Genomic DNA, 72,089 nt, shown 5'->3' with positions numbered 1-72,089 from the left:
AGAAAACAAGAAACAGATGGATAATGTGGCCTTTTTGGTTGATATCACTTCACATCTGAATGAACTGAACTTAAGGCTACAGGGCAAGGACAATTCAATTTGTGAACTGATGACAGCTGTCCGCTCCTTTCAAAGGAAACTTGAGGTGTTCAAGGAAGACCTGCAGGGAGACTGTGTACACTTCCCAGCAGTGCAGGATCAGGTTCAAGGACAGAGAGATGTGTCTTCCTTTGTTGACTTTATTGATAAGCTGATTTTAAACTTCAGCAACCGTTTCGACAGCTTCAGGTTTGGACAGCAGCTCACCATGTTCATTCAGAACCCATTTCTCATCACAGATGTCATGGAGTTCTCAAAGGAAGTCACACAGCACTTTAAATGGGTAAATGCTGGGCCTCTCCAGATGCAATTGGTTGATCTCCAAGCAGATGTGGCTCTGAAAGAGCAGTTTGTAAGAAGTGACTCTTCCACATTCTGGCTTCAAATGGTCCCTGAGACAGCTTTCCCAGGTCTGAGGAAAGTTGCTCTACACATCTTGACCATGTTTTGCTCCACATACAACTGCGAGGCAGCTTTCTCAACAATGAACATAATCAAGACTAAATATCGTTCCAGGCTCACCAATGAGCACCTTCACATGTGTATGAGAATTGCCCTGACTCCATTCAAACCCAGGTTTAAAATCCTGGCAAGACAAGCTAGAGCTCAATTCTCTCACTGAGCAAAAAGTGGGGAGTGGGATATAAGAAAGTTATACTCTAAAACTGTTAAATTGTTAAGATATGTTGAGATTAATTATTTGTAAAATTGGTTACGATTGTTAATTCAATATGTAAAACAGAAAAGGAGAAATTCAAGCTTTTCCTCCCTTTATTTTATTTGTCTAAAGTTAAGCACTTTATTTGAACATACACAATTTTCACATTTAATTTATTTTCCCTTATTTCGGAATACAGTCCTACTTTTATTTTGTTAATGAGAGAACATTATACATATCTACAGTCATGCATACATGTTCAGTTCTATGTTACATGACAATAAATATTGTCAAAACGTTTTTGAATTGTACTGAATTCATTTGATTTGGTAGTCAGTTATTTATTACATGCACATGCTGATACAACTACTAGGCTACTTAAATATATAAGCTATCATACTACCTAGTTAGACATTATGATATTCTGGACCTTTGCTTCAATAAATTTTCTCTAACTGGACCTCTTCAAATATTAGTTAAATACCCCTGCCCTAGACCAACGAGCCGAACAATAAAGAACAATAGTGATTTCCAGCCCGATGCGAAAGGTATTTCCACCGCCCGTATTTCCCGTTTCAATGAGCGAAACGAACATAAATCATTGGACACAAAGCAGGGGAATTAGCTCAAATGGTAGAGCGCTTGCTTAGCATGCAAGAAGTAGCGGGATCGACGCCCGCATTCTCCACGTCAGTGTCTTTCGGGGCTTCCTTCTTAGCCCTCCCTATTATACCCGTCCAGGCTCACCGCTGCAAAAAAAGGTTGTTGTGTTGGGACTTGCTCATATGCTCAGTCACAAAACACCAGCAGGTGTCGCTCCTCGCTAATGCACCTCGACACATATAACAAGAGTCTCCCGTATGGTATGTGTCTAGCTTTTACCCAGAGCAACATGATGCAGGAGCTTCACTTTCAAAGACAATGGAGTTGTCACTTGAGATTCCACAAGTTTTCTTGCATAGTTACTTGCATTTTCATTAAGCCAGTGGTCCCGTGTGCTGTGCTGCGTGTTTTTTTTTTTTTGCTTTCTTGTAGTATCACGAAAAGCCATATACCCCTTATTGTTGGGCAGTTGTACAAACAAGTCCTTCGCCCTGGGCAAGAAAAATCTCTCTGCCCAGATGTTTTTAGATCATAATTTTGGTGTGTGTGTGCAACCACATGCACGTCTCAGACATGGCCAATTTGTTCAGCTGTATTTTCCGCTTTCCCTTGGATGTAAAGACCTTTGGCTCATTGAGTACAGGTGACCTGTTGTCAGTATGAAAAGTAGCAATTGCTAATGAGAAGGCCAGCTGAGATTTGAGTCCAGAGTGCTAATCATTACACAATGGAATGCGACTTCAAGTGATAGATGACCCGCCTGGTTACCGAGGAAAGGCTGCTCGGTCTGATGAGGTCAAAGAGCTCTTTGGTAGCGAGAGCAAAGCGATGAACACAGGCAAACTTCCCAAAACCCAGGATCGATCAATAGACATTCAAATCTTGAGTGTAACACTCTCCAATCTGAGCTAACCACCTATTTCGGATCCGCATAGCGCTCCTTTAAGTACGTCCTGCCTTGTGTGGAGCGCTTAAAGGAGGGCTCGTCCGGGATTTGAACCCGGGACCTCTCGCACCCAAAGCGAGAATCATACCCCTAGACCAACGAGCCGAACAATAAAGAACAATAGTGATTTCCAGCCCGATGCGAAAGGTATTTCCACCGCCCGTATTTCCCGTTTCAATGAGCGAAACGAACATAAATCATTGGACACAAAGCAGGGGAATTAGCTCAAATGGTAGAGCGCTCGCTTTGCATGCGAGAAGTAGCGGGATCGACGCCCGCATTCTCCACGTCAGTGTCTTTCGGGGCTTCCTTCGTACTTCTTAGCCCTCCATATAATACCCGTCAAGGCTCACCGGTGCAAAAAAAGGTTGTTGCGTTGGGACTTGCTCAAATGCTCAGTCACAAAACACAAGCAGGTTTCGTTCCTCTTTAATGCACCTCGACACAAGTTTCCTAGCAGCCTTACTTGCATTTTCATTAAGCCAGTGGTCCTGTGTGCTGTGGTGCGAGTTTTTTGAAAAGCGATATCCCCCTCATTGTTGGGCAGTTGTCAGAAGAAGTACTTATTTCGGCAGAGGTTGGTAACCAACTGAGCTAACCGGCCGAGGGTCCCATTCAGTCACATTATGGAATTGCATAGCGCTCCTTTAAGTACGTCCAGTCTTATGTGGAAAGCTTAAAGCAGGGCTCGTCCGGGATTTGAACCCAGGACCTCTCGCACCCTAAGCGAGAATCATGCCCCTAGAACAACGAGCCGAGCGATGAGGAGCGAAAGTCATTTCCTGCCCGATGGGAAAGGTATTTCCACCACCTGTATGCCCCGTTTCAATTAGGCAAAGGAACATGCATCTTTGGAGGCAATGCACGGGAATTAGCTCAAATGGTAGAGCGCTCGCTTTGCATGCGAGAAGTAGCGGGATCGACGCCCGCATTCTCCACGTCAGTGTCTTTCGGGGCTTCCTTCTTAGCCCTCCCTATTATACCCGTCCAGGCTCACCGCTGCAAAAAAAGGTTGTCGTGTTGGGACTTGCTCATATGCTCAGTCACAAAACACCAGCAGGTGTCGCTCCTCGCTAATGCACCTCGACACATATAACAAGAGTCTCCCGTATGGTATGTGTCTAGCTTTTACCCAGAGCAACATGATGCAGGAGCTTCACTTTCAAAAACAATGGAGTTGTCACTTGAGATTCCACAAGTTTTCTTGCAGAGTTACTTGCATTTTCATTAAGCCAGTGGTCCCGTGTGCTGTGCTGCGTGTTTTTTTTTTTTTTGCTTTCTTGTAGTATCACGAAAAGCCATATACCCGTTATTGTTGGGCAGTTGTACAAACAAGTCCTTCGCCCTGGGCAAGAAAAATCTCTCTGCCCAGATGTTTTTAGATCATAATTTTGGTGTGTGTGTGCAACCACATGCACGTCTCAGACATGGCCAATTTGTTCAGCTGTATTTTCCGCTTTCCCTTGGGTGTAAAGACCTTTGGCTCATTGAGTACAGGTGACCTGTTGTCAGTATGAAAAGTAGCAATTGCTAATGAGAAGGCCAGCTGAGATTTGAGTCCAGAGTGCTAATCATTACACAATGGAATGCGACTTCAAGTGATAGATGACCCGCCTGGTTACCGAGGAAAGGCTGCTCGGTCTGATGAGGTCAAAGAGCTCTTTGGTAGCGAGAGCAAAGCGATGAACACAGGCAAACTTGCCAAAACCCAGGATCGATCAATAGACATTCAAATCTTGAGTGTAACACTCTCCAATCTGAGCTAACCACCTATTTCGGATCCGCATAGCGCTCCTTTAAGTACGTCCTGCCTTGTGTGGAGCGCTTAAAGGAGGGCTCGTCCGGGATTTGAACCCGGGACCTCTCGCACCCAAAGCGAGAATCATACCCCTAGACCAACGAGCCGAACAATAAAGAACAATAGTGATTTCCAGCCCGATGCGAAAGGTATTTCCACCGCCCGTATTTCCTGTTTCAATGAGCGAAATGAACATAAATGATTGGACACAAAGCAGGGGAATTAGCTCAAATGGGAGAGCGCTAGCTTAGCATGCAAGAAGTAGCGGGATCGACGCCCGCATTCTCCACGTCAGTGTCTTTCGGGGCTTCCTTCGTACTTCTTAGCCCTCCATATAATACCCGTCGAGGCTCACCGGTGCAAAAAAAGGTTGTTGCGTTGGGACTTGCTCATATGCTCAGTCACAAAACACCAGCAGGTGTCGCTCCTCGCTAATGCACCTCGACACATATAACAAGAGTCTCCCGTATGGTATGTGTCTAGCTTTTACCCAGAGCAACATGATGCAGGAGCTTCACTTTCAAAGACAATGGAGTTGTCACTTGAGATTCCACAAGTTTTCTTGCAGAGTTACTTGCATTTTCATTAAGCCAGTGGTCCCGTGTGCTGTGCTGCGTGTTTTTTTTTTTTGCTTTCTTGTAGTATCACGAAAAGCCATATACCCCTTATTGTTGGGCAGTTGTACAAACAAGTCCTTCACCCTGGGCAAGAAAAATCTCTCTGCCCAGATGTTTTTAGATCATCATTTTGGTGTGTGTGTGCAACCACATGCACGTTTTGATGGTTATAGATAGGGATGGTATCGTTACGATTTTAACGGTATTACTACTAACATTACTAAGATGTTTTTCTAAGACTCTGTCTCTGTCCATGTCTTTCAGAAGATGGTGAAATATGCAGTTGTCGCTGTAGTAGGTGATTTTTTAACTGGAATTATTATTTACAATTATTAGAAATGTAAATACAACCTTGAATCTGCCCCAAAGTCATCTTTGTTTCTCTCTATTTTTATTTTTTTTAATCTGCTCCTGGCCTACAAGACCACCACTGGTTCGGCACCACCTTATCTTCACTCCCTAATGCAGACATATGTACCCGCCAGATCCCTACGCTCTGCAAACGAACGGCATCTTGTGGTGCTATCCCATAAAGGTAAAAAATCTCTCTCGCGCACCTTCTCCGGATCTGTTCCACCTGTGTGGAATAATCTGCCCGCTGCTACAAAATCTGCAGATTCTGTAGCCATCTTTAAGAAACACTACTGAAAACACATCTCTTCTGCCAACATCTTACTGATCTGTTCTGACTCTATTTTCTTCTCTACTCTAAAAAAAAAATGTATGAAGTATGAATGTAAGAAGTATGAATGAATGGTTCTGTATACTGTGTTAGGCTATATGAGACTACCCAGCTAGCAGAAGTTTGTTATAAGAACGTTCCTTAGATGTTTTTCATGTTTTTGAAAACGTTATAATAACATTCAAAATGTCTAGTTTTTGTTATGTTTTAAGAATGTTCCCAGCTAACAAAAGTCACCATCATGGTGATCAGTGTTTCTTTGAGCTGGTATCTTGACCCATTACCCTCATGTGTGAGATGTATTGGTAAGATATAACTGTACATGTAATGTACTGTTGTCATAGCAATCCAATCAGAATCTGATCTAAAGGAGATCGTAAATGGGCATTAAAATTGCTGTTATTTGGTGGTTAGATTAATGGATCTAATCTGATTGATTGATATGCATTTGATTTTAGAAGAAAATGTTCGATTGTGTTTTGTTTGCAATTTGTTGTCTACAAGTGTCTGCCGGATGTGTATACAAATATAAACTTATCCTACATAATGACTCTGACAAACACAGACATCAAGAGTCAGGGTATGAATCTCAACAATGGTGACAACCAACCAAACAAAACTTCATGGTGCAATGCATGCTGGGTAAATTCTTAGTACAAAACTTGTTCATGAAACCCAGCATGCATTTCACTAGATCTTTTTTCAGAATTGGTTTGTTGATTGTCACCATTGATGAGATTCATATCCTGATTCTTTAAGTCTGTCTTTGTCTAGACATTGCTGTGGTTTTTAAAACCCTTTTTACACAAATCTAATAGACTTTGAAACACAGTTACTTCCCTAAGAGTAAAATATTCTTTCAGGATCAAGAGTACCATTTACAATTGATGTCTATACTGTAGAACGAACTGCAGGAAGTAAATGCTATATTTGATTAGCTTTCCCATTGATTTGCTATAACTACAGTACATGACCTGCACAGAGTTAGTAACCATCAAATGCTCTCATATACGAGAGATGAAGGGACAAGAGACCAACTCAAAGAAACACTGATCACCATGATGGTGACTTTTGTTAGCTGGGAACATTCTTAAAACACAACAAAAACTAGACATTTTGAATGTTTTTAAAACGTTTTCAAAAACATGAAAAACATCTAAGGAACGTTCTTATAACAAACGTCTGCTAGCTGGGTAGTCTTCTTTTGATTGCACTTATGCTTTTGTTGTACTTATGCTGTCCTAATTGCTTCCATTATCTACCCCACTTGTAAGTCGCTTTGGATAAAAGCGTCTGCTAAATGACTAAAGTAAATGTTTAATTACCCTGCCGAGATCTTCAAATGCCACCGCATATGATACCATATTTAGTTTAAGTAGCATTAAGTAGCACAGTAGCCTTAGTGACATTTAGTCAGTGATTCTTTGGTTCAAAAACATACAGTTCACTCCACTTTGACTGAACTTACCTGCACTGAAAAAAACTGGCAGAGGACCACCAAGTGAATGGCTCCTTTTATCTCCAATTCATACCAGGATGTTGTAAACACCAGAAATATGCTGGCCCTTTTCACTGCCGCCTGACAGATGAGTAATTCACTTTTCCCTTTACACAATGTAAAAAATTACATATTTACATTTTTGGAATCATAAGTAGCATAAGCATGCTTGCTCCACCACATCTTTAAACCTGGAGTTGCTGTAAAGAAATTATAAGAATTCAGCGCTTGGACTTCTTTTCATGAATAGTATTTGACATTTAAAAAGTACTTATAGTATATTTATACAATATATAAATATATTGTACATAGTATATTGCCAAATGTAACGCAGCATGCTTTATTTATAATATATTTTATTAACAAAGTATTACATTTTAAATCGCTAGTGCTAGTTTTTTCTTCAAGAGTATACAGAAATATAATTGTAATAATTAATTTAAGTATTAAATATAATACTTCGATAACATCTGATTCTTCATTTCAAAAGTGCATTAATTGGGATGCAAATAAATGATAATGATAAATGTATTAGTAAATTAATGTCACGCAAATACCTAACCAAGACCATGCAGGACTTTTATTTTGGAACGTATTCCACCACAGGCAAGATTGGGTCAGGAATACGAATTATTATTAATAAAAATTAAATTGTGGAGCTCTGTAATTATAATTATAACTAGTAAGAATTTAATAAGAGAGCTCTATAAAATGAATTATTACTAGTAAGTATGAAATTAGAGTTCCCGATTGTGGCAGTACGAGGAAGTGAAGAGGCGGGGATTGATATTTGGGATAGCCAATCAGCGATCAGTGCTGGCTATTTAGATGTGGTTGGCAGCAGCCGGTAATGCGTCACATCCGGATCTTTCCCTGTGGGTGTTTGTGTGCGGTAGTTACAGGTGTGTGCTGCTAAGCATGTCGCAGCCTTCTCTTCCTTCATCAGTTTTTCCTCGGTGTTGACATTGTTTGTTGCATCCTAGCCTGTCCTTTTTCGTCCGGTATGTCGCTCACGTTGCTATGGTGGATTTATTGACTGCTCTAAATTCAGGTATGTAAACATATTTAATAGTTAACTCATCGAGGCTTACCAGTGGCGAGGGGTTTAAATGTCTAGTCCCTGTACTCCAGTTTAGTAACGGGGCGGGTGAAGACTGTGTGTCCTGACCTGTGAACGGTGTGCAGTTAATTGACGTGGTTTGGTAAGTCACTAACGGATGATTCGGGGGAAATCCTAGCGGCGGATGATGGTTATTTCTAATAACAATGTGTATTCATGTCACAGGATCCTCCCTTTTCTCCTCCTTGGAGTTCTCTCGTTCTCCCGTTGTTTCCCTTTCGTTGTCCTGGATTGTTAGATTCTACAGTGAGTTGTTTTGCCGTTGAAGCTACTGCTATGGCACACCCGGCGCTGTGAGCGCTACCTCCGGATCTTTTGCCGTTAGGGCTACTTGAGAGCTACTGCTGTTGTACACTCGGCGTGGTGATCGCTGCCTCGGGATCTTCACCGCTAAAGTTACGTGAGACTGCTGCTATTGGATACTCGGCGCTGTTTTTGCCGCTAAGCTAAGGCTAATTAAAGCTACTGATACTGAACTCCCGGTGTTGTGCCGAAAAATGTACCCCTGCCAGATTAAGCACCCCCTTCAAACACACGCTGTCTGATTGGCTAATTCTAACCACTCCCCTCCCCACACATCATCCTAACCCCTCCCCTAACACCTAATCCTCACCCTAACCATTGTGGGGATGAGGGGGTGCATAATCTGGCAGGGGTGCATTTTTCAGCATAACACCGGCGCCGTGGTCGCTGTCTCTGGGTTAGGGAGGCTCTAAGGAGGCTTCCTTTTCCACTGACCACCTGCTATGCCGTGTTGGTCCTCGTAACTGTGGTTATTGTAATTTACGTATGGTTTGATTTTTTGCTTTTTGTTTTACTTTGTATAATTCCTTTTTTGTTTCTTTTTCTTTTCACTCATTTAGTTTCAAGTTATTGAATGGGTAGTGTTTGTTTCGTTGTTTATTATTTTCTTTCAGGAGCTGGGGTCCCACGGGTGGAAGGTCCCTAATGGTGGTGGTGCTACAAGGTTTGCCGTGTTGTGTGACCTGTGTGATTGTGTGATTTGGATTCACGGGTAGTACGTGCTTTAGCACAATCAGTACGGTCGATCTTCCCTGTAGTGGATACCCCAGCCCTGTGTAAATGAGTGTTTAATTTCTTCATGTAATTATTGTGTTTAAACGTTTGTTTATTCTTTTTGGTTTATTGATTTCTTTTGTTATATGCTATGGTATGCGTGGCCCATTAAATCGGGTTGCTGGTATTGACCGGTTCTGCCTAAGCCGAGCTGTTTTTATTGTCTTTTATGCTAATGTCAATGTAATAAAATTCATTGTTTTTTTACTGGATACCCATGATCTCGGCCTACCTCAATTTATGAAGAGAACGAATCTGTGTGATCTTAGCTTGTGGGGTTTACCTTTAGTTCCTGGGTTTAACCCTCCCGGGTGGCGTAGTCGGATCTTGTAGTGATAGATGAACGGGTTCGTTTGAGAACCGGCCCCATCATCGCCCCGCCACACAAGGAGTCCAGAGGTCATCAGTCTAAGCTCCGGTTCTGGCCTGATGTTCTTCCCTGTTCACCGAAACGCTCGTGATGATGGGCAATCCACCTGATGATAACAACAGCCACAACTACAGTCATCCAGAACCAGACTCAAATTGGACAGTTTTTTTCTATTCCCATAACTTTTCTTTTCACTAATCAGTTACTTATCACCCACTTATATCTGTATAATCTTACAGTTGCCAGTAGTAATTTTATCTGGTATATTAAAGTACTGCTTCAATGACAGAGGAAAATTGTCTCTCCCGATTGAGTCTGTGCTCTCCCAAGATTTTTCTCTGTTCTTATAAATATATACATTTAAAGTGGAGTTTTGGTTCCTTCCCACTGTCGCTGCTGACTTATTCACAGGGAGAATGCTGATTTTGCTTAATCTATAAATATAAACGACTAACATAAATGTTGACATGCTTTGACATATAAATTGTATATATATATATATACAATGCTCAAAAGAATTAAGGGATCACTTAGTCATCACAGCTTAACACCATACCTCCATCCATTTTCTTATGCTTATCCCGAGCCACCTCAGCTGTCCCCTCTCGATATATCCGTCTGTCAATCTTCCGTTCCATCATTCCCTCACTCGTGAACAAGACTTGAACTCCTCCACTTGAGGCAGGGACTCTCCACCCACCTGATGTGGGCCAGCCACCCTTTTCCGACTGAGAACCAAGGCCTCAGATTTGGATGTGCTGATTCTTAACACCAAATTAGTTAATTTACAGAAATACTGATCAACCCAGTAAGGAAGCATAAGTGATTGTGAACCAATTTTACTTGTTTTGGTGCAAATAAAAATAACAACAGGTATACTGGAGAGGACACAGCAATGGTGGTCTGAGGAGGATCATCCAAAGAGGGTCACATAGACATCCACATGTAATGAAGTAAGGGGATGAAATCCATAGATCTGTTGTCAGATCTTATGCTGGTGCAGTGCAGAGCTCTCCTGTTGCATGTTAATGCCTGGCCTCATGCAACCAGACTATGTAGATAGTTTCTAGATGTTGAAGGCATTGATGCCATTGACTGGTCCTCAAGTTCCCCACACCTAAATCCAGTTGAGAACCTCTAGAATCTCATGTATCCAAAACCGTAACGTACCACCATGGACTTTCCAGGAGCTCACTTATGCTTGATCCAAGTCTTTGAGGAGATTCCCCAGGACACCATGTGTCATCTCATCAGTAGAATGCCCAGACATTGTTGTAAGTTCATACGGGCATATGGGGCCATGCACATTACTGACTAATGTAACTGAAGTCAAACTTGGTGGTTGATGGAGTTCTTATTCAATCTGAGTAACGATCACTGCCGTTGTAAGATGCTAAAGGTCACCCTCACATTCTGTCCTATTATCATAAAATCATTGTATATAAAAACTTTATTTATTTTTATTAATTACAAAAGACAAATACCTTGATGTTAGTTCTTTAAATCAAATCCAAAGAGAATATACCAAAATTCAACTCAAGGGGCAATTTTTGATGAGGTCTTCAGGATTTTCTCACAGGATACTTCTCAAAGAAATATGTGGAGTTGTTGCCAGTTTGATCATGTTTTCATGAGATTTTACAAATATGTGATGGAAAAAGACATTAATATATTAAAAAAAAACTAGACTTATCTTACGAAGTTTGGTTTAGGTCTTGCACATTTGTCACACCACAACTAGAGGCTCTCCAGGCTGCTTTACTGCACCCTTGACCATTTCTCATGGCTGTGAATTACATGTAATAATCTTATGATTATGTTCAGTTCCAATATTTGACATTTATATATGACCCTGCCTCTGAAAACAAAGCTAAGCATTTTTATTAGTTAAACCAGATAGCACAGGTATGTCTGCTAAAGCACTTGAGATCTGCAGAACATCTGTTTAAAAGCATCTGCTTAACATCTTACAAAAGAGCTGTTGTACATCCATTCTAAATTATAAACATCTTACGGACATCTTTTAGATGTCTATATTACATTGGACAGAAGACGTCTCAGAGATGTATGGCAGATGAGCAAACAGTCTCTGCCAGATGTCCTGCAGATGTCTTCACGAGACATATCTCCTAAATCATTATTTTTTTTACCCTAAGGACCTCCTATTATATTTTTGTCATTCAAGCTTTCTGCATTTCTCTTTTCTAATTAATTTAGTAAAGTAAGATCAGATTTGTAGTTCTGCAGTTTGAACTCTTAAAAGAACCACAATACACAGCACATGATTCCTCTCACTGTAAACTGTTTTTTTTCTCTGAAAGTCCCTTTGAGAACAGCCACCCCTGCTGTTCTATTTCTACCATGACACAACCTGACATAATTAGCTGACATTGACAGCGTTTCCTGTAATATAAAAATCTGTATCTTAAACATACAGTCTTTATTTATGTTGAGGATCATGCTGAAAACTGAAGCACCAATGTCAGGATAACAGTCAAGAACCCTAACACTGCTGAGACACAGACAAGGATGACTCAATAATCTATTTAACATGTTTTACTCAAATATCTGCACAGTTGGTTTCAAATCAAATGTTTATTGGAATATTTGTGTGTCCCACGTTTATACAGAAACACATTTGTAACTATAGAACAACAATAAAATTACAGAATTAGTGTGTTAAAACAATCAAATTATTAAATTTAAGTTCCAACATAATTTATTTGTACATTTAAAAAAATTGAAAGTTTAATTTCAGTTCACCCTTCATAATCTCAATTTCTACTTTCATTTGTATTGAAACATTTAATTTAAAAGCATCAGATTTGAAATGTCGGGATTTAAAGGTTCAACGGTATACTACAGTTAACACACCCATAAAACATATAGAATATAAGAACATCCTACTTTCGCTCACATTGTTACATGTATCATGTTCAATCATACGTAAATAAAACAAAAAAATATTTTTTATAAATACAGTTTTGTCTATTTGGTAATTTAGTTTGTCTGCATTTTCAGCCAATAGGCTAAAATAATATGATTTCTAAACATAATAGAACTATAATATCCTAAATAGTTATATATAAGGCCTAAGTTTCTTGCCTCAGGATCATCATCTTAATCTTTTCTACGACCGGGGAACTGCGTTGCTGTTCGCTTAATGCTCCAGTGCTGAATATCACTGTGCATGTGTTTGGGGGCTTCAATAAACCGGAACATTATCTAGATGCAGTTGATCGTGGGAGCCAGTACTGTTTCACATTCAAAGCCAACGTAATGACATTATCGGTCTGGAGAGCCAATGGTGTCGATGCTGACGTAATTCTTCATCTGGCCGCAATTTCTGAACGTCTCTTGTTCACCAGATCGGAGATTTACGGCAGACGGTGACTGCTTTTGCATCTGTTTCTCATACAAACCGATCGTTTGAAACCCAAAGGGGTCCCCTGCACTGACCGAGCATCTATATGTGACGAGTCGGGAGTGAGAATGTGTTGCTCACATTGAGTAATTTCTCTAAATGATCTTAATATGTCTTTCTCAGCTAAAACCTCATTAAAACAATCATTAAATTATTATATTATAATATAAAGATGATCATGTGCTCAATCAGACGTTTGAACAGTCTTTCTGCTTTTCTTCATGTTCATGTTTTGGTGTGAAAACATTTCCATCAGACTGCACTTTCCATGTCACTGTCGTGTCCTTCACCAACCCACGATTCTTCAGTTTCTGATTTATCTGAAGAACACAATTCTTTATTACACACACACACTCTTAAAGTCTTTCCACAGCACACGCGATAGAGTAAAGCGAATGTTCGACAACGGAATAAAAAATAGCTCCCTAAGAATGGTTTCTTACTGTCCACGAGCATTCACGGTCCACACAAGGTTTTTGAAGTTCATTTAATAAAATTTGTAAGGAGCTTGATCAAGTAACCCTGTGAACCTTGATGAGCACCTCCATTCTTTTTTCAATAACAGCACAGGTATGTGTGTAAGATCTCTGCTAAAGATCTGGAAAACATCTGCTGTGTAAAAACATCTAATGAACGTCTTAGAAAGGGCATTTTTCCATCCATTCTTAATCATAAACATCTTACAGACATAGCCTAGATGTCTATGACAACGGACTGCAGACGTCTTAGAGTCGTATTGCAGATGAGTGAAAAGCCATATATAATGTCTTGCAGGGGTAAATGCAGACATCGGACGTCAGGGAGGGCTTGAGGTCAAATCTGCATCACTTTGAGCAGATGAAAATGCATAAATGTCACATCATATTGTAGAATGTGTCACCTTCCTTGCGTCATGTACTACACTGAGGACTGTTTGTGTCTCAGTTTTTAACATAGATACATAAATGCTCACCCACTGTAAGATGGTCTCCATCACTGCTGGATCTTTTACATTCGACCCAGATTTCACCTCCAGTCTCACAATCTGCCTTGTGGTTTCTGTTGGAACATTACAAATGTTTAAAGTCGACCGCTATTTATCTCCGGCCTGAAACGAATGTAGCGATTGTCTTTTTTTTCTGTATCGTGACGTATACCCGAGTGAAACGACTTCTGAAATGAGAACAAAAATGTAGGCCGGGACTTGATTTCATTCACCGACAACTGATTGGCTCAGGAGTGCCATTCCTCCTAAACCGGAAGTGAACAGAGGTCATTTCGAGAGGTGAAGGAGGTTAATCGTTTTGATCAAAGATTACAAGTGCAATTTTTTTTAAATAATGATCTTCACGAATGAATAATTTCTAATAAATACTTCACCACTGAGTAAAACAGTGCAGCAGCTATATCACCCTTTAGCCCAAGAATGCTTGGCCACTGAAGTTAAGCAGGGCTGAGCCTTGTTGGTACCTTGATGGGAGACCCCTGGGAAATCTAAGTTGCTGCAGGAAGAGGTATTATTGAGACAATCAGGGGGTGCTCACCCTGTGGTCTGTATGGGTCCTAATGCCCTGATATAGTGATGGGACACTACCCTGAAATAAGCACCGTCCTTTGGATGACACATTAGACCTAGCTCCTGACTCCCTGTGGTCATTAAAGATCCCATGGCACTTCTCGTAAAAGAGTAGGGGTGTGACCCCGGTGTCCTGGCCAGATTCCCTCCACTGGCGCTTGTCAATCATGGCCTCATAGTAATCACTCTATAAGAATAATAATGGTTCTAACTCTCCTCTCAACCTTTAGCTTGTGTGTGGTGACCACACTAGCGCCGCTGTACTTCGGCTGCCGTCGCATCATCCAGGTGGATGCTGGTCACTGGTGGTGGATGAGGAAAGAACCCCCTTATGTGATTGTAAAGCACTTTGGGTGTACAGCAATACACATTAAATGGCTATATAAATACCTCAATCATTCATAAAACAGACTCCTGAGATAGGCACAGGCTCCCCGTGACCCGAGGTAGTTTGGATAAGCGGTAGAAAATGGAATGGAATGGAATTCATAAAACAACTTGAATGATCACTTTTTACATTTTATGTTAGAATCCTCACATTGGCTGTAAAACATTTTCCTTGAAACAATGGAGGGGAAGGTAAATTAAAGGGTCATAACAATATACTTTAGGTGAAAGAAGATATTTAGCAAAAGTTGAGGCCAATGGACAATATGACATCTGATAGGAGACCTCTGATGATGTTGCTTTTTATGAGGTTTTGTGAGGATCTGCTCACCTTCATGACACATAAAGGTGCGAAGAATTGTGCAAGGTAAATCATTCCATTTTCCCTGCTCATTCATTCTGAACCCTGCACAGTCTTCAGAAACACTGCCATAATGAAAACTAGGTTCACCAGAGTCCCAGTATCTGAAGGCTGAGTCACTGTTATCTGACCACTCGAACAAGTCTCTGAACAGACCAATCCACACAGATCTCTGAGGATCATTAATGATGTTGTGGATCAGTTGATTGTCAGTCGGGTTCCTCACACTGGTCAGATCAGTATGATTCATTCTGCAGAAACTCTGAGCGTCTCTCCATGTTTTAGAAGTTTCAATGATGTATGCTTTAATGCTGTCTGTTGAAGAAAATAAAGATTCATGGTGTTGTTAAGGGGATAGTTCACAGATATACAGTACGAATGTAAGTAAATTACGAACAAATTTTCATATTTAGGTAAAACAAATATTTGAACTGTGATATTTGTTAAGTTAACATATGCACACAAGTTTTGTTAAGTGAAGGTTTGCTGTCACTCGCCATTGTAGCAGATAAAACCTGACTTTACATTACAGTCCTGCTGACGCCATGTTCCATTCCTCATAACAGCACAATTGTACAAGCTGTTTGTTGGTTCACTGAGCCAGTTCAGATATTTCACAGGATCACCCAGAGACCACTTCCATTTATAAACACCTGTATTCCTCAATCCAATCCAGACCTCTGCCAGATTGTTATTCACAATGTTCATCAGCTCGTTCATATGGTTCATGTCGTTGACTGTGGCCAGATCTGTGTATTTCTCTCTGCAGTATCTCTGAGCTTCAGTCCAGTTCCTTATAATGTTTATGTAGTAATACTGGTTCTGAATGCATTCAGATAATGAGCAGAGAGCTGAAAGAGAGAGTTTGATGCTTTATAAGAACTGATTCAATTCTTATGACATTATAATACAAACGTAAAACCAGACAAACAAACTCACCAATGACAAGAAGTATGGAATATAGAGTTTGAGCCATTTCTGAGGAAGAAACACATTTAAAACCTCATAGGTTAAATGTATTTGCTTGTGTACAACAATTGACTGAAAAAGGGCCTGTTTTAGGTGAGGTTAAGTATCTAGCAGTGGCGATCCGTGACTCCTCTTCATGGGAAGAAGTAATCTTTAAGAAGTAAGATTGGCAAAACATATATTTAGCCGGTCATGTGTGTGGAGCGTCATGTCAAAATACGTGCCTGCTGCAGACATTTTTCTTATCCCCTGCCACATCTTGTCTGCCCCATAATTTATTTAGTTTAGCTTTGTATCTATCCTGTTATGTTCTGATCTTGTTTTTCCCCCTCAAGGGATTTTTCTGTTGAGTCTTGCTTTCATTTTGTTTTAATAAATGAGTTTTTTTAAAGAGCTGTCTGCATCTAGATTCTGCTTCATGCACTTTATGACAGAACGGTCCAGCCATCTAAGAACCCAGCAGACAGCTCGCCGGGCACCTCTCCAGTGTGGCTCTCCTAGGGGTTCCCTGCAGGGTTGATCTCCTAGGTTCCCTCTTAAGGGTAGAGGCCCACTCCAGGGTAAATGTACTCACCAGGGATCGATGCTACTGGGTTCCCCTAAAGGGTCAATTGTGCTGGGTTCCCCTCAGGGGTCGATCCCATCGGGATCCCCTTGAGGGTCGATGCTGGGATCCACACCAGAGTCTGCCCCTGTCTGTGGCCATCCCTACGTCTTTAGCTGTGGGACTACAGGAAATGACTTTTACTTATTGTTTGCAGTCTTTTGATTTTTCATTTGTTCTTGTCGTGTTCCCTCTTTGGGCTGCCAGGTGGCGTCTCTTGGGGGGGCGTTACTGTCATGATCCCGCCTTCCTAGCAGTTATTTCTCTTGTTCTGGCCGATGGCATCGTGACAGCCCCATTTCAAGCCATGTGCTCTCCCTTCCTCCGCCTTAGCACCGCCCCCTCGTTTCCTTATTCATCATCCCATCATTAGTTTACACCGCTCACCTGTTGCCTTCGTTATCCCCCTAGTTTTTCTTCCATATTTAAAGCCTGTGTGTTTTCTGTCTTGTGCTGGAATGTTTTGTTAGTCCCCCGCCATATCTTGCCAGCCCTGAAGGTTCTTTAGGTAAAAGTTTGGTATATATCCTGTCATGTTCTGATCTTGTTTTTCCCTCTCAAGTGATTTTTCTGTTTAGTATTGTTTTCATTCTGTTTCCATAAATTAGTTTTGTTAAAGAGCTGTCTGCATTTCGATTGTGCTTCATGCACTTCATGGCAAATACCTTTTGTTGTGCAAGTGCTCAGACCCTATCAGAGCCCCCAAAAGGATGCTAAGGCCAAGACCCAGACAGTCAGCAAGCAACCATTTAATCAATGTTAAAAAGTAGTTGATACGTCAATATTAAGTGCATTGAATCAATATCACTTTTTAACCCACAATTAGTGATGATTTTTTTATTTATTTAAAAAAATCTACATTATTGTGATCAGTATTGATTTAGTTGGGCTCTTGCCTCTTAATGTTACATTTTCTTAAGTTGTCCACGTGTGTTGAAGCACACATGCTGTGGCAAAGAGAACTAAGATCCAGAGGGATCAGAAAATGATAGTTATTTTATCACTCTGAAGTTCTTTAAATGACTTTTGAGTGTGATATGTTATTAAAATGTGAATGCGGAATTGTGACACAGTTTAAAGAGATTAAAGCAGTGTTATGGACAACTAACAAAATAAATTATCTTCAAAAACCTGTTACATATCTGAATCAAATAAACATGAGGAATGAGTGTATGAATCTCAATCAAAAAATGAAAGCTTCATGCTGCAATGTATACTTGGTAACATCATAGTACAAAACTGCATGACTCCCAGCATGCATTGCAGTTTATCTGTTTATCTGAACTAGTTTGAAGATTGTCTGCCTTGTTGAGGATTTTACGATGAGTGTTGATGTCTGACTGTGTAATTGACTGTGAATGTATCATCTCTGTACTTTTATAATTGTGAACCAGAATTCAAAATGAGTCATGATTGGGCCAAACCCCAATATTATTTAAAGACGCTTAACTTGTATCATTAAATGTTCCAACTTCAGCTTTTCAAAACATCTCCTCTCTATAAATGTATAGATCTTCTTATTAAAACACTACACTGAAAGAAAGTGGTAAGAGTTGCCTTAAAGAAAGCAAACACTGATAACAATAATGATGATTTGAAATGACTTCAATGCACTGACTTGCACATAGCATCTGGAAACTATACATTGTTAGAAACAATAGGATAAACCTGTAAATAACACATCTGTACGCTCTTTAAAAAAATTATTTGTCTATATTTTTTCACGTTTTCTATATAGTGCATTATTGTTTTTATTTCATTCTTTTTTTTCTATCTAATGTAAATTTGCACAGTGTTTGCACCATGTGTACACTTTCTCCTGCACTAAGCTCCAGTCGCCAAGTCAAATTGCTTGTGTGTGTAAACATACTTGGCAATAAAGCTCCTTTCTGACTCTGATGATTTCTTGAATAAAAATACATTAATTGCGGGTTTAAAAGTGATATTGATTCAATGCAATTAACACTGACAAATCAACTATTTTTTAACATTGATTCAATGGTTGCTTGCTATCTGTAAGAGTTCACAGATCTGAAAATAGCCGTAGAGAATCTGCTGAACCCCCACATGAAGCTCACTGAACACTTCAAATATGTTGTGACGATAGAGCAGTTGGTCTTTGATGACGCAAAATTGCCCGCCCAAGCAAGCTGTCATCACTCTGTACAGTACACAGCATCCATGGCAGCCCTGGAGCACCAGTATGGCCAACCTGCACAAAGTGAGTTTGCAGCTCTAATAAACTCCCCAGATTACAAGTCTGGAGATTCGAAAGCATTCCAAAACTGAGGCTGAAGTATAATGGTTGTCAACAAAGATGGCTCAACCGCACAGAGAAGGGTCCAGTACAACCAAGAGAGACACAATTGAAACCTCAACGACAGTAATTGAAAGTCAACTATTCACCCATGGAACCTGGGAGCACAAGATCAAATTGGTGATGTTAGCCCTGCGAGTGGTAGTAGGGAGTCAATACGTCTTGCATACTCTGTTAGTGGAAGTCGAGGGTATCTTGAATAGGAAGTCTTTACGCTTTTATATCGGATGTTTCATCCGTAATATAAGATATAAGCAGTCACCCATATTGCAGGTACACTTTACCCGAGACTAGCCATAATCTTCAGCCTCATCTTGAGTGGCAGTGTGATGAAGGGTGCTTTGGTGATGGACCCAGAACTGCCTTGTCCTCACTGGCTAGTCAGTAGGATTGAGCATCTGGTGCCCAGCAGAGAAAATGCAAAATAGAAGATGCAAAAGATTGCAAAACCAAATTTGAATTAAACCTGATTTCAGGGTGTGTCTTATGTTGCGTTTGTGTGGTTTTAGGGTCATCTGTTGTAAATCATTGTTGTTCTCCTCCACTGAATACTAAACTGAACAAAAATACTGTACAAATCGAACAGGTGATCTTTACTTGAAATTATGTAAACAAATTGACTTGAAAAACAGGAACAGCATGGCATACTAACAAATGCTTCTTAAGTGCTGCACACCTAAGAACAAGAGTTGAAGACAAGTAACTAAAACCTGTAAGATTATTCCACAATTTATGCTGCAATACATACTGGGTATCAATACATGACTGCAAGGGAAGCTCAGCTTCCCCTATAATTGTCAAACAATGAATGGTTAAATATATGTACTATTATGTTAACATTTTATTGACTAAAAATGCGTTAAACACGTTCATCTCGAACGAAAACAATTTCGTTCAGAATCAGCTACTTAGGTCGGCTGACTCGATTTCCTTCTCATTCATTCCCGTAGCGTACAGTGCATTACTCTGTTGAAGCCCAGCGTCCATTGACTTCAATGAGGCTGCTTTAAACAGTTTTTTTCAGTGCTTAGAAACAAGACGGTCATTGGATAATGCTGCGATTATGTCCCGCCCACGGACGCTGGGATGAATGGAGGAGTGGGCTGGCCCGGAGTCCGAGCGTCTGCGTGATGATTGGAGGGTCTGTCATCTCTTTTTAATCCGCTTTTATGTCCTAAAACGCTTGTTTTTTTGGGGTCGACAGCTTATAAAAACGTATTTCTTGTTTTTTTTAGCTTGTTTGCTATACACATTGTCACATATCAGCTTTTAGACATTTTTTTGTTGTTGTTATAAATCATAAATGACAAGGAGGCGGCAGCTTCTCGCAATGCAAAGAGACGGTTGGTGTGGGCGTGGGCGTGGTCTTCAGATTATGACACGAATCACTCTGTGTCTCCACTTCCAACTCAGTCCCATCGCGGATTTTGCATGTGTAGTCGAAAGACAAACTGCTGCAACCTTCATCGTATATCTCCCACAATTTCACACCACATTCATTGTTTCAGTTTAACATAATTCCCACATTTCCTCCCGTTGAGTTAAATATATATATATATATATTAGATCGCTTGTTCATTAATTCATATAGTCTGAACTAGCCAGCTAGCAAACTGCACACGATGGCAGACAGTGCTAATATTGTCGACCTGATTTTGACAAAGCCATTAGAAAGTCTTCCTTACGAGGAGAAACTTAGAATTAAACAGCAGGGCAGATCAACACCTAAGATTGATTTAGTGCAAAAGATAGGAAAAAGTAACAGGTCTTTACAGCTCTCCTGGTATGACAAAGTTAGCTGGCTGACTGGAAGTGCTGTAAAAAAGAAAATGTACTGCTGGCCATGTCTCTTGATGAAACCATCTCATGGATGTGTTGTTTGGTCAAAATTGGGGTTTGGAGATCTGTCAAACTTTGACAGGGCATATAAAAGGCATGAAAATAGCAATGAACATGTGAGTGCATGTGCAAGATTAAGTTGCATGGGCAGGATCAGGGTTGAGCATGCAATCAATGAAGGTGCTCGCATTCAAGCCGAAATGAGCTTCCTCTCTTTAAAAGATCAGCAGCCGCCACTGGTATCAATATAGTAAATACTGTATATTAGTGTTGAAATAAAGCAAACTTCATAACCATAATGATAGTGTAAAATTAAACATATTGTCATAAAATAGGAATAAGACTTAAACCTCTGTTAATTCCCAATAAGAAGTATTGTACAAGTTTGAAAGAGAGTCAATCTGTTTTTTATTACATAAAAACTGTTTTTGGTGATGTTTTAGTTCTACTTCACTTTGTGTAGTCTAGTTGACTGTTCTAAGTGGTATTAAAAACACCTAACAAGACGGGAATCGATAGTCTTTATATGATAAGAAAAACCTCTAAATTTAACTTACCTTACAGAACGGAAGATAACGTCTTCTGAAATCTCTTTCTGTAATCTCTACTAAGGTTTTATTTCCTACAGAAGAGCTTAATATACAAATATAAGCAAATGTTTGGTGATACTGACACGGATTTCCATTCAGACTTGGTAAATAACATGAGGCTTCTCATTTTAAAAAAGTGCATGAAGATATTCAGTCCAGAAAGCACACATTTACACAAATTCTTAGTGTAGCTTCTGGTAAGCAACGCAACTTGTTTTGGATGTTTGTGGCAAAGTTCACAGTAGGGAGGATGCGGGAACCAGCAAAAATGTATTAAGGTTTAATCTAAATAATCAAACAATAACATGGAAGTAAAAGGCCGGCATAAGAACATAAATACAAACATAACATATGTCCGGGCCCGGTCCTCTCTCATCGTACACTCTGCCGCTCGTCCTTTTATGATTCCAATCTCCATCGTGAGAGATAAGGAGCCGGTGCAACGCAGCTGACACTCATTATCACTCACGTCACTGGCGCCGCGTCATTCCCTCATGGCTCTCATCCCGCCTTGCTCGTCACAATGTTTTTATCCATTATTTAGTTCTGAAAGTTTACCCCACAGTCTAAGATGGAAATAACATTTATTTAATAAGTTACACATTTCCAAAAGGAACTCCTCTTAAAAGGCGACTGAGAACATAGTACAAAGTTAGCTAGCACAATACCAGTACTAGTATTGTCATCTTTGCTGAGAATCATCACTTCTTCTTGATGTCTGTGCTTTTGTGTTTCATTGATTTAGAATGTAACTTATGTGAACATTCCATTCCATTTTCTACCGCTTATCCGAACTACCTCGGGTCACAGGGAGCCTGTGCCTATCTCAGGAGTCATCGGGCATCAAGGCAGGATACACCCTGGATGGAGTGCCAACCCATCGCAGGGCACACACACTCACACATTCACTCACGCACTCACACCCTACGGACAATTTTTCCAGAGATTTATGTGAACATATTTGTGATAATTCACTTAATGAAAATGGTAATCATACAAACAACGTGCATGTGATATTATGTGATAACTGCTGTTGTATAGTGCATTGTAAAAAAGGGCTCTGTAAAGGACTTTTATGGGGTATGTATTAACTTTGTGGGGACTTGCAGAAAGACTAAACTTATATTAAAGACAAACAATGTGGGAAGGATATTTAATAAAGAAACTAAATAAATACACGTACACTTAAACATCAAGAGAACAGCTGTATACATAACAAAAAGAGATAATGTTGCAGCGGCTTTTTTCAAAACGGCGCATCAAAACTAAATCACAATGTGCTTCATTGTGTCAACCTCTAGTAGATTCAGACGTGTGTTGAACTACACTTTACAGAGGTCTAAGGGAATAATATGCTACCGGAGTGCGGTCATTTCAAAGTGCAATCACTTTCACATTATTGTGTACATACACGAAGGACATACAATACAGGGACCTTGTACACCTGGTCACTTTAGCCTGTCAGTGCAGGGCCCTGAGAACTTGCTCACTGGCCAAACTTTGGACCCTTAGTGCTAGTCCTTCAAGGGCAGCCCTCACTTAGCCTCCACTGTTGAAATGTTGATCACTTTTGTTGATTTTTTTGTAAATATCAACAAATCACCATTTTTATGATCAGTGTTTGCTTTAGTTGAGCGTTTATGAGAGCATTTATACCTGTGGCTTGTATCACGGAGCTGGTTTGGGTTCTTACCCAAGTAAGTTCAAGTTTAGTCTGAGAACACGCAAGTAAGTGAATTGGTTATGAACAGGTTTTATTGCCATGGTAAGTTAGGCTACAAGGCTAAACTGCTCCAGAGCAGGTTTTATTCTTGGTAAGAGATTGCAAACCAAAAGTGGACCAATCAGCTCTGAGAAAAGAGACGTATATCTCACTCAGTTAAGCCCCTCCCCTCGTATCTATAAAAAAAGTTTAAAGTGATAATATGTTAGAGGGAAAATCTTTTGTTGCTAAGTGTTTATTTGTATTGTATATTTGCTTTTTTTAGTATAATTCATTACAGATCCATATAATATCATGATTCTGCCTCATCATGTCATGTCTTTTTTGATTTTGTGGCAAAGTCATGGCAAAGCCGGTTTTGTATGGAGAGAAACATATTATTGTCGGTCACGATATAGTATGTGTTATCTCCGTTCTTGTCTTTGGCCCTTCCCCTCTCGTTCCTCGTTTAGCTTTCCAACTGCGTCTCATTACCCACAGCTGCCCATTTTTATCTTCCCTTGTTAGTTACTCTTTAAAATGCCCAGTGTCAATTTCCCTGTGCTTGTTCAATTTGCGTGTTCATGTGTTTGCTAAGTTTGGTATAAAAATTTACTCTAACCCTGTGTTTGTTCACCTCGCTTAGTGAGATGGGCCACTGGTCTTTTCGCGATCGGATAGTTACATTGGATCATATTAAACGCAACAATAAAATAAAGTTTTGAACAGGTTAAATGGAAAATAAAATAAGTGTTTCTCTTCAGAAAGATTCAACTAGATTTTGTTTATGTTCCGGACCATATCAAAATCTGACTCCCCATGAGATCATGTTTCCCCTGTTTTTCCGAACGAAGATTTGGGTTAGGAATAGTTATGGGGGTGGGGTTAAGAGATAGGGACCAATCACAAAGAAGCATCCTCAGTAAATGAACCAATCAAGAGTGTCATTTCGTTTGTTTTCGTTTTTTGTTCCTTGAAACCGTTAAGAGCCCTGGTTAAAATACCAATACTGCAACTACAGAGAGAATAATTACAGTGAACTGTAAGATTCAACACTGATATTTAGCCAGACTGGTAAGTTAAAAAAGGGAAAGAACTAGTGTGGATAGACAGAGGAGATATTTAGGTCTGTCCAATATTATTCTGGTTCTGGATTACTGTTTGTTGTGGCTGAAGTTGTCATCGGGGGGATTGCGCATTCAGGAGTGTATAAATGATCTGGAAAAAAGCGTCAGACTAGGAACCGCAGCTTGAACTGACGGCCTCTGGTGACCTTGGGATCCTAGGTTGTGGCTGTTGCTTCATCAATCCGAGTCAAGTCCAAGTCATGCGACTCGAGTCCACAGCCCTGCATATGTGTCCCTACCAAAACATTATTAATTAAAGCACTTTAAGAAAATAGAGTTAGTAAATGTCCAGAGTTAAAATTAAATGGTTTCTATTTGCTCTCTTGCTATCTGGGTATGTATGGGAAACACGGTTCTAATATGTAAATATATCAAACCTGATATGCAATTCAAATTAACCAGGCAAAACATTCCAAGCCAGTGATCACAATGCACTTTCGATGTATGCAAAAGAGCAGGAAATTATGCTTAAACAAATCATCTGCAGGATTCACGAAAGGGACACGAAGGCACTTGAATATGGCACTTCAGTATTAACTTTGTGCACTTCTATTTATTCTCTAAAAAGTTTGAACATTTAAGAAATATTAAACAATGTTTTACTTTGTAAAAATATATAAATCTAGTCTGGTTGTTGTGATGATGGGTCATTATGCAGCTTATCAATGTATACGTGTGGAGGGAAACCACTAGCAAAGTTACAGACGCTCAATCCTTCACAAATGGAGCTACAGCTTTTTTCTAAAGGTATGTTATGTGTTTCAAGTCAAGTCAACCTTGTTTATATCTTTAACAGCATTTTTGTTTATTACTTGTTCACTCTATCTGGTTCCGCGCCACCTGTGCTGTTACTTCAGAATTGTCATGCGCGAACCACTGTGCGGGGCTAGAAAAGTAGTCGTTGATATTTTTCTGTTGAGGCGATGCTCAACCTGTCAATGACCTGATAGATTTGTGCATTCCAGAACCTTGCATTCGCTGGGCCTGGTGTCAAAAACAGATGTAATCTCAGTAACAAGGATGTTTTCAGTTCTGACACTTACATGATGTTGGGGGGGGGAAAGGTGCCCTCTTACATAACAAAAGCTTGGGTTAAAATTGTGATTTTAATTCATGCCTCCGTTAAAACCTACATAGATGCGACCCTGGTTTAAATGGAAAAACCTCAATGTGCTCATCAACTCTGAAATGCAGCTAGTAGGAAAAGACTCATTTAATTTTGTCACAGCAGCCTCTTTATAAGATTGTGTATGACTTGTAAGTTTTCTGTTAGCAGTTTAGCATTTTATGTGCCATGCATGTGCAGCGTTTTCAGGCTCAACTGATTTAGTGATTCTCATGATATTGTTTGTAGTTGAAATGAGTAAAAAATAACTAAATTAATTTAATGATCTCAGTGTTGTGTAATTAGCTAAACATCTATAGTTGCCAGCTGGGAGATATTAAATAAATATGTATCTCTGAGCAAGATTATGATGTTTTGAGTTATTCCTTGGACACTCAATAGTTGATTGAAGCCTTTTTCAAGTTCGGGCAGACAGTGAGGCTACAAAATTCTGTGAAACTTGACACTCCTATGTGATCTTCCATTAATGTTACATCAATTTAAAGTCCTTAAATGTTATTTTAAATAATTTAAAATTGCATGTATTCTTATATGGCTAAGGTTTTTTGCCTGTCTTGCTATGATTTTCCATTTCAGTGAGATTCTTATTTGCAAATTAAGAGCAGATTTTAATTTGGTTCAAGTATAGTTTCATTTTTTAAAAGTGTTTTGTTAAAAGTATGTTTAACATTTTATATTTAAAACAAATCTGTCCCCTATTTCATTTCACCGCTTTTATTCTAAAAAAACCTTGTAAAATAATGGCAAATCCCTGCATTATTACTTCCAGGATGTTACATTACCTCTCAGCCAGGATTCACTCAGTTAAAACAAAAACATTTTCTCTTTCATTTCGGAAATGTTTTGTTTTGAAGATAAATGATGTTCGACTGAGATGGGCCCGCATGCAATGTCAAACCTGTTATTGTTGTTTAAGTATATACGTAAACAGTTATTTATTTAACTTAATATAATCAATATTTACAAAAAATATAATTTCACACTGTAAAACAAGTCCTTTGTGACTTGAACCTATTAGCCAAAATTAGCAAATTAACTTGAAATTAAAACCTTTTACAGTCAGTCCTGTTGCTTTTTCACAGGAACAACGTTTGACATGTGGCTTATAGATTAGCCATCATAGAAGTCAAACTGTTTTTAAAGTTGTCTATGTAATATGCAAACATTTTTAAAGGTCAACCTGGGTGTGTTGTTTAGTTGGTTGCAAAGTCATTTAGTGTGGGAGGCATATAAGCATAAATTTCTGATGGTAAGCTATAAAATTGCTGGGATTGTAAATATTTGTATTGCTGATACATTCATAATTAAGGTATTAACTACTTTAACTGTTTTAACTCTTTCACCGCCATTGACGAGTTATCTTGTATAGAACGCATATGTTTTAGCGGTTATTAATGATTGTTCTAAGTGGAATCTGGGCGGAATCTGTGACAAAAAACGTTAATTATCTGAGCTGTTTAATCAAAATGAGGCATTTTTGAAGAAACCTACCCACATCTACAGAGTGATCAAAAACGAACAAATGAAGATAGAAGAATATGGTTTCTTTTGTTTAAAAGCTGAGACTCTGTTCTTTCATTTGACATATTGTTTGTTCATATATACTTTACAGAAAATGTACCGTGAGCCATTAAATTTGGGTGAAAATGTAAAAAAACGCTGGTGTAGGCTGGCAACTTTTTTTTAAAAGGCTGGCGGCGAATGAGTTAACATTATTGTGTTGATTTTATATTTGCAAAACACTAGATTGCCATTACACACAGCAGCAAACTATTTATTGGCTTCCAACTGTATGATTGTCATAAACTTCATTCTTTTGACTTTGGGGCCTTTGTAAAAAATGTTGCCTAACTTTATATGCTGGCTGGATTTTGGATTTTAAAGGTGCCAGTTGGATTAAATAAGTAAAATGTCTTTGCAAAACATTTATCTTATCACTAAGAGTTCTCCTAAAGATCATTTATAAAGTTTTCAGTTCAGAGCTTCCACTTAAAAACTATAGGGTATATACTGTATGTCTAACGTCTCATGACTAAACCGGTAAACAGGTCTTGTTATATTTTGTAACCACCCAAAGTTTGGTTACTGTGGTTATTTGAGTTAGTTGTGTAATGCCACTCCCATACACTGGGGGATTAAGGTAACATTTTTCCTTATAGCAGGGTAAGGTTGGAGAAGAAGGGAGGTTGTTTGGTGAAAAGGGAAGCATGTAGTTCTAGTGTATCGCCTGCTGCCAAGCTGCTCAGAATCCAGAGTGAGAAACTATAGTTTCAAGCACACTAAAAATGATTATTTATATGTTTATAGTCTTCAATGTTTTCATTGTGGAGGCACTATACGGCTGTGTTAATGGGAACGTGAAAATATGTTCTGACGCCAGGGATATTAAGGACTGACTTCACCAACCACTTCAACACCCAGGACCTTGGACTGGAAAAGGTTCCTCTTACCATGACAGAGACTTTATGCTGGGGAATAGACCAACTTCATCATCCCAGCATAACACCAAGGGCAGTGGACTGCCAAAAGGTTAATCTTTCCATAACAGAGACTCTGTGATTTACATTTACATTTAGTCATTTACATTTACTCATTTGCACTAATGGACTACTTTCATAACTGCATTAACTCATATACTGCACTGTACCTTTAATAACCGCATTAACTCATCTATTGCACTGTAACTTTAATAGCTATGTCTACAATTAATGCACACTTAAGTCACTTGCACTATTTTATAGTCTAATTGTTATCTGTTCATAACCACCTTTACATTAATGTTCACAGTATATAGCCTGTCATATTTTCATAGCACATTCCTTCTGTAAAGTTTTTTTTTCATGGTACATGCCTGTATAACTGTATACTATTTTCCTAATATTGTATTCTGTATTTATTCACACTGTATATCCTGCATCTGCACTTCTGGTTAAACCTTAACTACATTTCGTTACACTGTACTTGTATATGTGTACTGACAATAAAGTTGAATCTAATCTTGAATCTAATTTAGCAGACGCTTTTATCCAAAGCGACTTACAAAGACTTTAGCAGCAATAAGCGATATGTCATACAGGAGCCATAATACATTAGGTGCCAATACAAAGTTACTGGTTTCAACTAAAGCTAGACCCCTACCTGTTGAGAGGAAATGTTATTTTTTTTTGTCTGTCAGGTATTCACAGAAGAGTTGTGTTTTAAGTAGTGTGGCGAGGGTACAGGTCCAGGATCAGCGTCGTCTAGGAAAGTGCATTCCGCGACATTCTGGGGCGAGTCTTCACAGCATCCTAACGTTGTGTCTTATTCTGTTTCTGAGTCGAGTGAGTGAAGCACTAAAAGGATGTTATTGCACGAGCACGGAGCGGCAGTTTTCTCACCACAAGCACCCGGGTTGTCACATTGGACATGTTTTACATTTATTGTAATAAATTTCCCTCCGGGGTTGTTTTACCTGCCGTCTTGTGTCCGTCGTGTCTCTTACCTTGCCACAAGTAGTGGAGACCGTACCAGCAATTTGTTCCTCATATCTATTTCATTCTGACTTCAGGAATCACGGACACACTCTCTCTCTCTCCGAGGCCACCATGGAGGAGCTCCTACGCCGCCTCAAGGAGGTAACCGTCCGCCAGCAGCAGTGAAACGTATGAGGTAGTCGCCACCAGAGAGGGATGGGCCCCTGAGCTATTGGCACACACGTTAGCGCCCTTTCTAACGGGGAAGCGCAGCACGCCTATTATGCCTTAGCGACTGCCCAGGCTGAGGACTACGGGATGTTGGAAACCGAGATCCTGCCTCGCGAGGGACTGTCGTCACCATGTGCTGCCTAACAGTTCCACAAGTGACAGCAGGTCGCCCAGCTGACACGCCTGATCCATCTCTGGCTGCTGGCGGATTATCCCACTGGTCTCCAAGTGGCCGAACGGGTAATGATTGACCAGATCTTAGACACTCTGCCACGGCATCTTCGAAGACCGCTGAGCATGCGGAACCCAAGGACGGTCGGAGGGTACTAACCGACCAGTGAGTAGGCCAGCGGCCCCCGAACCCGTGGATGAGCCATCCCCACCGAATCTCCGGTTCCAAACCTACGGGCCTGGATGGCGGGATGTACTGTACATCGGACGATTCTCCAAGGAGCACCGACGAGGGCTATTCACGTGGGAGGAAGGACCTACCGAGCTCTCCTCGACCTGGGCAGTCCCATCACCCTGGTCCAGCCGACGGTGGTGAAACCGCTACCGGAGAGTAAAGCTGTGGTTCCTATCACCTGTGTCCATGGTGACACCCAGCACGTGCCAACTATCAGAGTGTCCATATCCGCGGAACCGGGAATGTGGCCGGTTGAGGTGGGCATCGTACCAGATCTGACAGTACCAGTGGTGTTGGTTCGTGACTGGCAAGGGTTTGAGCGGCTTATGGTTACCGCTTTCCAGAGGAAGCTGGGTAACGGGGGCCGCCAAAGATGGAGAACACCAAGGGCTAAAGATCATCAGCCGGCCTTCCTGGCCACGGGCAGCGAGAGAGAGAGTGAGTGCCAAAAGAACCCGACCCCTAATGTGTATATGGAACTTTTCCACCAGGTTACCGCGGGAGTAGCTTTTGGTGGCGAACAACAGGAGGATGAGCGATTAAAGCATTGTGGGAGCCAAGTCTGAACGTTAGAGGGACGGGACCGACTGGCCGCGCCTCACCCTCTCCCCCACTTCGTGGTCAAGAATGGCCTACTCTACTGCATCGCGTTGCGGTGGGGGGAGGTTAAACACCTGTTTGTGGTGCCGAGGACTAAGACGGAGACAGTCCTCGATCTGGCCCATTCACACCCGATGGCGGGGCACCTTGGAGCTCAGAACACTCTGCAGAGAATCAGAGATCGGTTTAACTGGCCGGGGATTGACGCAGAAGTCAAGCGTTTTTGCCAGAGGTGTCCCACCTGCTAGCGAAAGTCTCCTCTGCACCCGCCCCCCAGCCCATTGACTCCGATGCCCATCCTCGAGGTACCCTTCGACCGGATCGGCATGGACCTGGTAGGGCCGTTGCCGAAGTCCGCTCGGGGCCCTAAACACATCCTGGTCATCGTGAACTACGCCACCCGATACCCCGAAGCCATCCCTCTACGCAAGGCCACCGCGAAGAATATCGCAAAGGAGCTTTTTATGATGTTCAGTTGGGTGGGTATCCCCGGCGCCATCTTGACAGACCAGGGTACTCTCTTAATGTCCCTGCTGATGAACGACCTCTGCCAGATGCTCCGGATCAAGCAGCTCCGCACTTCGGAACGGTTCAATCAGACCCTCAAGCGGATGCTGAAGCGGGTGATAGCCGAAGATGGGCGCAACTGGGACCTCTTACTCGCGTATGTGCTGTTTGGTATCCGGGAGGTTCCACAGGCATCTACCAGATTCACTCCATTTGAATTATTGTTCGGTGGACAGCCCAGGGGACTGAACGACATTGGCCGGGAAGCCTGGGAACAACAGTCTCTTACCATGCCACAGTAGTTTTGTGAGATGTTGTGAGAGATGTGGTTGACCGGACAGAGTTAGGAAGAATGTTCCACCAGGAAGAAGTTGTGAAGCAGAATGAGCGGGAACACGATTTACTGTCCTTATGAGAAGGCAATACAAGACGCCGCTGGTTTGCTGAACGCAGGGATCTTGATGGGGTGTAGGAGTGCAGGAGGGTATGAAAGTAAGCCGGTGCAGATCCAGTGATGGTCCTGTAGGCAAGCGTTAGTGACTTTAATCTGATACGGATTTCAACCAGCAGCCAGTGGATTGAGATGAAAAGGGTGTCACATGAGCCCTCTTGGGCTGTTGGAAGACGAGGCGTGCTGCTGCGTTCTGAACCAGCTGGAGCGGTTTGATAGCCTTTGCAAGAAGACCAGCAAGGAGAGCATTGCAGTAGTCCTAACCTTGAGATTACCAGGGCTTGGACAAGGAGTTGTGCGGCTGGTCAGTGAGATAGGGTCTCACCTTTCTAATGTTGAATAAGGCGAATAGGCATGACCGTGTTGTCTTTGCAATGTGATCATTGAAGGACAGCTGTTCATCAAATGGGAACTTTTGGGATTTAGGGAACTTTTGTTGATGTTGGACTATCGGGATTTCCTGTTGGGTTGGGTTGTATGGTGTGCTTCATATGTCTTAATGGATTTTTCTACATAAAGTATTTTGCCTTTTGTTTTGAAAGTTATGTTTATGGAGACATGAACTTGCATATCTGTGTAGTCCTCATTTCATATAACAATACTATTATCATAATTTATTGACTTATTGATTTTCATTATTTATTCCTAAATTTCAGTTTCTCTCACGTACCTCCTGCATTACCCCTGGCCTAGTTAATTCAAGAAAATTGCAGTCTTATAAAGAGGTTGATTGTATTTTGAAAATACAAAGATTAAATGTATTTGAAAAACAAACTCACCGGGTCAAAATGTATAGTCAAAATATTGTAGCCATCAACAGACCTATATACGGCAGGATAACGTGAACGTATGCACTTGCATAGGATTGGAACAGACAACAAATACGCAAATGTGTAATTTTTCAAAGCTTGATCATGCTATGAAGTTTTAATATCTGTGTATTTTACTTATTTTTCAGCATGTACTACCATGCAGAACAGCGTTCGGCAAATAACTGGATAGGAACTATACTGCCTTGGAAATAGAGCAAAATAAAACAATTGATGAACGCGTCAACAACTGCAGACATTTGGACTGCATACAACAAGTGTTTTTTGGGGGTGACATTCCATTGGATCGATTCGGAGACACTGCAACGGCAGGCTGCTATCGCCTGTCGTAGGCACACATATGATGCAATTGCATCTGAACTCGTGGATATTTTTCCCCAGTATTGTTTAACTCCTGAAAAAGTGACAGGATGTGTGACAGACAATGACAGCAACTTCATTAAAGCTTTTACGGAATACAAACAAGTCGAATATGAGGAGGCCTAAGAAGAAGAAGGAGAAGGAGGAGGAGGAGGAGGAGGAGGACGAGGACGAGGACGACGAGGAGGATGGGGAAGTGGCCTTCACCGACCTCCACAGTGTTCTCAGTGGAGAAATGATGAGGATGCCCAGCAAGGGCTGTGTGTACTGCCTGCACATTACAGATGTGCAGCTCACACGCTTGGCCTCATTGCCAACAATGAGATTTGTAAATGGTTGGTATCAAACCTAGAATCCAGGGCTGTTCAGTGTTCAGCATTATGGACCAAAGCTAGCCGGTCTACAATTGCATCTGAGTGTTATACTTCTGTAGTTATTTTTGTGAAAGTATCTCAAAAGTAATACAGGAGTCATGTAACGTATTACAATTCTGAGACAGTAATATTGTAAAGTAACAGTACAGGTCCAGGATCAGCATAACAGTAACAGTAACAAGTATTCTGTAGTATATTACCGTTTTTAAGTAACTTGTATAACACTGTTAGTATCTCATACTAATTAGATTAGATTAGATTCAACTTTATTGTCATTACACATATACAAGTACAGTGTAACGAAATGTAGTTTAGGTCTAACCAGAAGTGCAATTAGCAAGTGCAGATATACAGTGTGAATAAATACAGAATACGATATTAGGAAAATAATTTACGATGGGCATGTACTATAAAAATATGACAATCGGTATGTTCTATGAACAATATATACAGAAGGCTATATACTGTGAACATTAATGTACAGGAGGTTATGAACAGATAACAATATAGACTATACAATAGTGCAAGTGACTTGAGTGTGCATTAGTTACAGACATTAGCTATTAAAGTTACAGTGCAGTAGATGAGTTAATGTGGTTATTAAAGGTACGGTGCAATACATGAGTAGATGCAGATATACAGTTACAGTGCAGTAGATGAGTTAATGCAGATATTGAAGCTATAGTGCAATAGATGAGTAGATGCAGTTAGTTATGCGATAGATGCAATGCAATAGATGAGTTAGAGTGCAGTAGGTGAGTTAGTGCAGTTATTGAAGTTACAGTGCAGTAGATGAGTTAATGCAGTTATTAAGGTTACAGTGAAGTAGATAGGTTAATGCAGTTATGAAAGAGTAGTCCATTAGTGCAAATGAGCATTCAGTGTAATATTCCTGGTGTGCAAGTGAGCAGAATAGAGTGCAAATGATGCTGAGTGTGTGTAAACAGTCCGGTAGAGCAGATACATGAAGTACTGGTGTGTACAGTTCAGTCACGCATGGCAGCCCTGTAGTGCAATGTAAACATTGTAATAGCAGCATTAACTTAAAGTTATGAGAGGTAGTGAAATCAGTGGGGAGCAGAGTTCAGTAATGAAACAGCTCTGGGAAAAAAGCTTTTTCCTAGTCTGCTGGTTCTTGTCCGGAGGCACCTGAAGCGCCTACCGGAAGGCAGGAGAGTAAACAGTCTATGAGTGGGATGAGAGGAGTCCTTGAGAATGCTGCGAGCTCGACGCAGACAGCGTTTCTTCTGGATGTCCTCAATGGAAGGGAGTGTAGTCCCTGTGATGCGCTGGGCTGTTTTCACCACCCGCTGCAGTGCCTTGCGCTCAGCAACAGAACAGTTCCCGTACCAGACTGTGACGCAGTTGGTCAGGATGCTCTCTATCGTGCAGCGATAGAAGTTCACCAGGATAGTTGAAGACAGTTGGTTCTTCTTCAGTGTCCTCAGAAAGAAGAGACGCTGGTGAGCCTTCTTGACCAGGCATGAGGTGTTGGTGGTCCAGGACAGGTCCTCCGAAATGTGGGTCCCCAGGAACTTAAAACTGGAAACACGTTCCACAGCCGTCCCGTTAATGTGGATGGGGTCGTGTGTGCCTCCTTTCGCCTTCCTGAAGTCCACGATGATCTCCTTTGTCTTGGAGGTGTTAAGGAGCAATGACTTAGTATCTCATAATAATGAGATACTAAGTTGAAATTTCAACTCAGTAAGTCATAATAATGACTTGGCATCTCTGTAATGACTACTTACATTTACATTTAGTCATTTGGCAGACGCTTTTATCCAAAGCGACTTACAGTGCACTTATTACAGGGACAATACCCCTGGAGCAACATGGAGTAAAGTGTCTTGCTCAAGGACACACTGGTGGTGGCTGCTGGGATTGAACCAGCAACCTTTTGATTTACCAGTTCAGTGGTTTAACCCACTAGACCACCATATCCACTTCTTAGACTTATTGGTGTTGCTCCATGTGTGGTTATTACATTTGTATCCAAATTGTACACATGCTGCATCTCCGATATAGAATTAACTCGGAAATCACACCTATTACAGTTACTTGAGCCAGGAGACGGAGTAAAGGCTGACAAGGGTTTCAAAATAGAGAAGTTGCTGTCTGAGGAGGGGGCAACCCTCATTGTCCCTCCACTGAAGAAATCTGGGTCATTTGTTGCCTGTCGTATCAGGGACCTCTTGATATCAAAGAGGACAAACCAGTCTGAAGTCTTTCCTTTTTATTGTGTGTGCCCACTTTTGCAATTACCCTTGTTGTGCTGTAAATAAATAGTGTTATTGATTTGATCACTAGTATGTATTGTGATTATATGAAGAAGTTTGTTAAAGTTTGTTATATTTGAAATTATGGTGAATACATTTTTATTATTCATTTACATTGTTTATTAATAAGCTAAATGTGATTACATAACTTACAATGCAACTATGTTAACTATTGATTTATTTGTTTTGTACATGTTGACATTTTATCAATGACAAAATGTGTATTTATACATTACAGATATTTAAATCATTCTCATTCTTTTATTGTTTTTAGGGTACACATTTAATAATGTAATACATAACAACATACATACAGTAATCACAATTTGTCCATTTTGCTCAGTGAAAGAAAAAAATGTTGGCCTTTCACATGTGCTTCAAACATAACATGTTGAATTCTGCCTCAAGATTAAGAATTTAACAAGTAATTCATGTAGATGTTATAGTAGAAATTATTCAGCATTGTTGGCATTGACAAAACCATTTCCTCATCCCTAAAAATTATTTGAACAGAAGTCAGTGTGTGTGTCTTTTATGAAATCACACCACTGAAGACCACTTGAAGCCAGTTGGCTTTGAACCTGATAATAATATTTGTGGTTCTTCTTAAAACATGTCTGGCCTTTAACATCGTTCAGGTGTTTAACTTGTGTTGGATATTCCTCATCACAACTCTTTACCTCCGCTAATCCAAATGGTGGTGTTGAAATGCAAGGTGAGATGCAACAGGGTGGACGATGACCCCAAACTGTGTCATAGACACACTAACAATCAATATAATGCCTTAGTATCTCAGGTTCCAGATCTAAGCCTCTTTTCATAGCCTCTGTTTGAGGAGTTCTTTTCAGAATGCTGGCTGCCAGGGCTTTGGTGGAGGGTTCCCCACGAACATGGCATATCTCTTGAAATCGGCTGGCTGTAAGCCGGGGTTTGCGCCCAAGGGTCCACCGCTGGCATTTGGACTGCAGTCGGGCTTCTTTCTCAATGGCAGCGGAAATCTCCCACGAAATCTTCAGTTCCAAAAGGCACTTTTGCTTGTAGGTGGGCACAAATCTATTGGAAACTTAAAATTGTAACCAGTAACAGGCAATCGAGGAAACTCGGGGGCTTAATAATGTCTCTACTAATTTCAGGAGGACACTGGCAAGAGAGCACAGACCCAAAAGGAACAGGACCAAATTTAGACTCCACCAAACTAAGGCCCTCAAGCCCATGCAGCAATTTGCATATCCCCGGTTGAGGAAGTATGTCTTTCAGTTTCTTCCCACAGCCCATGATGTGAGGATCTGGAAGAGGCCTTGTAATAAAAGGTAGATGTCAAGTTTAATCATTTTATTATAATGTCACTTGACTTTTTACATTATAGCACGCATGCACACTTACTACCAATCTGTTCATTTACATTAAAAGTGTTTGAGACCTTTTGGGTTTGGGGCAGAGTAACAATGCTATTACAATGCTAGCAAGAGCCAGCATGCGGATTATTATTACGTAAGAAAGCTTAAGAAAGAAGTACATGAACACCTAGGATGGCATGATGGTGAGTAAATTCCATTCCATTCCATTTTCTACCGCTTATCCGAACTACCTCGGGTCACGGGGAGCCTGTGCCTATCTCAGGAGTCATCAGGCATCAAGGCAGGATACACCCTGGATGGAGTGCCAACCCATCGCAGGGCACACACACTCACTCATTCACTCACGCACTCACACCCTACGGACAATTTTTCCAGAGATGCCAATCAACCTACCATGCATGTCTTTGGACCAGGGGAGGAAACCGGAGTACCCGGAGGAAACCCCAGAGGCACGGGGAGAACATGCAAACTCCACACACACAAGTCGGAAGCGGGAATCGAAGCCCCAACCCTGGAGGTGTGAGGCAAACGTGCTAACCACTAAGCCACCGTGCCCTCCTGGTGAGTAAATTATGGCTTTAATTATAAAAAATTGTGGGTGAACTATTCCTTTAAGAATTTATTGTAACTTGAACTGAAGCCCTCCACAATTAAATACTAATCACCCCCATTACACATGAATAAAGTCTTTCACACTAAAGTGGTCAGCTACGTGTCTCTTCAAACAAAACGCATACTGTCAAGTGATCAGAAAAGTCCTTTGTGTTTAGGGAATTAAAAACAAGATTTTTTTTCAAAATCAAAAGTCTTTGGGTTGTCATAAATTCATGCATGAAGTGTTTAATCGCATTCAGACTCACCACCATATGCTGTAGTGTGCACTTCACACAAGTTGGTTTAAACACTGTCTTGTCAATGGTGGCCTCTGGTGCAATTCCCTGGTATATAAAAACGAACAAACAATTATCTGACATTTGTCAATACCAGCTGTATCTCCAACAGTAAGTGCGAACAATAATAATAACGTACCTGTGTCCTAGGCAGTGATCGAATTGAACCAAGTCTTATCGAATTGAACCAAGTCTTATCCCCCTGATAAAAGTTCATTTGGTGGGGGTTAGTCTGGCAATATCAATTTTATACAAAATACACAATATATTTCATTATAAAATGCATAACTATATACATTTAATTAAAAACAGACTTACATAGAAGAACAGGCTTCTTTCACTGTCCTGCGCTTAGCGGTCTTTAGACGTGGGGCGGGGCATTTCATATTTAAAGGGACATGACAACTAGCCCACAAACAAACTTAATGTAAATTATTGTAAATAATGACTTCACAATATTTACTATATCCATTGCGTGAATTTAATCACATTTGTCATTATAATTTTAACTCAAATACAAATATCTGAGGGACCCCCCAAAGTTTTTTTTTACTTATTATGGGGGATCCATAAAGCCTTATGGGGGATCCCGGATACCCCCTTCAATTGGAGCACTGGTCCTAGTGCCAGTTCTGCAGTAAGGTGGTGCATGACAGAGGCAAAGGCACTGTCTTAAAGCCCATGGTTTTATAATGAGCAGTCTGAAACAGCAGTGCCACTATGTGATTGCACAGAGCTTTTCCAGCAGAGTAGGAACATGACATGTCCTTCAGTAAGACAGGAACCTCTTCAGAATCAAAGGTAATCTGATAATAGACATATTAGAATGATTACGGTTGTGTGCAAGCTTTGAACGTCATTTTAACTTTCGACACAAAATATTCTTTATTGTCCTCAAACAATCCACCTCTCTTTTAAAAGATATGTACAAAGTTGTTGTTTTGGACACTTATTCAAGTACTTATCCTAGCACCTTCGCTAACGCAAAAAGAAAACAAAACACTTACCTTCAAAAATCAAAGAACGAATTTATATCCTTTATCTAGCTTTGATATTGTTGTAAGTGAAAATTTGTCGGCAAGACGTTATACATCATCAAGCTGTTTTTCTGGCAGTTGTGGAGGGGACTTGGTAAACTCCGTTCTGAGGCGCTAGCGGAAGTAAATTCCTCTTCTTCTTGAGTGTAATTGGCGGTTGGCAAACCAGCTTACAGGCACATTACTGCAACTCTCTGAATTGGCTAGCGGAAGTCAAGATAAACTCCTTCGCGGCAGAACGGAAGATGCGTGACGTTATGTTAAAAGGGCCTATTGTACTGCCAAAGTACAAAAAATAAGCTTCATCATCTAACAAATTCCATCATCTGAACAATAAAGCAAAGACTCTTAACCTCTTTACTCTTTATAGGCAGCAAATTGAAGTATGGAAAAAAGTGAATTTACACAAAGTTTTAACATTAAGAGAATTATTGCATATGCCTTAGTGCACTGGATTTTAGTTCCAAACCTGGACATCAAGTTCTTTATTTTTTGTTGACTGATTAAAACTCTCATGAAACATCGAAACAAACGGTCCTGCATTGTAAACTGCTGAAATCAGTTTGCCTTTAAAGTATAAGAGAGACACGTGTGACTTTAAAACGGAGAGATGCATTTGGCAGACGCTTTTATCCAAAGCGACTTACATTGCATTATCTTATACATTTATATGTGCAATCCCCAGGGATCAAATCACAATGCTCTTACCACTGAACTGCAGGAACGCTACAGGAGACACTTGTGACGAGACACAAACGGTCATTTTATAAGGGAAGAAGACGTACTTGACTTATAACTGCGCTGCTTGCAAGTGACGTCACAAACCAGCTAATTGATAATGAAATTCGTTGACAACGAAATTCATTATCAATTAATATCGACTAATATTTGCAGCCCTAGAAACAACATTACCAATGTGCATCTTGAGACAAAACACTGACATATTTTAAAATGTCAGGGCTTTTTTTTCACTGAAGAAAGCTCAAAATTCCTTTTAGTCTGGGACTAGCCTTTAGCCTTGTCTGTGAAACCAGGGCTCAGACTTCAACAGAAGTCGCTTTAGAATTGGTGTCTTGTAACTTGTAATGGAGTAATTTTCTGTAAAGGTATCTGTACTTTTACTTAAGAATCGTTTTCAGGTACTCTTAACACCTCTGCATTCACCCGTTGAAAAAAGAAAAGGTATATCTTGTGAAACTAGTAGCAATAACATTTTTTAAATTAATGTTCAGTGCTTGCAGAAGTTTGAAAGAAAAAAAATCACATTCACAGCTTTTGAGAAACGATATCGAATCCACAGCATAAAAAAACAAAACATTAATGCAATTTTACATTTTGAACAGTCTTTTAATTGCATGTGAGTGTTACCAAAATGTTTTGAAACATATTTTTGTTAGCTGTGAAATAAAGATAGATTACCTTAAAAACCTTCAACATATGATATATATACTGCATTATAATATATTTGGTCCAATTATTACATGTGACCACAACTTAATGATTCAATTAATGAAATGAAATAAAAATGTTGTATACTTAAAGTGCAGAAATGCACTTGTAAGACACAGTCAGGTATTTGTATGTTCCACCACAAGGATCCGTGAAAGCTGCATTCTCAGCAACAATGGAACAACTTGTTTTTCCATCACATCTGTGTCAATAAATACAAACATCAGCAAAAATATATAAAAAATTGCTTACGTTTTTTCATACCTCATAGCTCTTCAGTGACGTTTAATGCTCTTACCTTATGGCCACCACACTTAGGGACGTACTCTGAGTACAATGTACATTTAAGAGCTGGCTATTTGGTCTTCCAGTAGAGCAGGTCTGCCGGTCTGTACGCCCATAATTGGCTGAAAGGACTTTTATAGTTCCCTGGTCTGTTGATAAATAGTAACATTACCCACAAGTGTGTTGTACCTTTTCTCAATGTGATATATGGTCTTGAAATTATTGTACGACATGCAAATGCATTGTTGATATGAAACACAGAGAACTCACCACAGCTGAGGGAGGCAGTTTGTGATTCACAGGTAACTACAGCCTTTTCTGATGGAACAACCAAAGTTGGAGACAAGTAGCAAATGAGGAGCAGTGATGTTACAGTGTTAGAGTTACTGCATCTCTAATTTCTCTGTTAAAATGCAATCAAAATTTGCGGAAAAAGAAAAATAATTCAATATTGTCAAAAGCCATTTTATTTGTTTAATCGGGGCACTGCTCGACTGTCACCTCTCCCATGGACGCGCACAAGCAGGATTGAGAGACATCAAAGGCAGTGGAGGAACCATCTATGTTGCCTTGACAAACTCATTACATAAAGGTATCGCGGGAGACAGGAAGTGGGGAAACATCGAATTCTGTTGCACCTTGATGCCTTCCTACCTTGGATTGCAGCCCCTGAAGGCAGCATTTTACAGCTTTCGCACAGAGCCTATCTCTTAGCCGAAGCAATTAGCTCAATGATCCTAACACTGTATAGCATCCAGATGGTTCACCTTACTAACCAGCTAATACATCCTAGCCAAGCAAAACCCAGTTACCAGCCAAAATAAACACCCTAGAATTACCCAGCAAACAGACTACTTTACAAGCAGGCAATCCTTGGCAACGCCTACTGATTGCATGATAGACTCTAACAACGCCTAGCAACTTACGGGGAACACCTTAACTACAAATGCCTAATTCTCATTAGAATCACATTAAACCCTGTTAACATCATGCTAACTTTTGCTATCTTAAACTGATAGCATTTCAGCGTTGTTACGGGTGGTATGGTGATTTTGATGTCTGTATGTGTCTGTGCTTTTGAGGGGATTGTTTTTATGTTTGTAATACTGTATGTCTGTAAATCTTTAAGGAATATATGATTGTCGTAGGATTGATGACTGGGTGAACCATGGATGAGATCAGTGACTCCTACTAGATCAAGCTACTAGATGATGCTTCTCTTCATCAAGAATAACCAACATCACTCAGTTACACAGGTGATTTTTTTGAGGTCTAGGAATCATTTAGGTGCAAAACTCACCTGGTGATGGTGGTGGAGGTGCAACACACTTGTAAGACACAGTCAGGTATTTGTATGTTCCACCACAAGGATCCGTGAAAGCTGCATTCTCCGCCACAATGGAACAACTTGTTTTTCCATCACATCTGTGTCAATAAATACAAACATCAGCAAAAATATATTTTAAAAATTGCTCACGTTATTTTTATACCTCATAGCTCTTCAGTGACGTTTATGCTCTTACCTTATGGCCACCACACTTAGAGACGTACTCTGAGTGCACTGAACATTTGTGAGCTGGTTATCTGGTCTTCCAGTAGAGCAGGTCTGTCTGTCTGTACGCCCATAATTGGCTGAAAGGACTTTTATAGTTCCCTGGTCTGTTGATAAATAGTAACATTGCCCAAAAATGTGTTGTACCTTTTCTCAATGTGTTGTATGGTCTTGAAATTATTGTACGACATGCATATGCATTGTTTAAATGAAACCCAGAGAACTCACCACAGCTGAGGGAGGCAGTTTGTGATTCACAGGTAACTACAGCCTTTTCTGATGGATCAACTAAAGTTGGAGACAAGAAGCAAATGAGGAGCAGTGATGTTACAATACTACATTAACTGCATCTCAAATTTCTCTGTAAATATGCAATCAAAATTTGAGGAAAAAGAAAAAAAAAATTACTTCAAAATGGTTCTCCGACTATTTAGTCAAAAGTCAATTTATTTGTTTGAGCGGAGCCCTTCTCGACTTTCACCTCTCCATGAACGTGCACAAGCAGGATTAAGAGACATCAAAGGCAGTGGAGGAAACATCTATGTCGCCTTGAAAAATCCATTAGATAAAGGTATCGCGGGAGACAGGAAGATGAGCAACATCGGATTCAAACGCACCTTGATGCCTTCCTACCTTGGATTCCAGCCTCCGAAGGCAGCATTTTACTGCTTTCAGACAGAGCCTATCTCTCAGCACAGAGCAATTAGCTCAATGATCCTAACACTGTATAGCATCCAGATGGTTTACCTTACTAACCAGCTAATACATCCTAGCCAAGCAAAACCCAGTTACCAGCTGAATATAAACACCCTAGAATTACCTAGCAAACAGCTTAGAGAACCTAACATTGCCGAGAAACAATATGAAACACCCCTGTGACCAGTTCAACACCCTAGCAACCAGCTTAAAGAGACTAACAACACCTAGCAACTTAATGGAACACCTTGACTCCAAATGCCTAGTTCTTATTACCATCACTTTAAACCCTGCTAACATCATGCTAACTTGTGCTACCTTAAATTGATAGCATTTCACATTGTTACTGGTCGAAGGCTGATTTTGATGTCTGTATGTGTCTGTGCTTTTGAGGGGATTGTTTTTTAAGTTTGTAATTCTGTATGTGTAAATCTTTAAGGAATATATGATTGTCGTAGGATTGATGACTGGGTGAACCATGGATGAGATCAGTGACTCCTACTAGATCAAGCTACTAGATGATGCTTCTCTTCATCAAGAATTACCAACATCACTTAGTTACACAGGTGATTTTGTGAGGTCTAGGGATCATTTAGGTGCAAAACTCACCTGGTGATGGCGGTGGAGGTGCAACACACTTGTAAGACACAGTCAGGTATTTGTAAGTTCCACCACAAGGATCAGTGAAAGCTGCATTCTCCGCAACAATGGAACAACTTGTTTTTCCATCACATCTGTGCCAATAAATACGAAGATCAGCAAACATATAAAATATAATAATTGCTTACGTTATTTTCATACCTCATAGCTCTTCAGTGACGTTTGTCCTCTTACCTTATGGCCACCACACTTAGAGACGTACTCAGAGTGCACTGAACATTTGTGAGCTGGTTATCTGGTCTTCCAGTAGAGCAGGTCTGTCTGTCTGTACGCCCATAATTGGCTGAAAGGACTTTTATAGTTCCCTGGTCTGTTGATAAATAGTAACATTGCCCAAAAATGTGTTGTACCTTTTCTCAATGTGTTGTATGGTCTTGAAATTATTGTACGACATGCATATGCATTGTTTATATGAAACCCAGAGAACTCACCACAGCTGAGGGAGGCAGTTTGTGATTCACAGGTAACTACAGCCTTTTCTGATGGATCAACTAAAGTTGGAGACAAGAAGCAAATGAGGAGCAGTGATGTTACAATACTACATTAACTGCATCTCAAATTTCTCTGTAAATATGCAATCAAAATTTGAGGAAAAAGAAAAAAAAAATTACTTCAAAATGGTTCTCCGACTATTTAGTCAAAAGTCAATTTATTTGTTTGAGCGGGGCCCTTCTCGACTTTCACCTCTCCATGAACGTGCACAAGCAGGATTAAGAGACATCAAAGGCAGTGGAGGAAACATCTATGTCGCCTTGAAAAATCCATTAGATAAAGGTATCGCGGGAGACAGGAAGTTGAGCAACATCGGATTCAAACGCACCTTGATGCCTTCCTACCTTGGAATCCAGCCTCCGAAGGCAGCATTTTACTGCTTTCAGACAGAGCCTATCTCTCAGCACAGAGCAATTAGCTCAATGATCCTAACACTGTATAGCATCCAGATGGTTTACCTTACTAACCAGCTAATACATCCTAGCCAAGCAAAACCCAGTTACCAGCTGAATATAAACACCTTAGAATTACCTAGCAAACAGCTTAGAGAACCTAACATTGCCGAGAAACAATATGAAACACCCCTGTGACCAGTTCAACACACTAGCAACCAGCTTAAAGAGACTAACAACACCTAGCAACTTAATGGAACACCTTGACTCCAAATGCCTAGTTCTTATTAGCATCACTTTAAACCCTGCTAACATCATGCTAACTTGTGCTACCTTAAATTGATAGCATTTCACATTGTTACTGGTCGAAGGCTGATTTTGATGTCTGTATGTGTCTGTGCTTTTGAGGGGATTGTTTTTTAAGTTTGTAATTCTGTATGTGTAAATCTTTAAGGAATATATGATTGTCGTAGTATTGATGACTGGGTGAACCATGGATGAGATCAGTGACTCCTACTAGATCAAGCTACTAGATGATGCTTCTCTTCATCAAGATTTACCAACATCACTTAGTTACGCAGGTGATTTTGTGAGGTCTAGGGATCATTTAGGTACAAAACTCACCTGGTGATGGTGATGGTGGTGGTGGTGCAACACACTTGTAAGACACAGTCAGGTATTTGTAAGTTCCACCACAAGGATCCGTGAAAGCTGCATTCTCCGCAACAATGGAACAACTTGTTTTTCCATCACATCTGTGTCAATAAATACAAACATCAGCAAAAATATATTTAAAAAATTGCTCACGTTATTTTCATACCTCATAGCTCTTCAGTGACGTTTATGCTCTTACCTTATGGCCACCACACTTAGAGACGTACTCTGAGTGCACTGAACATTTGTGAGCTGGTTATCTGGTCTTCCAGTAGAGCAGGTCTGTCTGTCTGTACGCCCATAATTGGCTGAAAGGACTTTTATAGTTCCCTGGTCTGTTGATAAATAGTAACATTGCCCAAAAATGTGTTGTACCTTTTCTCAATGTGTTGTATGGTCTTGAAATTATTGTACGACATGCATATGCATTGTTTAAATGAAACCCAGAGAACTCACCACAGCTGAGGGAGGCAGTTTGTGATTCACAGGTAACTACAGCCTTTTCTGATGGATCAACTAAAGTTGGAGACAAGAAGCAAATGAGGAGCAGTGATGTTACAATACTACATTAACTGCATCTCAAATTTCTCTGTAAATATGCAATCAAAATTTGAGGAAAAAGAAAAAAAAAATTACTTCAAAATGGTTCTCCGACTATTTAGTCAAAAGTCAATTTATTTGTTTGAGCGGAGCCCTTCTCGACTTTCACCTCTCCATGAACGTGCACAAGCAGGATTAAGAGACATCAAAGGCAGTGGAGGAAACATCTATGTCGCCTTGAAAAATCCATTAGATAAAGGTATCGCGGGAGACAGGAAGTTGAGCAACATCGGATTCAAACGCACCTTGATGCCTTCCTACCTTGGATTCCAGCCTCCGAAGGCAGCATTTTACTGCTTTCAGACAGAGCCTATCTCTCAGCACAGAGCAATTAGCTCAATGATCCTAACACTGTATAGCATCCAGATGGTTTACCTTACTAACCAGCTAATACATCCTAGCCAAGCAAAATCCAGTTACCAGCTGAATATAAACACCCTAGAAATACCAAGCAAACAGCTTAGAGAACCTAACATTGCCGAGAAACAACATGAAACACCCCTGTGACCAGTTCAACACCCTAGCAACCAGCTTAAAGAGCCTAAAAATGCCTTGCGACCACATGGAACGCCCAACACCATAGTAACCAGTTCAACACCCTAGCAACACCTATGCACAAGCCACAATACTTTTGTTACAAGCAGGTACACCTAGGCTACGCCTACTAATTGCATAATAGACTCTAACAACACCTAGCGACTTAATGGAACACCTTAACTACAAATGCCTAGTTCTAATTAGCATCACATTAAACCCTGTTAACATCATGCTAGCTTGTGCTACCTTAAATTGATAGCATTTCAGCGTTGTTACGGGTCGAAGGCTGATTTTGATGTCTGTATGTGTCTGTGCTTTTGAGGGGATTGTTTTTATGTTTGTTATACTGTGTGTCTGTAATTCTTTCAGGAATATATGATTGTCGCAAGATTGATGACTTGGTGAACCATGGATGAGATAAGTGACTCCAGCTACTAGATGACGCTTCTCTTCATCAAGATAACCAACATCACTCAGTTACACAGGTGATTTTGTTAAGGTCTAGGGATCATTCAGGTGCAAAACTCACGTGGTGATGGTGGTGATGGTGGTGATGGTGCAACACACTTGTAAGACACAGTCAGGTATTTGTAAGTTCCACCACAAGGATCCGTGAAAGCTGCATTCTCCGCAACAATGGAACAACTCGTTTTTCCATCACATCTGTGTCAATAAATACAAAGATCAGCAAAAAGATAAAATATAATAATTGCTTATGTTATTTTCACACCTCATAGCTCTTCAGTGACGTTTAATGCTCTTACCTAATGGCCACCACACTTAGAGACGTACTCTGAGTGCACTGAACATTTGTGAGCTGGTTATCTGGTCTTCCAGTAGAGCAGGTCTGTCTGTCTGTACGCCCATAATTGGCTGAAAGGACTTTAATAACTCCCTGGACTGTTGATAAAAGTAACATTGCCCACAAGTGTGTTGTACTTTTTCTAAATGTGATATATGGTCTTGAAATTATTGTAGGACATGCAAATGCATCTATTAATGAATCCCAGAGAACTCACCACAGCTGAGGAAGGCAGTTTGTGATTCACAAGTAACTATAGCCAATGAAGGTTCGACTAAAGTTGGAGACAAGTAGCAAATAAGGAGCAGTGATGTTACAGTGTAACAGTTAGGGCACCTCCAATTTCTTTGTTAAAATGCAATCGAATTTTACAGAAAAATAAAAAAACTTGAATGCCTTAAATATTGTTCTCTGACTATTTTGTCGAAAGTAATTTCATTTGTTTGAGCAGCGCCCTGCTCAACTTTCAACTCTCCCTTGCACAATAGTAGAATTTGTTGGACATCAAAGGCAGTGGAGGAAACATCTACATTGCCTCGAAAAATCCATTATATAAAGGTATCGCGGGAGACAGGAATTGGAACAAAATCGGATTCAAACGCTCCTTGATGCCTTCCTACTTTGGAATGCAGCCTCCCGAAGGCAGCATTTTACATCTTTTGGACAGAGCCCATCTCTTAGCCGAAGCAATTAGCTCAAAGACCATAATGCTTCTTAGCAACCAGATGGTTACCTTACTAACTAGCTAATACATCCTAACCTAGCAACACCAAGTTAGCAGCCAAAATAAACACCACAGAATCACCTAGCAAACAGCTTAGAGAGCCTGACATTGTTTAGCAACCACCTGAAACACCCCAGTGACCAGTTCAGGAATATATGATTGTCGCAGGATTGATGACTGGGTGAACCATGGATGAGATCAGTGACTCCTACTAGATCCAGCTACTAGATGATGCTTCTCTTCATCAAGAATTACCAACATCACTTAGTTACACAGGTGATTTTGTGAGGTCTAGGGATCATTTAGGTACAAAACTCACCTGGTGATGGTGGTGGAGTTGCAACACACTTATAAGACACAGTCAGGTATTTGTAAGTTCCACCACAAGGATCCGTGAAAGCTGCATTCTCCGCAACAATGGAACAATTCGTTTTTCCATCACACCTGTTTCAATAAATACAAACATCAGCAAAAATATAAAACATAATAATTGCTTATGTTATTTTCATACCTCATATTTCTTGGGTGACGTTTATGCTCTTACCTTATGGCCACCACACTTAGAGACGTACTCTGAGTGCACTGAACATTTGTGAGCTGGTTATCTGGTCTTCCAGTAGAGCAGGTCTGTCTGTCTGTACGCCCATAATTGGCTGAAAGGACTTTTATAGTTCCCTGGTCTGTTGATAAAAAGTAACATTGCCCACAAGTGTGTTGTACCTTTTCTCAATGTGTTATATGGTCTTGAAATTATTGTACGACATGCAAATGCATTGTTTATATGAAAACCAGAGAACTCACCACAGCTGAGGGAGGCAGTTTGTGATTCACAGGTAACTACAGCCTTTTCTGATGGATCAACTAAAGTTGGAGACAAGTAGTAAAGGAAGAATAGTGATGTTAAAGAAATTTCTCTGTTAAATGCAATTAAAAGTTGTAGAAAGTGAAAATAAAACTGATCGTCAAACTGTGAGTCGACTCTCACCCCTTAGCAACAACCGGTTACACACCAATATACCCTGGCTATGCATTAGAGCACCAAGTCAATAAAAGCCTTGCAGACCCTAACAAACTTTAGAAGTGAAATTATGCAGATTCACATTCGCCGTGTGCCTCAGTGGAAGCGGCTGTCATTTAAATTCATGAGAAAGTAAATAAATACAATTGTTAATATCAGTTCATTCTGAACTTTAAAATGAAAGTATGCGAATTAAGTTGTTTTTTTACATATATCGATGCTGATATTACTTTTTTTTTCAAAACCGGATTACAGTAGAGACAAGGATAGACTGTTTGATAGTCTGTTTTTACTATATTATAAACATGCAGGTGTATCATATTTTATTGTAGTTTTGCACATCTCCACAAATAAGAATATTTTTAGGGGGGAAAAAAAACTAAATTTGCTCTGGCCAGTCAGTAGAAGAGAACCACATTCAACTTCCATGGAAACCAAGACAGCAGTTAAAAGGGCACTTCAGGGGGATAGTTGTGATTTTTAAATCTTTGCGTAAAAGAGTATAGTGTTTATTGCAATTTGGTTTTGTGTGGTCATTGTTTCAGTACGTTAAGCCATGTTTAGCTGTTTTATTATAAGGTCCTCTTTGGGGGATGAGTGTTTATGTTTTTCACTTTATATTTTTTATATGAACTAGTTCTTTTAACAGCAGCTAGCGTTTAGCTAGTTTATCGTCCTATGTAGAAAATTATGGCAGCATATTGGTTGCTATTTTCATTTTGTAACGCAATATGCAAAATGGCAATTCAGTATGTAAAATTAAAATGAAGTTTACTTTTCGTGTACCTGTTCGCCTGGTTTTATTACCTATGCCTGCTTATGGATAATTCTAAATAAACTGCGTTTGGACCTAACCTTGCCTCAGTCGCCACATTATAAATCTCTTTGCGCTTCATCAAAACCATGTGATTGCAAACAAGGCATTACGACTGGACTGAACTCATGGATGGCCCCTCTTGGTCAGAATGTCCGAGGCCGCTTTTTAGTCCCAGCCCAGCCCTGGCTATCTTTCTACCCCCCCCCCCCCCATAGCATATGAAAACACAAATGACAAACCAATCCCGTATTTAAAACCATACACACTAATAATAAACTTGTCATGGGAACAAGGACTGAGGACCCAGGCATAGACACCAGGTAAGGGGTTATTAACAAGAATATATTTAACAAAATACGAAACAAAAACCCACAAGGGGGTAAAACAACATAAGGGTATAGCATGTAGGGTAAACATGAACAAAGACTAACTACACTAAACTAGACAAGACTAAGTACAACACTAGACATAACTATGTATAACTAAGCTAACTTGACACAACAATACAAACCAGAATTCATTGGAGTTGAACTCAGAGAGTAGCCTCTCACATGGAGGGAGACATCTCTTTTCTGACTTAGCCATAAAGTTTTATTTTATCTAACGTTTTTAGAAAAAAACTGGCTAAGAGAGAACACTTTTTCTCTACAACAAAGCACAACACACACACAAAGCGGTCCTTGAAGACAAAAGAACCTGAAGTCACAAACGCTTCATGTATATAGCTAACCTGCAGGTGCATGGGTAATTAGCCACATCACCTGCCAAGGTTATTCAATTCAATTCACGTTTATTTATATAACAATGTGCATTGTTCCAAAGCAGCTTTACAGGGGCAAACAGGAAAAACAGAAAAGGTAAAACACAGCAGTGCATGGTGTTTATAGAACAAGCAAATCATTCTAATAAATAATATCTAATTAATAAATAAATAAATAAATGCAGTCTCCCGGTGAGCAAGTCAACAGTGCACTGCTGTGGCGAGGAACCCAAACTCCAATGATTGATTAATGGAGAAAAAAAACCTCGGGAGAAACTAGATTCAGCTGAGAGGGCCAGAGGTTATTTAAAGCCAATTCTTTTAATGTTTTGTTAAGTAAAGGTTTGCTGTCACTCACCATTGTCGCAGATGTAATTCAGTCGAATGCATTCAGATATTGAACATAGAGCTATGAAGGAGAGTTTGAGTCTTTATTAAAACACATAGAATACATTTTCATGACATTATAAAACAGATCTAAAACCAGAAACACAAACTCACCAATCACAAGAAGACTGAAATATATAGCCTGAGCCATTTCTGAGGAAGAAACACATTGCAAATCTCAAATGTTCAAATAATTTAGTTATTCTTTGGTCATTAAATTTTTTTCCTCTTTAATTTTATACCTCCTCTTCGAACACTGACAAAATAAATAAATAAATGACTGTTTCAGTCAAAACTGTTACAGCCAATTGTATTCAGGGTTTTTCAGAATTGTGTTTATGTTTTGGTTTACGGGTTTACTTTGTATTTAATAATTGAATCAAAAATGACATTGCATTTCATTTTTTATTATTAAACGTAACCTATTATTTACTAGAGACAAATACATTTTTTTCTACGTTTTTTATCCCATGCAAGGTTCTAATCTTTGCCCAAAATTGTTACCTTGTTTAATTTTTTAGACACAATATTTTCATTGAGAATAAATCTGTTTGGTTGTGTCAACACAACACACATAATTAAATAAATTTACTTTCATACGTGCAACTTCATTTCATTGGTCAACGAAAGATCAAATAACATTCAGCTTAACTTTTTTTTGTCCATTTGCATCTTTATATGAATAGGACACTGGGACAGGAAATTATGGGATGAGAGAGAGGGAATCGGAAAATGGGAAAGGACCACGAGCCGGGATTCGAACTCGGGTCGCCGGAAGTGCTACTTCCCAACATGTCAGCGCACAGTACATTGGTCCACTTGTGTCCGACATCTTTACTTTTTAAATGCTTAATGTTATTATGCAACAGCCAATCACAGCGCTAGCATTACCAATGTAATGCCTTCTGATCCAAGCAACATTTTGGACAACTAAAAGTTAGGTAACACTTAATAATAACTTTCCTTAATAAATCCTTAACAAACATTGTATAATTCTTAGTAGATCATTAGTTAATTATGTTCACATAGGTAGAAATATGAGATGATAAGGTACACAAGTTCATCATTAACTACTTGTTTATTAACATGCATATTGGTTGTATTGTATATTAGCATGTATATAGCACATATGAATGCCTTATTCTACATCCATTAATCCTACCCAATACCTTAACCTAAAAACTACCTTATAAGCAGTAATTATGAGTTTATTGAGGCAAAAGACGTAGTAAATGGTGAGAATTGGTCCCTATTCTAAAGTATGACCAGATAATGCTCTTGTTAAAGCGCCATTCTGCAAGTTCTTTTGAGTAAAAGTTGCTAAAACCAATTATTGAGCAAGTACATGAAAGAACTGTGTTTAAAACTGTGTCATTACCCTTGCTGGATTCACCACGGAACGATTGTAATAATGGTTTGTAATTTGCCCTGCAGGGTCGACTATACTGGATGTCCTTATATGGTGTCTTCCATCTTTACGTAATTTCGTCACATTCGTACACAGAACGAAGAGGATACGGCTCCTAGCCCGTGTGTGGATGCTGCGAGTGACAGGCGTTTTTTTAATGTGTACTCACAACTGCTGGGTAAGATTTCATACAACGTTTAGCATTATTTATGGCGGGATTAGTATTATTTGGGTGATTTAGAAATTTCGTTAATGTTAACTGTTACCTCCCCACATCTGTATTTCATGTGCCGCGAATTAGCGCGGACAACTGAAACCTGTGATTTTAGTCAAATTTACGGACTTATATCACGGATATGATGGCAAGGCTAAGCATATAGTATATATAGTTGTACGGTGTATAATGATTTATGACAGTGCCTGTTAGCATCTGAGACCCGTGTGGAGGATCTTCTGTCCGGTTCGCGTTACAGTAGTTTCCATGAGAAATAACAAAATGACCCAGCACCTGAAATAATATCAAAACACTTCAACGCAGCCTCCATTTGCACTATTTGTGTCTGTTTATGTTCTTATTTATTTCGTATTTTATCCTCTGTCATGTTATCTGAGTTTTTTATGCGCTATTAAAGTAACGTTTCAGTGAAGATTCTCACCGCTGCACTGTCACAGGCCACGACCCAAAAAAAATCGGACTAATCCGCCCAGTTGAGCAGTGACGAATCACAACTCACGTAAAGAAATACCTCCACAAAGAGACGACCAATCCTACTTTAATTTGTTTTAGTTGCTTTAGTGTTTACAAATGTAGTTTTAAGCATTATCTAACGATTAAAAGATCAGTATTTCATGTAAATTGAAATCCATACTAATGTCATTAAACTCTAAAGTCATGTGATAATGCACTTTTAAAAAATCTACAAAAGATTTTAACGGAAATTATACAATGATTAAACGTTTATTTTATATACTTTATATGTACTGAAAAACGTTTTCATTTACAAATGTTGTTAAATACTGAAGTACTTCAAAAAACGATTAATTTAACATATAATTCATTAATTCTTAATCACCGTCCGTAAATGTCATATAAAGAGTTTGGTTCAAAAAATGAAATAACTTTTTTAAATAATGTTTTTTTTATTGTGCATTCCCATATTGTTTTGATTTGAGTCATAATAACTAATTCAATAACACACAACAAAAAAATGATAACATAATAAAAAACATGATATTTGAATATTCAAATTCAAATATCATGTTTTTTAACAAACTCTTCATACATTTGTTCTTTGTTTGTTGTGTAGATATCTTCTATTTTGTCATTTTAGCAAATCATTTAGTTCACGTTTTTACAGTTCTCAATCTAAAGTGGAACCTATTGATAAATTGTAAATTTTTACATTTACTAATCATTAGTAACTTTATGAGTAGTCATCTTGACTGTCAATATTGTCCCAAATGACCTGAATTTACCCTTTTTTCACATCTTTAAATTTTTATTTTTATTAATAATGTGTTCATGTTTTTGCAGTACCCAATCTAAAGTTGACTTTTCTTCATTTTTGTGATTGTTTATAAATGTTTACTGATCATTTAGTTCCTTTATGGGCATTAGGCTTTAACAATGTGTGTGTAAAGGGTGGTTAGTTACATTTAATGCTTGCTAAAGACAAACACTCATTGAAATTTGTGTGCAATGTATGTTTTGCCTCAATATTTACATGAGCATACAATTGTTTACAACTTAAAAGAATATTCCTTGAATCGTACAGCAACCAGAGAAAATGTATAAATATTTAAAGTGAACAATAGAAAACAGCAATTATCTATAATCCAACAGTAATCAAATCGTGTCATTAAATTGACCCCTGTACACTGTTGACCCCTTAACCAACCCTTAAACCTACACATACCACTAAACCTGTCCCTAACCTTAGCCATATCATGCTCGATAAAAGAAAAAGTGTTGTACAACTTCAAAAGCTTTCAATTGTTGTAGGTATAACATTTATTAAAATCTTTTGTAGTTTTTCAAGATGTGTATTATCAAATGGACTAAAAGTTTAATTACATTTGTAATAATTTTAAATTACATTAAATAATGATCTGTTAATCATTAGGCTATGTTAAAGTTTATTAGTAAACATTTACAAACACATTATCTTACGTTTCTAGCTATTTCAATAAATAGTAACTAATGATTTTTTAAGCATTATGTATTGTTTGTTAATGATTTATTAATGAAAGTTATAATAAAGTGTTCCCCTATAGTAATAATGAGTCTTCTCGTAAGCAAACAATCTGCTCCTCGGTACAATAAAAACCTCTTTAAAAGGAACAAAAGAACAGAATTTTATTCTTGTTCTCATCTTGATTAAATAAATATAACTTTTTATTTTGACACTGACTCTTCTTTTCCAGTGTCTTGGAAAGCACGACACAAATTCTAGGACCGATTTGGGGAAACTATAATCCAATTTGTTGTAGAGGTTAACGCATTAGATGTCGGGGTCGGCGCTGTGCTATCTCAGCGGTCCCCTCGTGACGGGAAGGACATCCGTTAACCGCCAAAGCCCTGCAGAACACAACTATGACATCGGCAACCGAGAGCTGTAAGCTGTGAGATTGGAGGGAGCAGAACAGTCCTTCTTGGTCTGGACGGATCACAAAAACTTGGAATATATCTGTTCAGCCAAGAGATTGAGCTCACGCCAAGCCCGCTGTGCACTGATCTTTTGTCGTTTCAACTTCCCCATGTCGTACCGGCTCAGGTCTAAGAACCTCAAACCTGGCCGAGGCAATCCTCCCCTTAAGGAGTAGTGGTCGGGGCTCTCTGGGGCATCGAGCGGCGAGTGATGGAGGCTGGTTGAGGGGTGCAAGTGCCGGCAGAGTGTCCAGAGGCCAAGTTTGTCGGTGCCGGCTGCGCTGCATCCTGATGTCCTTCAGTGGGGTCATAGTCAAGTCTTGTCCTATTGTTTAAACTAAGTGATCTTGTCCGTCCAGAGCTCTTTTGCAGCCTGCTTGGTGTCCCACTGTTCATGCAGATTGCTGCCCCGACGAATTTGGTAATCCAAGAGATTCAGAATGAAATCATAGATTTGCTTGCACCTCAAAATGCTCAAATCGGCCAAATACTTTTCAATAATTTTGTACTGCACAACTACGGTGTTTTGAAAAACGCGCACGCTTTTGAAAGATGGCTATGCTTTAGCTATTTAACATGTAAATATGTATCACTCAAGGAACGTTTAAATATCCACTTTACTTTGACTAAGTTGTGTGCAGAAATGTTGGTTTATTTTCTGAACATATATAGAATTAGCATTTCCATTTTATGCGGTAACGGATTAGTTAATTAACTATTATTAATATTTGTACTGTACATAGGACGAATTAAAATAAATCAAATGAAGCATGCTTCCATGCTTGAACATGCTGTTTTATGAATAAAAAAATTCATTCACATACACCTAAAAAATTGTACCGAATTGAGAGTGTGAGGTGGGGGCGGGCGGGATGATTGTGTCTTCCCTAGAGCGGCAGCCGAGCATGAGCCGGCCCTGATCTCTCCCTATGGGATTGTTCAAGCAAATCTTTCTCATCTCCCTATAGGGTTTTCTACTGAACTTTTTACTGGTTTACCTACGGGGTTGTTCTAATGGAATCATCTACTGACAAGATCAGCAGATTATGTCGCCATCTTTAAGTATCGGCTATTAACACATGTCTTCCGTCTGCACCTGACTGATCATTTCTGATTTCTATATCTTTTCTACAATATCTAATAAAAAGAAAAGAAAAAAATGCATTCTTATGTAAGCTTAGATAAACTAAACTTGTCTCTGTACACAGTAGTAGGCTTAGCGAAACATGTTTTTATTGCTCTTATGCTTTTTGTTGTCCTAATGTTTGACCCAATTGCTTCTATTGTTTACCCAACTTGTAAGTCGCTTTGGATAAAAGCGTCTGCTAAATGACTAAATGAAGATCTGTCTCCCTGGATTCTTACGGACTTGTTCAAATTTGTCAAGGACTGTTATAGATGTTTTATAGCCACATTTCATATCTCCTTTTTGACCTTTAGTGCTGTGGCTGCTATTATTTGATTAAATTATTATTTTTGTAACCCTGAATTTGACTCCTGCCCTTTCATCAGAATAAAAAAGTGTGTACACAACTAAAAGTAGGTAACTTTGCAATATCTAATGATGTAGTCATAGTCACACAATATTCCAGCATATCAAACTTGACAGCCTGATAATTATCAAAATAAAAAAGGCATTATAATTATTAGAAGGTTTTTAATGAAATATACGCACGCAACAGGTCAGCAGGAACGTTTCCCATAAGCGCCAAATTAAGCCCTGGATAAGTGTTGCTTTAACTAAGGCTAATTTAGACAATGTTAAAAAAACAAATTCACAATGCCTATGAAATTATGTCAAATCAAAAGAATAATTTTAATAGGAATGAGAATGTAAATTGTTCTTACTTTTCAGCTGTTGTGTGTTTCTCTCCTGAATCTGGTGCTGTATTTCTTGCTGTTTTTATGCCTTTCAGCACCTCCCATTTGTGTATTTTAGTATGTCTTCATATTTGATTTCCTGGTTACTTGTGTATTTTTCAACCTACTGCTGTCCGTTCTACTGTAACAACAAACATAACTCAAATGTCAAGAAAGTATTGATGCGTGCGGTCTCTTATATGCAAAGTTTGACATTTGTCAGCAAGTGTGTGTCAAGTAAATATACTGCATAGCCGGGACGTACAAAGACATTTTTAGGGCAGGTGCTCAAGAGGAAAAATGGGCACTTCTCATATTTGTTTTTATTTTTTCTCAAAAAAAGTTACATATATTGAAACAACTTTTTTAAATCCCTCTTTTTAAAACGCTCACCCAATTGTCTAAAATGTCTACGAAATAATCAGTTCACATAGAGACCATTGTCTTCTTAATAATTCATTAATTTGATTTTGTTCCTGATCACAAGAACAGGGCATCAACAAAGGAAACTAAACCTCAATGTCTATGATTTCTATGCTAAATATTCAAGTATTCAGGTACATCTTGAAAATTAGAATATCGTGACTCATTGTCACTCATCTCAGAAAGTAAAACCCATATATTATAGATTCATTACACATAGAATGAAATATTTCAAGCCTTTGTTCCTTGAATTTTATTATTTTGGCTTACAGATAATGAAAACCCAAAATTCAGTGTCTCCGGAAATTTACCTAAGATCAATAAAAAATGATATTTTAAAGTATGTTCATTTCTATGCACTCATTATTTGGTCGGGCCTCCTTTTGCATCAATGTGATGTGGCGTGGAGGCAATCAGCCTGTGGCACTGCTCAGGTGTAATGGAAGTCCAGGTTGCTTTGATACCTGCCTTCGGGTCATCTGCATTGTTGGGTCTGGTGTCTCTTGACAATGCCCACTAGATTCTCTGTGGGATTCAGGTCAGGCTGGTTTGCTGGCAATCAAGCAAAGTACCACCATGGTCATTGAACCAGCTTTTGGTACCTTTGGCAGAGTGGGCAGGTGCCCAGTCCTGCTGGAAAATAAAATCAGCATCTCCATGAAGCTTGTCAGCAGAAGGAAGCATGAAGTGCTCTAAAATTTCCTGGAAGATGGCTGCGTTGACTGTGGACTTCTGTGGCACCTGCCCACACAGCCAAAGGTACCGAAAGCTGGTTCAATGACCACGGTGGTACTTTGCTTGATTGGCCAGCAAACCCACCTGACCTGAACCCCATAGAGAATCTTTTGAGATGTTGGTCTATTTTGCCTTCATGTCTTCTTTTGCTCTAATGGAACGGAAATATCCAAAATCCACATTAAGGTGTCTGTTTTAAGCCTTCTATACCCTCTTCAGAATATTTAAACTAGGGCTGGGGGATGTGTTTAAAAAAACGACTTTAAAACCATTGCGATATAAAATAATATCGGGTGTGTTTGACTTCGTGCAGCCTGTATAGACCGGGATGGACACGTCAATAGCCAAACAAACACGCACACAGGAACATCCACACACACACACACACACACACACACATGAGCGCCACACGCACAAACCAGTTTTGCAGTGACTTATTTTATCAGATAAACCATAGCTTTTATGCAGTAGAAAAATGTTGTAGGTTTCCTGAAATTTCATCCTTCCTTTCATATTATCATGCCAGGCATGCGCATATCAACATCACGCTGTATAATCATCCTTCATGTTTATTTTATACTGCTACGATAATATGATAGTGTTTTTTCGTTGTTAAATCATTCTACATATTATTTAATACATTTAGTACAATTTGATTGGGGGTTACGTTGTAAATTAATCCTACATGTTTCTTTTATGCTGGTAGAATAATCTGACAGGTTTTTTTGTGTTTATTTTAAGATTGTAGGACTATCTGACTGTTTATTTTTCATTGAAAAATCATCCGACCAGTTTATTTTGTTGACGTGCTTTAGATTAAATGATGTTTTAAGCAAAACCTCACACTCGCAGGTCTGTACCTGTGTTCGAATTGTCCTACCCTGTCAGATTTTCCTACCGCAGGGCAGGACAATTCGAACACCGGTAAAGCCCTGCGAGCATGAGGTCTTTCTCTTGGTCTATCTGTGCAGCGACCGGCAGAAAACAGAAACCCATTCAACCTACCGAACAAAACGGTCAAAAGTTCGTCTTTGCAAATAATAATAGCAGATGTTTTAAGAGGTTTTCTTTTGGTTCTGTATAACGACCGGCCTCCTGGTGTGAATCTCTTCTGCACTAACGGAACCTCAGTCATCATTAAAACAACATATGAAGTGCAATTGCTTTTGTGCCTGTTATTCGCACTACATGGAGAGCCAATAGACAACGCGGATAAAACTTTTAAAAGTTATACAAACTACATATATAACGTTGGTACTTTTGCGCCCTTGGGCCCTTGTGTGTTTAACTGTGTTCATGTTGTATTGCACACAGTTTTTCCTTCTCCCTCTTTCTCTCTCTTCGGGTTGGGCCGATAGACGATGCCATCGTACATTGCCGATGGCTGATAGACATGATGATGTTGAGCTGGCATTGTTATTCCAACATATGTTTCACTTTTGTCACATGACTCTTGCTGCTCTGTGCTGCTGGCTGCGCGTTGTGAACAAATGAAAAGCTTTTTTCCAAAACGCATTAAACGCCAAATTTAGTGAAAAAAATGAGTTTGTCATGCCATTTTGCTGTGTACTAAACCTATTCACTGCTCCATCAATGTTTCATGCCAAATCGCTATATTTCCTTATTTAAAATGTTCTGCAAGATGCAGTTTATTTCCAAAACGCTGTAAGTTCCAAACCTGTTTTTAGCCTAATTGCAATATCTATTCTCGACCAATCAGAATTGGCTCGTTAGTGGTATTTGTATGCGTGTTATTTTTAAATTTGTTGTATGTGGTGGAAAATATTGAAACATGAAATTGAAAATATTTATTTTATTTTACTATTTAGTTTGTCACTATTTATTTTATTTGGCTGTTATTTTTTCATGTATTTATTTGATTTATATTAATTTATAGTATGAGTCCCTGATGTCATGTGTTGCATGTTCTCTTGTTTGTTTGTTTTAAAAAAAAAATAAACCAACATCTTTTTTAAAATGGATGGATTTGTAGCATTTTGAAAAAAATTTAAATAAACTTTGAATTTATAATCGACAATATTGTTGTTACATTTAACAATCAACAATTTAACATGTTCAGACTGAGCCAAAAGACCATTATAACAGGATAAATTGAATATTAACAAAATGTATGGGCCTAGGTAAAAAAATGTCATTTTCATGAAAACTATTCAAATGGATTCATAGGGTTTTGGAAAAGAGCTCTTCAAATACGAACAAGACAACAGGCATAAAACATCACTCTGTACAGATCAGACAAGCCTGACTTTATAACTGTAGGTTGTGCTGTATAAAGAGGACGCGCAGTTTGCGCAGACCCGCCTGTCCTTATATTTGTAAATCATAAAATTACGCAACTAACGTTGTATAAAAACGTACGTAAACTGTACTGTTATTTTACATGGTCATGCTACTAGGAGGGTTAAAGCTGGAGTAAGCAAGGGATAGTATGAACACATTTTTTATTAGACACAAGACACAGACAATTATTGGTTAAGTCAAATAAATATTTTCCTGCTTTCCTGTAGCTCAGTGGTAAGAGCATTGCGTTTACAACGCAAGGTTGTGGGTTCAATCTCAGGGGATTGCAAATACCTATGTAAAATGTATAGGATAAAGCAATGTAAGTCGCTTGGATAAAAGCGTCTGCCAAATGCCTAAATGTAAATGTAATGTAAATGCAGATGTTTTGAGCTGTTTTTTGAACATTGTGAAGGATGCTGCAGTTCGGTGGAGGCTGGCAGTTCATTCAACCAAAGGGGAACCGAATGAGTAAAGGTTTTCTAAAGCGATTTGATGCCTCGCTTTGATGGAACAGCCAGGCGTCGCTCATTTTTAGACTGAAGATGATGGGAGGGGATTTACACCTGAAGCATTGAGTTAAGGTAAATGGGCAAATTTGCTGTTATCGCTCTGAAGGCCAGTGTTAGCGGTTTAAACTTGATGGGGGCGGCAACTAGTAGCCAGTTAAGGAAAATCAGGAGGGTTGTTACATAGGCTGATTTACAATTAGACGTGCGGCTGCATTCTGGATCATTTTCAAGGGCTTGACTGCATTGGTTGGAAGGCCGGCCAGTAGAGAATAGCAGTAGTCCAGTCTTGATATGACCAGAGCTCAGACTAACAGCTGAGTGGCATGCTCCAACGAGAAGTTTGAGAGGTTGGTGCGATGTGGGAGGTGAATTTCAGCTGGTCATCAAACATCAACACCAGGTTCCTCGCAGACTTCGTCTAGATTTCATTTTTTTATTTTTTGTACTTTATACCTACATGTTTCATCTCAATTTTGCCCTCAATAAAACAGTTTGGGGGATTATAATCAGTGTCTTCTGAACCTTCCTATCACCTCCCCTTAACCCCATTTGGGGCGCACTTCAACAGAAACGATGTTTATAAATGGATTTTATATTGCTAGTAGCTGTGTTACAGGTAAAAAAAGAGTGATGATCTCAAACCTTATGACATAAACCATATGTGCGTAGTTGCAATTTCAATTTTGAGTTTCATCCCTAATAATCAACAACAGAAAGGCAAATACCCAGCTACATTATGTAAATGTTTATTCTTTGTATTGTACTTCAAACAACACAAGCTCTGGTTTTATTCTTGGAGAAAACTTTCAGGGTATGAAAGTAACCATAGCAACTCACTCTCTGAAGATAACCTGCTCCGGAGAAGGTTATGTCCCAGGGTTACTTAATTTTAAGGAAATGTTACTAAGCTTTAGGGGTTGTGTAAGAATAATATTTCTTTTGTCCTCTTGTCTAAGTATTATTCTAAGGTTGAAGAGTCTGGTCGACGGAACACACAGAGTTTCAGGATCCTGGAGACCAAGAATGACACAGACACAGAAGTGCAATTCAATCAGAGTCCCAAGTTTAATGTATTAAGGACTAATATTTATATGCTTGAAACAGGAGGTAACATTGGTCATGGAAAATCACCAGAATGGAAAATCACCAGACCTTCTGTTTATTCTTACTTCCCCTGAGAAGAATCAGATAAGATATCACAAAGTATGTATTCGATATGTGTCTTTATACACTCAACATTACAGTATCAAAACAATTGTCCCTTGACATCATTAGGAACCTTGAGATGGAGACCAACGGATACTCATATCAGCATAAGACAGCATAAGACATGATACAACTTTCAACGAGGTTAAACAACAGGACAGTAAGGAATAAGTAATATGCTAATAATAAAACAAATGAATGCATATGATAGATGAATATTGTATTAGACACAGCCGAAATATTGTCGAGGACACAGACGAAATCCAGATTCTCACAGGTTGTCCGCGCATCGGTGTACTTTTGATGAGCGTCAAGTGGGCATGAAAGCACAGATTATGTAAAATATATAATAAATTTACAGCAATATTACAATTACATTTCCAATCTCACCCATCGCAATTCAGCATTCACAACTTTTTGTTTTATTAACTTTATTATTAAACCTTTTAAAATGAAATAATCTTTAAAAAAATAGTGTAAGCTGTTATTGTTTAACTTTATGTATTTATATATAATACTGTATATACTTTGAATTAGGTTTATTAAAACATCTCCAAATATCACTGGATAAATATACACACCTTACAATTTCCAACAGTTAATGGATGTTAACAGTGAAGTATTTTAACTCAATTGCATATTAGTACTCTTGTCCACTTATTGGGCAATATTTGACGCATTGGGTCAAAGATAGTTGTGGCCTAAACATTAGAGAGCCAGATTTAAAACGCAAAGGTTGCAAGTTTGATTCCCAGGCTGGCAGGTTTCCAAGGCTTAATTAGGGGACCCCCAATGGGATCACAAATGGCATATTGTTCACATATTTAAATTCTTATTATAATTTGATATCAATTTACATAAAAAATACCTAAAAAATTTGACTTCAGTATAACTTAAAATGTCTTTCTGATCCTCAGCCTCCTACAGTTTAATATTGAAAGGCCTTTCTCTAAATTACAATTAGACTTTCAGGATAGGCCGTTTCCACCTCTTTTAACATTTGGAAAACCATGACCTTTTAGCAAACAAGGTCAAAAGAAACTAAATGTTTGTGTATTTGAAAGGGATATATAAAGGGTATAATGTTTGACTCGGCCTAACATTTTAAACCTCTACCTCTGTCCCAGCAGACCTTCATCCATCCATCCATCCATTTTCTACCGCTTATCCGAACTACCTCGGGTCACGGGGAGCCTGCGCCTATCTCAGGAGTCATCGGGCATCAAGGCAGGATACACCCTGGATGGAGTGCCAACCCATCGCAGGGCACACACACACACTCATTCACTCACACACTCACACCCTACAGACAATTTTTCCAGAGATGCCAATCAACCTACCATGCATGTCTTTGGACCAGGGGAGGAAACCGGAGTACCCGGAGGAAACCCCCGAGGCACGGGGAGAACATGCAAACTAGACCTTCATCCTCTGCTGCAAATTAATTATCATTCATAGTGTAGTGTACTGGATAGCATTACACATTTTTTTCCCTCAATTTTGACCAATGTAGTAGTTTCTAGAATTAAAAGAGCCTCCATTAATATGACTACATCAGCAACTGTTGCAAATAAAACAGATTCAAGGCAAAGTCAGTTTTCAGAAAACCAAATAAAGGTCGATTACAGGAAACATACAGAGGAGGAACATAAAAGTGGTTTAATACTGCCTTCAAAATTACAAATGTGATAAAATACGTAACCCAGGCTGTAACCCTGTTCCCTGAAAAAGCGGGAACGAAATGCTGCGTTTCAAACGCTATGGGAGAACAGTCTTTGTACGACCGGTTGTGAAGCACGTGTATCAAACACGGCAAAAATTATTTTGGCTTTAAATAACCTTGCCAGGTTAAGTGTCTAATTACACCAGAACCTGCAGGTTATAAATACACGTGAATGCGGACGCATCATCAGGTTCCAACTTTGTCTGAAAAGACGTCTGGGCACACCTACAGTGTTGCATTTTCCACCAGCCCAGATGTGACTCTGCAAGACTTGGTGGGAAGAGAAGGCTTTTTCAGGGATGATGACGTCCCAGGGGAGAGATAGCTAGCCAGCCAGCGTGTCTTCCACCATGGGCATCGCCATGTATCACCATGTCTTCGCACCAACTATGGTTGAGTAAATTGACGTTGAAGGAACAAAACACGGGAGGAATGAGGTTTCTGCCATGGGTGAGATAGCTCGCCATGGAGATCCTCAAAGAAAGGGAGGACCCGTAGAGGGGGGCTCTGGCACTCTGAATAGTGCAATTGAATTATCTCTGCCACCCAAGGTTTGGACAGCCAGCGATCAGTATTACATTTACATTTAGCAGACGCTTTTATCCAAAGCGACTTACAGTGCACTTATTACAGGGACAATCCCCCTGGAGCAACGTAGAGTAAAGTGTCTTGCTCAAGGACACACTGGTGGTGGCTGCTGGGATCGAACCAGCAACCTTTTGATTTACCAGTTCAGTGGTTTAACCCACTAGACCACCATCTCCACCGTATTAACGATAGACCCTGCTCCCTCACCCTGGATAGAGTGGGGGAAATTAGACATAGAGGAGGGAAAGCATACAGAAGTATGTCTGGCCATGGGTGGGCTAATGCATCAACACCTAGCAGTCCATTTCCATCCTTTAGCGTTTGAGGCATTGAGCATTTCTTGTGAGGCGAAGAGATCTACGGCAGCCTGACCGCATCTCTGCCATATTTGAGACACCACCTGGGGGTGAAGTTTCCACTCCCCGTATAATGGATTTCCCCTGGACAGCAAGTCCGCTCCCATGTTTATAATTCCCGGAACGTGAGTAACTCTGAGGGATAAAAGCCTTGTATCGGCCCAAACAATCAGCTGCTCTGCCAACTGATCCAACTGAAGAGAGCGTGTGCCTCCTTGTTGATTGATGTAAGCCACCACTGTGGTATTGTCTTTCTTTACCAGAACATGCTGGCTTTTGATGAAGCCCAGAAAATGTTTCAGTGCTAACCATACTGCCATCAACTCCAAATAATGTATATGTTTGTGAGTCAGCTTCGGAGGCCACAAGCCGTTCACCGACCTGCCCATTAAATTCGCTCCCCACCCTATAATGCGTCCGTTGCCACTCTCGATAACACCGCCCCTAAGGGAATCCCCGTCCTGAACGTCACAGGGCTTTTCCTGTGCCTGATTGCTCTGATGCACGCATGAGGGATCCTCACAGGCCGGCCCAGATGCCGCAGAGAGCACTGACGCAAACGCGCGATCCAGAGCTGAAAATGTCTCATTTTGAGCAGCCCCAATTCCACTACACAGATCACTGAGGCCATAAGCCCCAGCAATCGTAAGCATAGTCTATACGGTACCACTTTCCCCATCTGAAAACGGTCGAGGCATTGTGTGAAAGACAAGATCCTCTCCTCTGTCAATGTTACTTGGTACGAGAGGGAATCTACGTTGAGCCCCAGATAATCTGTCTGCTAAAAAGGCTCCAGTCGGCTCTTTATCATGTTGATCTTGAACCCTAAATTGCTGAGGTTATTTAATACAATCTTTCACTGCTTGCTCTCTCAACGAGAGAGCATATGAGATAATGTCTATGTAAGACAATATTCTTATTCCCTTATCCCTGAAAGGGAACAGAGTTGCTTCTACACACTTGGTAAAAACCCTTTGGGCTAAAGACAGTCCGAATGGAATAGTTTGAAATTCGTATGCTGTGCCTTGGTGTGCACATCTGAGGAATTTTCTGTGAGAGGGGTAAATATCTATGTGAAAATAAGCATCTGTCAGATCGACTTTCACAAACCAATCGTTTGGACGAATCGATCGACAGAGCACTTTGTGTGTCAACATTCTGAATGAATACTTTCTCAAGTGCTTGTTTAACACACCAAGGTCCAGAATAGGACAGAGCGCTGTTTCTCCTTTCTTTGGGATAACAAAATAGCGTGAATAAAAACCCTGACGGCTCTCCTCCTCGGGCACTACTCTGATTACTCGTTCATTTAACAGAGTTTCCATTTCGACCGATTCCCCCTGTGCTACTGACATCAAAACCCCATTGAACCAAGGTGGTTTCATTGCAAATTAAAGCCTGTATCCCCGTGAAATCGTTGCCAAGACCCACAAAGGAACTGCGCATGCGCGCCAGTCTGTTATGCGGGCCGAGAGAAGAGCTCCGCTGGCGAAGGAGTGAGCACTCCCCCCAGTGGTGAGACAAGGGGAGCGCTTTTAATGCATTTGGACTTTAGAGAATCTTTTTTGTGTTTGGGACATATCGCCCTCGGCTGTTTGCGATAGTGGAATGTTTATTCTTATGTTCTCTGAATTCGGGGAGCATTTTGCCTGAATGCGAAAAAGCATTCTTAATTCTTAAATCCCCTGCATATAAAAGCATTCAAGAAAATATCGTGAATGCTTGGTGACACTGAACACAACACTTAGCTCCCTCGTCTTTCTGAGCTCGAGGAGAACAACTCAAACTGGCCCTTACCGAACTGAACACAATAGGGCAGTTTTCCACTTTCTTCTCTAGGTGGGCGGAGTGTCAACCCCTCGTAAGCCGCTCTGTAACTGGCAATTGGTGGAGTGATCTCTGACGTCAGAACCCCACGCCCGCAGATTGACAGGCGGATCAGCCAATAGATTCCCAAATCTGAAACAGAGTACAGACACACAAACGCAACTATACATTGCAAAAAAAGTACATATAAGAGCGTTCTTAACAATGGACCAAACAACCCCTTCGTAGGGCCGTAAGCTGCAAGCATCACCTCCGTTTTTTGCGCATCGCCCAAGCCCGACAGGTTCAGCCATAACGCTCTCTCAAACAGCCATAATGCTCTCTGACACAGCCAATCCCATCACGCGGCCGCAGCCCTGGACCGTGCCACGGGAAAAGTGCAGAATTAAATCATTCACCAAGCAAATCTCGTCCCACAGTACAGGGTTCGGTGCGCCCGAATCCAACTGACGTTCCATCTCCTCAAAAGTCTCTGCTTGATACGCCGACAGTAAATTTACAGCTTTCAGCGAGCATATTGACTGCCCCGCATAATTATACGTTCTTTGATAAATCGATGCGATTACCCGATCCATAGTTTGCGACAGCGAAATCTGCGAGGAGGCAGAACGCCACCTCGCCAATTCAGATGGAGGTGAAAAGCCACTGAAGACTCTACACTGGGGGTCCTGCCAACCCCAGCTACCTCATCCCCTGAACCTCCACCATGGAATTCCCTATGGTGGGGAGCTTGCTCTTAAAAGGGCTATCCCAATAACGGGACATTTCCTTCATGCAAGCCGGCACGGCGGGATTCCCATAGTGAAACACAGAGTGAAGTTAGAAAAAGAACTGACTTCACTTAGGGGATCTTGAACAGGTTTTTAAGATCATAATGTCATTTGAAATAAATTTATTGTTGTTGTCATTATTATTTATATTAATTTACACGTTGACCACTGATCTACAATAAAGTAAAACAGTGATTAAGATCATTGTGTGATTTATTCTTTCTTTTTTAACAAAGAGTTAAAGTTTAAATTTTATTGATTTTTTTTAATCAAATTTTTTTGATTTAAGCTTTATTTTAGTTTTAACAGTCATGCCTATTTATCACAGTGGTGGCTTATGATCGCTGCAATTTTGAAACCAAACAATGCAGAACGTGCATGTCAGTCTCACCTCAACACAGTCAGACCCGTCCTGACATCTTCACTGGGGTCTTTTGCTCCTCTTCCAGCAAAAAATCATTGATTTTCACACACTTGGTGGCCTGTGCTTCGAGTGCTTGTCGTTTCTTCACTCTTAACTTCTCGGTTCCTCCTTTACATTTAGAGATTTTGAGCTTTAAGATGTTTACTGTCATTGCAGGACGTCGTAAAAGTAAATGATGCAGTTACGTATCCGCCGCTCTGTAGCCAGCAGGTCTGTTTCTTAATTCTGAATGACCAATGTTGGTCACGTGTGTCAGACAGCTAGTAGTCGCATGAGCTTCAACGGCAGTGAGACAGAAGCTCAGAAGTGGACTGCTAGAACAATATACTAACTACGCATATAATTACGATTAAAAAAACAGCGTGACTCATCGTCACAAACACCTTGCGGCCCACCGGGAATCTCCCGGTAGTCCCAATTGCCGGTACATGCCTGACCTCATGGTGAATCACGCATGCTCAGTTACCATCCAGCTCATCAGTTCTCAATCGAAAGAGTCCGAAGGAAACAGCTCTCGGTTCAGTATATACAGCCCAGTATCAGCTGCTCGTGCTCTTAAGTTCCCTCTTCAGTCAATTCAGTACTGTGACTAACTGAATAATAAAATGGTTTATTTTGAGTCACTTTGAGTGACTGTCAGACACTCCAGCAAATGAGTAATTTAAGTAATTTGTCATTAATTGCTTAGTGGAGATGTGGAACGTTTAGAACGGTTCAGTCCGATTCGGTGAACCGGATCGACAGGTTCACTGAAACGAACCGGCTCAGAAGAACGATTCGTTCGCGAACCGGCCATCACTAACGTCTACAGGTTCTAAGTAAACACATGTGCTTAACGCTAGCTTATTTTGACCTTGCACTCTGCATGCATTCTTGCATGATATCTCTTGCGATTTAAATCGAGCAAATCTCTGAAGGCGAGGACCAGTATTGATAACAATATTGAGGTGTTTTGCTTCATCCTTAGGAAAAAATCTTACTTGTTTAGAATAGAAAAAATATATGACCTATAACAAACCTATTTCGTCCTCTTAAAAAGAATGCAACTGTTTTTCCCCTTAGGACCTGGAGCTATTGATTGTTTATTGATTACAATACATTTTGCGTATATGGTAATAATTCCTACAAAACAGAACTAATAGGTAATAATAGATAATATGAATTATTAATGCTGTATATTTTTCGTAAAACGTAAAAAAAAAAAAATTGCAAGAGGAAGTGAACCAGGAGCCCATTGTTAAGGACTTCAAGGTGTGGTGGCCTGCACTTTTCAGACATTCTGAGGGAATAAAAACTGGTTAAAGTTAGTTTCTGGTGTTATTTGACAAATACATTATTGTGGTTAGTATAATATAATTTTGTTTGACTGTTCTTGGTTTATATTTCTTTTTTGATTTCAGATCAAAGCAGAGTTCCATTTATGGATTGATTCCATGTAGCTTAGTGACTACTGTACTGTTATAAAGAGTTTGTCATGATGTTTTTCTAATGTATTTTTATTCATATTTTAAAAGCTCATTTTTGGACATTTAAGGTTAGGCGCAGTATAAAAAATGGAATGGATCAGTTAATGCTAATGAAATATTCAGTTCGTTTCATAAACAAATTTGCAGAGAAAACTCTTTTTGCTTTCATTGTGTATGTTCTCAATGAATGATATTGTCAAAAGCAGCTTTAGTCTCTTGATAGAATTTGTTTTCAGGAAAAAATCACATATAAGCAATAGATTTTTAGCAATAATTAAGTATGAATTTCATGTTTGTAATTGAAACTTTAAATACATTTAGAGGTTTTGCGAAACATGATGAACACGTTTGACCAATCACAGCGGAGTCCTGTAATGATGATATGCGTTCCTTTGGGGCACATGCTGAATATGTTTGACCAATCACAACAGACTTTGGTGAAATGTTTTTATTGCTCTTAAGCTTTTTGTTGTTCTAATTTTTGACACAATTGCTTCCATTGTTTACCCAACTTGTCGCTTTGGATAAAAGCGTCTGCTAAATGACTAAATATAAATGTACTACACCATCTGACAAATCACATGATACTAGGCTAGCAGATTGGAGGGGATTAGATGGATGAATCGAGGAACAAATCATTTGAGTGTCAGTCAAGAAATAAGGTAAAAACATAATAAGCCTCTTATTACAACATTATAGTGTTTTAACACACTGAATATACATAAACATGTTGTTGAACACTCCATAAACTAAAGTAAGACCTTAAAAATCATATGTTACTTACTCTTTAAAAGTCTAATAATTGTCCCTAAGTGTTATTTACAGTCTGAACATATATTGATATTATATTGATATTAATTGAACATCAAGTAAATAATATTTTGAATTCAGAAAAATAAAGTATATCTTATATTTAAAGTCTATACTTTGTGCCTAATTGATTGTTTCAAAATGAACAGATATTAAATATATAGATATTATGAACATTAAGTAAATTTTATATCTGGTAAATAGAAAGCACTATGCAAATAACTATATAAATGTAGGTCACGCATTTTCTAGCGTTTTCAGAAATTGTACATAAAAGTCACAAAAATCTCAGCCAAGATAACAAGGTAACTGTTGGTAGCACGATATGCGTAGTTCACCTTCATTTCTGGCCTGAGACTGGTGGTCTGGATCATTTGACCTGAAACATGTGGCCTGCAGCTGGATATATCATTAAAACGCATGTAGGAACTGACCAATTTTAATGATACTATTGATTTTTCATTTTGCACCTAATGTTTGTTTAAATAAATAAATGCATTGCCATTTTGCGTATTGCATTTCGAACTGAAATTTGCTACCATTAGGCTGTGGAACTCCACCTACATAAATAAAACAAACCTAAAAATCAATATAAACTAACTGATGTTGTCCAACAAATCTATTCTCAATTTAAGGTGCGTTCATATTTGTAGTTCGGTTCTTTAGTTTTTTTTGGTCCGGGCTAAAAAATAAATAAAAAAGTGCTGATTCGCTTAGCTCTAACAGTTCACCAGAAGAAAAATGATGCCACAAGAATAAAGTACAATGTCAAATTAATCCAGGTGAAAAAAAGGCTGATTATGATCCAAATTAACAATAACGGGTAAAACCGAATCCAACAGAATAACATTCAAATCACTTGATTTTCGGGTTGTATATTGTTATAGCTTCCTGTTTTAGACTTGGTTATTTCAATCGAACCGCCCAGAGTTCATTTCAAATTGGACCAAGACCCATCTTTACAACAGTCTCTGTCGGCTTGTCCACACTCTTAAGGAAATGTTCTACTCTTCAGCACAATAGCAACCACTTAAAACTGAAATTCTTTAAAATACAAACAGAGCAGAATACTAAACATTAATACGTCTCTTCGCTATATTGACTAAAGCACATGTTATTATCATATTTCTATATTTACTATCAATATGACGTCCCATTATTCACACGGTATGAGAAAGAACAAATTAATTGAGGTGTTGAAAAAACAGTATAACTACACTACATCTACTCTTTAGGACCTCCTATCATAAGTCTTACTCAAACAAGACAAGAAAATATGTAAATAACACTTGCTAAATAAACAAAGGAGGTGCCGCAGAGCACATAATATGTTGTCTTCAGTATACGTCTTGTCATTGGTAGAAATTGACAGTCTTGCACAAATAGGGAAATTGAATATGAAAAAATACTTCAAAACTTCAAATTTGAGCATGTGATGAAGAGCAGATATAATCACATCAATATAGCTGGAAGCAATAATGACCGAACCCCATAATGTGGTGGCTTTTAGACAATACACAGTAAAACACTCTATTTTCTAAGAGTTTATTGGAAAATTATCGTGACAGTTCTGTGTTAAGCACACGGTTCAGATCCTGCCCGGGTAACATAAACAATTTCTCATAATCAGAAATAGCTTAAAGGTACAGTTTGTAAGAATTTTGCAGTAAAATATCGAAAAATCACAAGGTCAAAGTTATATATTTTTTTCAGCTCAGTACTTACAATATCTCAAATGTTTCCAACTCTTGTTAAATATTGTGAAAATCGCAATTCTAAACAGTTGACCGGGCCGTTTAGTCGCCTTTCAATGGCGTCATATCCGCATTACGCTTTGTTACCGCCTTTACTGACGTGGCAACCGTGTGACACTGTCGTAGACATATGTGGAAGTAGTTTGAACCGTCGGTCCGTCTAGCATTATTGAAAATGATGTGGGACATTCAAAATACCTTTTATTATGGATTGATTTGTACACTTAAAACTTAGAAATGTTATCACACCATCGAATTGGACAATTACTGTAACATCTATGACTAACAATTTAGTTTAAAACCTTACATTACTTGGGTCTAGTTCATTATAATGAAATAAAATGATTTCATCAAACGCAACATTTATAAAACTTTATTACTTTACCTCTAAAATAATCTTATATGATTTCTTGTTCCTGTCAGATTGATGTATCAGTGGTTCCCATCATTCCACGCTTCTACACAGCGTCATCAAGCTACGCGATTGTTGTTGTTTTGATCTTGCACCCTTTAGCAGAAATATCTACAAACTGTACCTATAAAAAGAAAGTTAACACATACACAGAATTTGTTTTGCAGGTCGGAGTTTTCAAATATATGCAGACAGTGCGAAATGAAGTATAGACAAAAGATTAATTTATTCAAAGAAACGATAGATTAAAAAGAGATATAATGCAATAATAATACAACCGAAACAAACTGAAGCAATGTGAGAAATACTGTAATATATGTTCCCCTTCAGTCGGTCTCTCGACGTTGTGTTGAGAGACGACTGGGGTTTGATCTTGAGAACCTATCATCTCCGAATGGAATTTCTAAACGCCAATAGGATTGGCGAATGGCCCGCCCACGCCAGTCTCCGCCCCGTACATACGGGTATAAAAGGAAGATGGCGGCGGTCATTCACTTACCTTTTGTTCTTCGGAACTGTTTTGCACTATATGTGTCAAATTTATTTTCTTTGAGAGAGTCTTTCTTCTCCTGCCGGCGCAACGTGGAAGCAGCGGATCCCCTGGTGTGAAGACGGCCTTCCCTTCGACTTCCCGGCAAATTCCCAGAGCCTTATTTCTAAAAGAGCATATTTCTCCGGCTGCTGAGCATGTCTCGCAGCTGTGTCCTTGGGTGCGGCAGACTCATTCCCGAGTCAGACGGCCATGAAACCTGCGTCACATGTTTGGGCGTCAAGCATGCTGAAGCAGGTTTCAGTGATAAG

The 72,089-nt window shown here is 39.5% G+C and overlaps 1 protein-coding gene, 2 non-coding genes and 1 pseudogene across 3 annotated transcripts; all 4 read right to left on the bottom strand.

Moving 5' to 3' along the window:
* Positions 1 to 2,339: 2,339 nt before the first annotated feature.
* trnap-ugg (transfer RNA proline (anticodon UGG)) lies at positions 2,340 to 2,411 on the bottom strand. The gene has a single exon. It is a non-coding gene; the product is annotated as a tRNA-Pro (tRNA).
* A 1,728-nt stretch (positions 2,412 to 4,139) lies between these two features.
* trnap-ugg (transfer RNA proline (anticodon UGG)) lies at positions 4,140 to 4,211 on the bottom strand. The gene has a single exon. It is a non-coding gene; the product is annotated as a tRNA-Pro (tRNA).
* A 30,986-nt stretch (positions 4,212 to 35,197) lies between these two features.
* On the bottom strand, positions 35,198 to 56,009 carry LOC130420297 (mucin-2-like). Its single transcript, XM_056747471.1, has 22 exons — positions 55,970 to 56,009; positions 50,181 to 50,219; positions 50,038 to 50,088; positions 47,886 to 47,945; positions 47,629 to 47,764; positions 47,404 to 47,528; positions 46,578 to 46,634; positions 46,323 to 46,458; positions 46,088 to 46,221; positions 44,878 to 44,937; positions 44,621 to 44,756; positions 44,392 to 44,522; positions 43,315 to 43,374; positions 43,058 to 43,193; positions 42,833 to 42,957; positions 41,756 to 41,815; positions 41,499 to 41,634; positions 41,276 to 41,400; positions 40,246 to 40,293; positions 39,989 to 40,124; positions 37,344 to 39,892; positions 35,198 to 37,252 (listed from the first exon to the last, which is right to left on the bottom strand). The coding sequence occupies exons 2-21, from the start codon at positions 50,215 to 50,217 to the stop codon at positions 39,778 to 39,780; spliced, it is 2,004 nt and encodes a 667-aa protein (XP_056603449.1). The 5' UTR covers positions 50,218 to 50,219; positions 55,970 to 56,009; the 3' UTR covers positions 35,198 to 37,252; positions 37,344 to 39,777.
* An 870-nt stretch (positions 56,010 to 56,879) lies between these two features.
* On the bottom strand, positions 56,880 to 65,945 carry LOC130420420 (uncharacterized; annotated as a pseudogene).
* Between the last annotated feature and the right edge of the window lie 6,144 nt (positions 65,946 to 72,089).

The sequence above is a fragment of the Triplophysa dalaica genome, chromosome 5 (genome assembly GCF_015846415.1).
Source record: "Triplophysa dalaica isolate WHDGS20190420 chromosome 5, ASM1584641v1, whole genome shotgun sequence".
NCBI classification, from domain to species: Eukaryota; Metazoa; Chordata; class Actinopteri; order Cypriniformes; family Nemacheilidae; genus Triplophysa; species Triplophysa dalaica.
Note: the sequence above shows the minus strand (reverse complement) of the source record. Positions and strands in the feature narration are given on the sequence as shown.

Excerpts from the sequence above, each read along its gene's own strand:
- LOC130420297 (XM_056747471.1), bottom strand. The coding sequence starts at position 50,217 with ATGGCTCAGGCTATATATTTCAGTCTTCTTGTGATTG. Across the intron at positions 47,946-50,037 it reads GAATTACATCTGCGACAATG|TTGATCCATCAGAAAAGGCT; the intron begins GTGAGTGACAGC and ends CTCCAACTTTAG. Across the intron at positions 41,816-42,832 it reads ACCTCCACCGCCATCACCAG|TTGATCCATCAGAAAAGGCT; the intron begins GTGAGTTTTGCA and ends CTCCAACTTTAG.